At 44.6% G+C, this 72,089-nt stretch overlaps 1 protein-coding gene across 1 annotated transcript in view; it reads left to right on the plus strand.

Moving 5' to 3' along the window:
- The first annotated feature begins 70,023 nt into the window (after nucleotides 1–70,023).
- The window catches only part of LOC137665194 (homeobox protein HMX1-like), a 2,670-nt gene continuing 604 nt past the window's right edge, over nucleotides 70,024–72,089 (plus strand). The window contains exon 1 of the mRNA XM_068404040.1: nucleotides 70,024–70,352. Within this exon, the coding sequence (XP_068260141.1) occupies nucleotides 70,091–70,352 (262 nt within the window). The 5' untranslated portion in view covers nucleotides 70,024–70,090. The remainder of the gene's footprint in view (nucleotides 70,353–72,089) is intronic.

Genomic DNA, 72,089 nt, shown 5'->3' on the forward strand with positions numbered 1-72,089 from the left:
ACTCAGAAGCATGAAAACAGACTCATAAAGGCTGGAGGAGGTGAGGTTAGGTAGCCTGAAGGAAAGAAAGCTGAGAGGAGGACTGAGACACACACATAGTCAAATACAGAAAAGCCTATTCAGGAAAACAAAGGGAATAACCTGTTCGCCATGTCTGTGGCTGACAGGACAAGTAATGGGCTGAAATAACAACAAGAAGTTAGGAGTGATCTCTATTATTTAAGGTGACCTTGTGCAAAGCTGAAGTCATCCTATAACCCCAGATTCTATCTCAATAAATGAGTAGTCATCATCCACAAGTTACTTCAAGTGTAATGTGTTTCACTTTTAATAACAGAGATTGCAGTACCACTCACTGGAGTGCTGACTCCTCTCTAGCCTGCTCTGCAAGACCCCTCTTTAAATGCAGCAATGAGGTACAATCTGTGAAGAAATGGGCTATATTACTTCAAGAAAGATGTTGAGGTGTTGGAGCGAGTCCAGAGGAGGGCAACCAAGCTGGTGAAGGGTCTGGCCTATGAGGAGCGGCTGAGGGAGCTGGGCTTGTTTAGCCTGGAGAAGAGGAGGCTCAGAGGTGACCTTATTGCAGTCTACAACTACCTGAAGGGAGGTTGTAGCACAGTGGGAGTCGGCCTCTTCTCCCAGGCAACTAGCAATAGGACAAGAGGACATAGCCTCAAGCTTCGCCAGGGGAGGTTCAGGTTAGACATTAGGAAGCATTTCTTCTCAGAAAGGGTCATTAGACATTGGAACGGGCTGCCCAGGGAGGTGGTGGAGTCACCATCTCTGGATGTGTTTAAGAAAAGACTGGACATGGCACTTAGTGCCATGAGCTACTTGACATGGTGGTGTCAGGGCAATGGTTGGACTCGATGGTCCCAGGGGTCTCTTCCAACCTGATTGATTCTGTGATTCTGTGAACTCTAATTCAGCTTTTGCCCAGGGCTAATCTTGTCTGATCACTTTTTCCTCCTTTTTTATCTCTACTCTAAAAATAATTCCATTTCTACTCATACACTTGTGGACAAATTAAAAAATACTGTCCTCACACTTTGATTAGAGAACTGGGTGAAGCTGCTGCCAATAAATGCATTTTGAGAGCTGGGAGCAGGGGCAGGAGAAATACAAGGGTATAAATCTGTCCTGGTTTGGCCTAAACCAGGCCGATTTTCCTTTCAGTGATTTTTCCTTTCAGCTAAGTCTCCTCTAAGTAACTGCACTTTCTGAAACTAACTGCATGTTTGCAGACAGTGTCTGCTTCCAGGACTGATAACGCTCGAAGTTTGTAGTTATCGCTGAGGCACCGGTAGGGATGTTGTGCAGTAAGGCTCTTGCTGTACTTAGTCTTAGAGAAACCAAGGTCACTGCTGAATTCCTCACTGCTTACAAGTGAAGAGCCGAAGGGGGGTCGCAGCTGCAGCGGGGAGCAGACAGGGCAGGTGACCCAAAATTGACCAACGAGGGTATTCCATCCCATACACGTCATTCTCGGTATAAAGGGGGGGGATCACGAGGGTCTCGCTCTCTTTCTGCTATGGCCGGTGTCCAAGGAGGACTCCGTCTGTTTTCCTGCTGCCCCCGATCCCGATCCGTGCATCCCTGAATCCAGCTCTCGACCGTCGCTAGGCCCAGCCTGGGCCTTCCCGGAGCCTGCCCTGCAGTGCCGGTGGTGACGTGGCTGACTTCAGGGGAGCTCAATCTTGGTTTTGTATATATATTTGTATATATTTGATTATCTCTATTATTATTATTATACTCTTTTTCATTATTATAGTTTATTAAAACTGTTTTAACTTTCCAACCAGGAAGTCTCTCTCCCTTTTCCCTTTCCCTTTGGGGGGAGGTGGGGGGATAACAGAGGGCATCTGCCACAGGTTTAATAGCTGGCCCAGCTTTAAACCGTGACAAAATCTAATAAGACGTAGCCTTGCAGAAGACCTAGTGCACAACTTGCTCATGGCCAGAGAATCCCAGAGACAGCCCTACTGCTGCACACTTAACTGCTATAGAGATGCTGAAGCTGGTTGTTTGGAAGCAGCAGTACCTTCCAGTCTGAAATTCCCTGTTTGCTCCTTGTCTACGGTCACATAACAAGAGGAACTTGCTCTGAGCATTTAAATCATGCTAGGAAGGCTCAGTGCGATTCCATTTCAGCAGTTTGCAAGTTGTTGTACATTAGCTAATAATGATGGATGAGTTTAATGTTCCACTGTTCTACTTTACAACAATTTATTGGGGGAAGTACATGAACCATTAAAGCTTGAGAATTGTTGTTCTCCTTTAGTCATCAATTAGGCTAGTGATCATTGCTGGACTGGGTACATGAAACGATCCTATTAATCTTTCAGGGTTCAAAATCAAACAGCAATTTTTTAATCTCTTCAAGGAGCTCTCTTAAATCAATATATTAAGATCATGCTTCCTTTTTCTTTCCTGGACATATGTGACTTTTACAAATGCTCTAGAAGAAAATAGTTTTGAATCTCAGCTGGTGTTATAAACTTGCTCTTAAGGAATACATTCTGCCTATCCAGTTGGAGCTGCTACCCATAAAAACATAACAAAACAACCCAAAATAGCTGTTGTGCTCACTATTAGTTTCAGTGGAGTCCAGCTGAAACTAAGGTTTCCTATTTCATGAAGAAATATGATGTTTTGAAATGCTTCTTTCATCCCAACTGAAAATTTAATGTCAACATTATCTAACAGATGGCACTTCCAGAAAAAAATGGGAACATCATCAGAGTTCTCCCTTTAGTGCTGCAACATTTAGAAATTACATATATAGTATTTCAGATTATTCTGGCATCAAATTTCGATGACAATTATGTAGTCTCAGTCACTAATTTCAGTCAAAGCAATATTTCCAAAGAGAATGTAATCTATCAGAAAACTTTGAGCCAGTATAGTTAGTACCTTGAAAGGACTGACCCATTACTTTGTTTTGCGCCCTCTCATACTTTTATGTCTCTATGACTCTTGTCTTTTGTACTGTGACTGTAGCACGCATAGGGCAAAAGAGATGCTCCTTTGAGGGGGATGCCAAATAAAGGCCATTATGTCCAAGCTCAATACCGTTGATGGATCTTGGATGGCAGTAGATGCTGTGCAATAAGCAAGAGAAGCCCTTGGGAAGATGAGCCCCAGAGACCAGCCTCTCATTTGGACTCTGTGGTGTAGGTCAGCCTTTCATTGCTGGCAGAGTACCTCATGTCCTAGTCTGCAGCTGGACCTCCCAGACACTGCTTCTGTATTAATGGCAAGAATGCCCATAAGGAGGGGTAAATAAATTATTTTCACGGTGTAACTTAGAAAGCAGATAAAAAGATATTCAGATGGAATAGCAAAGATTAATTACATGTGCTCTGCTTCTACCTTTTAGTCACAGTAAAAGAGAAAAGAAGGTCTTTAGTGCAAGCCACTGGACTTGATAGGGTCCCTCTGTCTCTGCTTATCATCACAGCATCACACTTGAGTCACTGCCCAGGATTGTCAGAGGCAGAGGAGATGCTTGGCAATTTCAGTAGGGTAATTCTAAGTGAAGCGGACATCTCCCCTGCGATGAAAGGGTCCATCTCCCCTCACCTTTCTCCTTTTCCTGCCTGCCTCCCCTGGAAACTCTTATAGCTTTTGTAGAAGATTTGGAAAGCTTCTCAGTGAGAAATGTTCAGTTTCAGCTGGGAGCTTGAAGTCCTCAATTCATTCTTCTCTTGTTTTTGTGGGGATCGAGTTACTGTTTAGTAGGACAAATTTTGATCATCATGGGATTGTACCACTTGATCTTGAACGAGGGAACCGCACTGTCTTAAACGTTCTGTGTGTTCATCCATCTTCACAGGTTACAAGTTTCTTTGACATTATCAGCCTAAATATACAGCACAGAGTGTGAAATTTCACATGGTAACTGCAGTTCTCGGAGAGCTGTTGTGATCAGGTCGGGGTGGGAAACTGCTCTGAAAGTTTCTCGTAGTTGGGGAAGGAGTGTCTGCAAATATTTGGTGGAAATAGGTAGGATATCTTTTTTAATTTTTTTTTTTTTTTAATTGTATGGCTTTGTGAAGGCTTTGAATCAGCCACTAGATGTCATTGGTGTTCCAGTGAAGGGGAAGGGCTCAGCGGGGCTGCGGGCATTCCCCGCCTGGGTTGGGTTACCCCATAAATCCCCGAGCTGGTGGAGACCGTCTGAAATCTGGGAATAGAAGCATTTCTGGAATTTGTCAATATCAAGACTTCCATGAGAGATTAGGTGGAAACCACGATGAAGTCGTGAAAGCACGTGAGAGTCCTATAAAAAGTATTTTTAGTATTTTCATAGTTAAATGGCAATTTTTCACTAACAGAAGTGCAAATACAGGAGTGAAAGTAAAGAGCAAGACTTTTTAAAATGGATTTGTTATATCTTCTGCTATTAGCTAATGGTAAGCACATTGAACATTTTCAGATTAATTCCACTGAGGTTTTCATTTATCTGATACACACAAATAAGTAAATAAATAAGCAGCCCATTGTCTGTTAATTCCCAAATCCTTTAAAGTGAGGGCAAATCATCCACTGATGAAAAGGGAGTTTAGATTTCTCCTCTTAGAGTGGTAGCAGTTATTTGGAGTTGCATTGGCAGTGCTTATAGGACAGTGGGAAAATATACATTTTCTTCCCTGTAAGGACTGGATAACCAATGGCCGTTGAGTTTTAGCAAATGTTAACCTCTTTCCAATTTCACCTATATTAAGGCATAGAGTACAATGTGTTTCAGTGCTATTCCACAAGAAATATTGACCCTGGTCCTAGGAGTGCCTCTCTCCTAAGCTTTGCTTGAAATAAGGCTGGTCATCAGCATTGCGCTAAGATTTGGGGATACCTGGTTTTATAAGGAAAATGACATCTTCTAAAGGGTCTTAAATGTTTATAAGTAGAAATCAAGGACATTGAAAGGTCTTCACTTCCTCAGAAACATGCATTGACTGCCCAGGAATACAGTTTCTGCTTCTGGGGAAATAATGCACTTGGATTAGAGCAGCCACGCATAAAGGGACTCCACCGGTTTCCTCCCAAGCTCACAAAGTACATGGATCTGTGTTGTGGTTATGTGCAACTCGCCTACAGAGAAGAACATCTTTGGGTTATGAAAGTATCCCAGCATGCAATTTCTCTCTTCAAATGATTAATTATATGACCATAAATCCATAAGCCCTCTGCAAATTTTATAGAGTTTCACAGTTCATCAAAATTGTACTGTCCTTCTGCTTAGGAGAATGGTGGAAGCAAAGTGGACCAGAATTTATGTTTTAAAACACAAATCAGTTGAAATGAGTTGAAGAAGAAAATCACCATTGCAAAAACTGATAAAAAAAAAAAACACACCATCAAACCAGAGGAAAACAAGCCTGCATTTTTATTGCCTGTAATTTCTGTCAATACAAATTCAGAAACTTTTTTAGGGAAATGGGAAGGTGGTTCACAAAAAAAAAGATCCTCTTTCTTGAGGTATAAGTCAGAAACAAACCTAGTGTGGCAATAAGCATCATGGAGTAAATACGTTACCGGGAGAGATATTTGCACTGGCAAGCACCAATTCACACTAGTCAGGAGACTGCAGACAACTCAGGAGTTCAGCTATAACAGATTGGTCACAGCTAAATATGCCATTAATCCACTGCTAAGAATCCCTGGAATGCAGTAAGGTCAAGATTTAAAAAAAAAAAAAAAAAAAAAAAAAAAAAAAAAGAGGTACCCAAAGTTAAGAGTTTTAGGGCAAGATTTTCAGCGGAACAGACAGGTTGTGTCTTTAGGACCTTAGTACCTTGTACCCTTAACAGTCTTCAGCCTAAATCAATATTTTCTGCCCTAGTCTGAAAAACTGCAGAGCACACAGGGACATCCCTAACTTTAGTGGGTCTTTACCGGTGGCCCACTACTTAAAAATCAGGCTGTTCCGTTAGCAATCTTTATGTTTGGTTATGTCTCCATGTACTTCTGTCTGTCTGTCTTTTTTTTAAAACTTACTTCCCCATTACCTGTGGAGCTGAGTGTGGAGCTGGCTCTACCTTTCTAGAATCACACAGAAAAATATCTTCCACCTTCACCCACAGCACCCAAACTGGCTGGTGCTAACACCAGTGCAAGAGCGTTAGCTTCAGGAGTTTGCACACAGTTAGAAATCAGATTTCCACAGATTACTGTAAAATTTGAGGTGGTGTTTCCACAGTGCATAAGTATTCTACCATGATTTGTATTTTACAGTGTGTCAAATTAAAATCAAGCCATATATGCAAAGCAGAAGTGGCTTTTATGAGTAGCATCTGAGCACTTTTGTTCCCCAGAATATTATTTATGACAAAACATTAGACAAACCGTGCCTATGGTTTAGGACACGAGGTGGACAAATATCTCTCTTTACACCCAGTTTTCTGTGATTTTGTGCTGCATGGAATGAAAGCCCTGCTGGTCTAAGGAGAGCCATCAATACCTTTTTTTCCCAAATATCTACAGGGTTTTCTGCAGAGTTATTTGTCTGCACACATTGGACACCACAGTGGGGAATGCAGCACCAGTCCAGGGAGCTCTGCAGCCTCAGGGGCATTTTCCTTCCTCTCTCCACAGCATGGTGACTCCACACTGCACTTTATTATGCTGCAATCTTAGTCTGAGACCAATCTTTTCAAGCACAATGATATGTATTACTGTATTTTCCTTGGCAAAAATGTCACATTGCCTTTTCCGTTCTTCTCCTCAGCTCTTCAGGCCCTCACTCGCTTTTGCTCTTGCTTTGGATCTATTCTGTTTCTGTACATAATTGATCAATTCAGTGCAAGTTAATTCCACCCAGCATGTGATTCATTCTCTTTAGAAAGGAAGCTGTGAAGTGTTGAGACTTTGAGACTCTCCATGTTTTTTAGCAAGCCTTGAGTTAAGACTTCGCCACATGTGTAAAGTACCAGCTAAGGTTCCCTCCCTTTAGGTTTTGGGATTAAGACGGGACAGAAACATGGACATCTGCAGTTATAGGGTTTGTATTTCCTCTGAGAAGGATTCACTGTGATGACAATAAAAGTCCTGCTACTAGGCATAGAATTTCTCTTCCCTCTATCAGCATCCCCACCTCATCCCCTGATGTCACTTTTCGCTGTGTTAAGTTATAATGCTCTGAAAAAAATGTGCCCATGTGGGTCTATTGTGGACCTTATGAGTTGGATGACATGAAGGCGTTTTCCCCTCATCAGTACTTCATGAGAAAATGTCAGGCTTGGAGGGCAGAGCTAAAAATCTGTAAAGGTTGTTCTGAACAACAGCTTAATTCCTGAGGAAACTGAGGTAGAATTCAGGTGATGGTAAATAATGCTGGCTGCTTTTGAAAACGTTGGTCACAATCTTTTAATATTAATATCCATGGCTGCAAATATGTCCTGTTTCTATATCACAATAGTAAGATAATACTGAGTTATTAGACCATTATGCATGTCATGGTTAGTAAAACTACAAACGAGTAGTAGCAAGAGACCATGAAAGCTGTTGTTACAAGCTGCCTCTTAGATTAAGCTCTTTTAAAACATACATGTAAAGAGACACTCTTACATGTACATTAAGATCAAGAGTGCAATAATACATTTGACAATGTCACCTTCAGTGGTCTGCAATCATTTGCGCACTTGCAAAATGTAGAAGTTGTCCATCTGCGTTGGGCTGACGAAAGTAGAGAGCCAAACGGGAATTGTGCAGCAGGCAGGCGTGTCACTCCATGGGGGTCCCAGCGGGATCCACCGTCTGGATGGTTTGTACACACTGGTCTATAGGGCCCCTTACAAATAAAATTGCAGATGATTTTGTGACTTCTATTTACTTAAACAACTTGTATCCTGAGCAGGGAATTTTCTGGATATAACCTTGAATATTGCTTCTTAAAAAATCAAATGAAGCATTTAGCCAACAAATGAAAAAATAATGGCTTTGCCTACAGTACCTGATTAAACAAAGAGAGGAATTATTACAAAAGTCCATTTAACAACAGATGCATGGGATTTGATTTTGTTATGTATAATGCTGTAGGGTAGACAGTGATACTGCTTTGCAACTTCAGTAATGGGGCGGGGAGGGAAAGGTACCTGTTATATTTCTTCACCTTTTATTGGAAAGCATCTTGGATGTTACTGTTTGTCCAGCCTGCCACTGACTATTTTTTCCCTACATAATCCACGACATCTGCATGCTTCTTCTCTATCACCCAAGGCATTTGAAGGCCAGGACGTTCTACTGCTTTTATTTACATGTGGTAGTGAAACACTGCGAGTCCGAAGGCCAGATTTCAACAGGAATCTGGCACGAACTCTTGTAGAAATGAGTGACTGATATATTTCTTTGTAACACTAAAGTTCCAGGTATGAGATGTATTTGAATAGTGTATTAATGATGAAAACTTAATTACTCCACTTCCATGGGCTTTACCAAAGCACATCCTTACAATAATGATTCTTCTATGAAAAAAAAAGGTCTTTGCATTTAGTAAGTCCACTCCTCTTTGCTGACTGTAGGTGTAGAAATAAAACAGCAGATATGTGGATAACACAAGTAGAACTCAAGGGCACAACTCCTATACAGACATCTCACTTTTAACACCCAGGTCCCTAAACAGCTGAGCTTCTGTATCTGTGCTCAGTCAGACTCATCTCAGCCTTCACAGGACTGGGCCTTTTAGCTTATGCCTAAACTCAGTCAAAACTGTAAATTAGCTGTTCCTCAGTCTATCCACCTCAAAAAGGGTTTGATCTAGTAAGACACTGCCACAGTTTAAAGCTGGGCCAGCTATTAACCAGGTGGCAGATGCTCTCTGTTAACCCTCTCCCCCCCCCCTAAGGCAAAGGGAAAGGGAAAAGGGAGAGAGACTTATGGGTTGGAAAGTTAAAACAGTTTTAATAAACTATAATAATGAAAAAGAGTATAATAACAATAATAATAGAAATAATCAAATATATACAAACATATACAAATATATACAAAGCCAAGACTGAGAGCTTGGAAATCCTCCTCAGGCAGAGTTGCTCCCCCCAGCACGGGCAGAGGAGAAAATGCAGTAGCTCCCCCCAGCACGGGCAGAGGAGAAAATGCAATAGCTCCCCCTGCCATCACACCTGCAGGCTTTTAACTGGAAAATTGGCAAAGCTGGCACCAATCAGTGGGAGACAGGAGGGCCCCTCCCTCCTGGGCCCCACCTCCAGGAGGCAGTGGGTTAGTGATAAATAGGAAAGTGAGAATGACATGTGTGGGATGGAATACCTCGTTGGTCAATCTTGGGTCACCTGCCCTGTCTGCTCCCCCCTGCAGCTGCGACCCCCCCCCCTTCGGCTCTTCACTCGTAAGCAGTGAGGAATTTAGCAGTGACCTTGGTTTCTCTAAGACTAATTGGCCTGGTTTGGGCCAAACCAGAACAGACACACCAGAACACAAAATGTAGCATACACACAGGCAGTTAACAGGGATTAAAGCTCCCACGCTGGAAGAAGGAGATCCACATCACATTCCTTCAACTGCTTGAGGAAATTCAAACCACATTTCTTCCCTTGCATATGGATTCCTAACCACAGTCTGTAGGCTCTTCCCAGCACCAGTGGAAATTACAGAACAGGTCAATACAATAAATGGTGACAAATCTCTAGGACAGCCAGCATTCCCCGAAGAGTCCCAAAGAAATGTAGATTTGAAACTCCTAAATCAGTTATTAAGGGCATCCTCATGACCAGAGTAAGGGAGAGAGGTTCATGTGACACTCAGTTTTTAAAGGATCTGTTGCACTTCTGGAGAACCAGGGATTAGTATGTCTGACTTCTGTCTCAAGCATTGGTAGAAATGGAGTTGAAATGGCTTTCATAGAGAGATGTCTACTAAGTGTAGTAAAGTTCTTCAAAGCAGAAAATATGCCTGTGGATAAAGGTCACATACTTGATGTAATGTTCTTAGATTTCTAAAAAGTTTTTGATGAGGTCAGTTATCAGAACCATTTAAAGTAGATAGGATTTAATGAGATAAGAGGGCAGATCCTCCTGTGGATTAATAACTGCTCAAAAGATTTGTAACAAAAAGTAGTGATAAATGGTAGAAGGTAATTGCTAATGAAGTCCCACAGGCATCCAGATGTTCAACATATTTATGAAAGGTCTGGAAAGAACGTGAATAGTGAGGTAGCAGGTTTTTTTAATGATACAAAATTGTCTGGAGTGGTCAGAATTAAAACCATCTATGAAACATTTCAGAAGTAACTTTTGATCCAAAATGGAGAAAAAATGGCAAATTTGATACTGAAGAATAAAAAGCCATGCACATAGCCAATAATGAAACTCTATGTATGTATATACATACACATAACTAAAGGCATATCTACATGTGTGTGTACACAGTGCTGGACTCTCACCCAGCTATCATCATCTGCAAAGGAACGATGAGTCAGTTGGCAGAAATCTTTGAAAGAATCATTTCAGTGTTCAGCTGTGGTCAAAAAGAAAAAAAAAAAGGTGTTAGGAAACGTTAGGGAAGGAAGAGAGACCAATATACAGAACAATGCCACTTTAATAAACCCATTGTGCCTACACACTTCTTGAACACTTATGCAACTACCTCACCTCAGAAAAGATTTATGAATCAAGATACATGAAAGTTCAAGACAGACCGTTGCATATCCAGAATGACTCCCATATGAGGACAGATTAGAGAACAAGAACTGTTACATTTGAAAAAGAACTAAGCTCCTAGTCCCTGCATTTCACACAGTTGCTGAGCTGTAATACAAGTACATCTCAAAAAGAAGTACTTTGGAAGTATTGGAAGTAGTTTACAAGCAGGAGATTCCAATGTCTGCTTAGAGACACCCTAGAACTGGATGAGATGAGGACATAGCTGAGGATGTTGTATAGGAAGTCAGTCACCCAGCTTACAGCTCTGAATTGCACTTTTAAAATCTGAGACTTTGGTAGCAAGGATGGTACTAAATCAGGAAGAATTAGTTGCAGTCTCAGCTGGAGTTTTCAGAGCTGCAAATTAACAGTGGAAAGGAAAATCTTTAGACATTAAAATAAAGTATGTGTTTAGCAGGAAAGCAGAAGTACCTCTGAAAATATTATGATAGGGAGCCATGTTTCACATACATATTATTTGTTTTAAAACATAGAAGTTTCACCTTATTATGAGACAGACGATACAAAGCATCCCAGTTTGTTTCTGGTATCTAATAATCATCTCATACCAACCTTCTACAAAGAAATATGTTAGGACCTTCATGTAAAAGGGAAGTCAGATTGCTGTAGAGACCCAGGGCAACATAATACAGGCACCTTGCAGATACAGCTGTACCACTGCAGATGATCAGGCTCAAACTGAAGGGCAGCAGCATGTGCATATTTCCTCCCGATCAGGAGACAAGGTAGGAGGTGCGACATGTTCTGACTCATCATTAGATGCTTTTGGTTGTGAGAGGATTAGGGCAGTAGTACCAAAACTCCTAAAAATCTCTCAATGTTATGAAAATTCCTTCTGTCACCTGGATCCAGTTGCTGTCACTACAGGGCAAACTAGCAGATCAAAAAATGAATCTTAACAAATCTGGTGAAAAAAAGAAACTAGTGGCCTTCTGAAAGGATATATACAAAAAAAAGCTAGAAAAGGGGCAAAATAAGTGGATTTATCAGTTATGCCAATCAGTGAGTGCAAATTGCAATTCCAGATTTCAATAACTCTGTATAAATAAATTCCTGTTGAGCAAATGATCTGCAGAGGATAGCTTGTTTCTTCCTACTCACACACACACATGTATATTCAGTATATTTTTCCCTCCACTTGTAAAACTCAGTGAGAGGTAATGAAATTTTCTTTTAAAAGAAGGTTTAAATTCTCCTAGACTTTTTTTAAAAAATGTGTTTGGTTGTATTTTCATAGAAATAGAAGAGTATTCAAAGTACGTAACATTCACTATCAGTGCATTAAATCTACTGCACACTCAGTAACCCATGTGAAACTAAAAATAGAGGCAAGCTGGGAAGGATTAAATCCTGGCTTCATAAATCAAGAGCAAATTGATATAGAACTGAAAATCTCTCCTCAAATTAGGGCCCATTGCTGATTGATGTATTTGGCTGATTGAGGTATTGCTGCAAGTTTTACAGCACGACTTTCAAAGTTATCTAAAGGAGTTAAGACAGCCATTGAATATAAACGGGGTCTAAATCCCATAACTTCCTTTGCCTCTTTACAAAGCTTTGACCTACATTTACATTGTGGTGCAAAAAGAATTATTTTATTCTTCAGGAGAGTTTTCAAGATCTTTTTTTTTTTGCATGTTTTTCTTACCTGTTGAACATTTTTCAGTATGTGATAGCTGCCTCGCTGCTGCCAGCCGAGTGTGAACACAAGGTTCCTAGTAGTGATGGTAGTGATATTTTTTTCCACTGTAAATTATTCTTACAGTTGCAATTACTGTTGTTGTTGTTATTTCTGAAATATTTCTGGGAGATACATCACAACTTCAGGGTCTGCCAGAAGATGTAGTTACTTTCTCACAGCAATCATTTGGTCATTTGCAGTAATCCTCAGTGTTTATAATGATATCCAACACATTCTGTTTACCCTGCCAAAAATATTCCTCTCCCTTTGTGTCAAGTAAAATTCAGGCTGAAGTTCTAAGCATCAGGTCACAGGGTTGTCTAAAAAAGGGAAATGTCAGGCAAACTCTTCATATCCATTCCGCTTGGGGTTTCTTCTTCTTAAAGCATCTGCCCAGCAGCCGAGGTCAGCTTGCCTTTTGCCTCAGCTAGTCCCCCTAACACCTTGTCCTGGCCTAACACGTTTGTGATCCTGGGTAAGGCTGACTTTACCTGTGTACCAAATATCAAAAGCCATGCTTGAAAATTGCCAGCCCAGTTCTGGATTTTTTCCGTACGGTCTGAATAACGAGCCTGTTCATATGCTGGGATTTTCTTCAGACCATCGCGCTGGCACTGATGAAAGGCTTGAAAGGCAAAGGGCAGTGTATGTGAACAAGGATGTCAAAATCCAGATCTCTGTGAATTCCCTAAGCAGAAGAATAGCACAACTCAAAGCAAATTAATGTCACATTTCTTCTCAGCACCGCTCTTTACAATATTTGTGTTTCCAGGTGGAGTTTGGGTTCTGGCACCACGCTCGGCTGGGGTGGCTGAGTGATGCTCGCCGTGGGGAGACCTGCAAAGCGGCTGTTTGCTCAGAGACTCTGAGCTGGAGTCCTCTCCACGGGGGCTCGCCGGCCTCTTGGCTCCTCAGTACCAGGCATACCAGTCAGAAACATGCAGGAGGGCAGGATCAGGCCCTGAGCAGTCTTTTAATCCTATCTTACAGGTCTCAGTGAGGAAAAGCCATATTATCTTGTTGCCTAATACTGTTATTGGGGTACAAGAAATCAGCTTAACCAAAAAATCCTCTGTAGGATAAGTGCAAAATATTCCTTTTGCTTTTAAGTTAAAAAATTATCCACTGGGATGTAGAGGGTAGAAGGAAGAAAGGAATTTCTACCTGAAATCAATACAATTTTATTATATGATGATTTTTTTTAAGTTGGTTAACATACCAGATACTAATCCAGTCATTAAAGAGAACTTCATGTCTGAAATGTGGATGTTTATTTTACTTTTTTTTTTTTTATTTAGAAGGTAAATGCCCATTCTTGTAGGAAAATAATATACTTGGAGCTGTGTTATTTCCTGCTGTTGATTAGTTATGAGTGGCTGGTATATCTTCAGCAGAGAAATCACAGGCAGAGACTTCAGTGAAATCCTGGCCTCACTTCAGTCAGCGGGGGTTTTTACTGCGGCTCTCACCAGCAACACGTTACACAAGTAGTTCTGCTTTTAAACAATCATAATGCTTTGACACTCGTAAGGTGTATTTTTCGCAGTGCAATGTTGTATAGTGGATGTTGGTTTTATGCTTCCCTGGACAGTACGTAAATCTGAGCTAAGACCTTTCCAGCAGCCCTAACACCAGATGCACTTTACTGAAATACAGTCTGTGCAAAACATTGCTTCTCAAAACAAAAGCAAGGGCCTGGGCAGAGCCCTGCAGAGGTGAACGTGAACGGTTACAAACCGACTCTGAACCTGGGCTGGCTTAACACATAAATACAACAGGTTACAGCCTTGGAACCCGCAGGTGTAGGACCACATCAACCTCTAGCTTTGGAGGGTTTTTTTAGTTTTTAGACTGTATGGACACAATAAAAGTTTTTTTTGGAAAAAAAAACCTGAGGATAGGGGAGCAGCTTCAGGGAGACAGAGTCTGGAGGAAATGGCTCTGAATATGGGGACTTGTCTCTTTGCACATCTATTCCAAAGTTTGGGGTGTCCTAAATAAGGTAGAATAAGGTGAGCAACAAAACATAACCCCACAAAGCAAGGTCTGTCTGTGCAAGCATTAGCGAGTGCTTCATTTCTGCCCTGGCTGAGCCTGAGGCAAAAAATTTCTTCCCCATGCTCTAGCAGGGAAGAGGGCTCTTTGCAGACAGAGAAGCCAGACTGGCTTTAGGATGGGAGTTCATTTATGAAATGCGATTTGGGGGAGATGATAGTGCTAAACAGCAGGGGATGGACTTGCTTAAGCCTCCCTGGGCTGGGGGGAAGTATGACTCTGCCACGTGGGGTGGGGGGAACGTCCCAGGCTCTCAGCCTGACCACAGCCCATCACCACATGCTGGCATGAGCGGGGCTGCAGGGTGTCGCTCCCAGGCCTGCTGGATACCATCCCATCGATCTGTGCTTTCCCTTCAGCGCTCCTATTAACGCAGCTGTAATTGCTTTCCTTGAATCGTTGGGAGATGCCCTCAAATCCGAGGCTTAAATGTGCACGTCTCCTTCCCATCCAGGCAGCCTACTGTAAATCCACCTGATTCCACCTGAAAACACACTCCAGGACTTCAGGTCTGCAAGGCAGGATCAGGCCCCGGGCCCTGAGCACCTCCCTGGGCTGAGAGCCTGGTGCAAAGGTCCTGATCCAGTTCCACTGAGGTCGATGGCAAAGCGCCCATCCATCCTGGGGAGAACAAAAGGGTTGGGCTTGGCAAAGCATTTCCGTTAATGTAGGAGACAATTACTGATGCCTCTTTGCAAATTGCTCTTCTTTGACATTTTTATAACTCAATAATTTCCAGTTGTGTTCCCACATTTGCCTCTTTTGTGTATAGTTTTCCTATTTTTGAGTGCATGGTTCACAACATTTAAACAAGCACTAACAACAAATTACCTGCTCAACTGGGTTCTGTGAAAAGGGGCCCTGAAACTTATTTACAAATTGAAAGGACTCGGGCAGGGAGGGAATAGTCACCAGGAGCGAGTTGCGGGTGTACTGCAAATCACGCACGGTTTTTTAGCCATTTGGGGAGAGGTGAGGGCCCGGGAGGAGAATTCTGTGTTTTTCACCCGAGACTTTCTTTCACCGCGAAAAATACACCAGATTTTTTTTTTTTCTGTTGAAAACTCTCTAGAGAAATGATCCATCAGAGAAATAAATCAATATGCGAACAATCCCACAACCGACTAATTTGTTTTCCCGTTTAAAGAATTAAGCCTACTTTGTATTTGCTTGTTTATTTCTATCCTACTGTAATAAAATAAATAATACATATTTACCTCTTAAAAATCCCATTTCGGTTTTAAACACATTCACGACCCGATCCAAATTTCTCAGCCCTCCACAACTCTGTACCAGTGTTTTTTTGACACGGAACTGATCAGTCCAAATGCAATTTCTCCTCTCCTCACTTGAAACACACAGTTGTTAATAGAAGAAGTAACTACGTACTTTGTTTTATTTTGTATTTTTTTAATTCCTCTAAATCTCCGCAGTATTTTATTGCGCGGCTGTTTTGATGTATTTCGACCCGGGCTGATATTAGACCTCTTGCATCCCAGCATCTTTGGCTAGCACTGTTCTCCCGTTTCAGTAGCTTAATTTCGTTACGATTATAAAGAAAACTCACGACGTGTTTTATACATTATTTTAGAGAAATGAACAGAGCACGGATTATTTTTAAAGCTGCCGACCTCTTACGCAGGTGGTTGTGTACCGACCAACTTTAAAATTCGGATGCGCGTCCTTTTAGGTGACTTTTTATCGCCGTGCCAATACCCCGAAAATTATTTATGTGTCGGGTTTGCGGCTGTTCTTGTTAGTCCCGGCATTTTATGTTTTCCTTTGGTTCCCCGAAAGATAAACTGGGACCTACCAAAATTTGCAATCGGATTTGGTTGTCTTCTTCATTTCGAGACATCTTTAACATGGTCCCGAACATCTTTAACATTTAAAAGGTCCTGTTGGACACAAAGTACCGACATTCACTCATTGCTGTGCAAGAAGGAATTTTAAATCGGAATAATCTCTGCTTTCTTTTGTTTGGTTGTGGGGTTTCATTATTATCATCATTATTATCTGCGCTAATATAAATATAAGGTTTAAGTTGTATTTATGCGATGTCTGAATTGCAGGTGGAGGGTAAGGATCGGGGCCGTATTTTCCTTTTTTTTCTCCCCTGTCTGTGCTGCGGGCGGCCGGGGCAGAGCCGCGAGCCGCCCTTCTCTACCCCGGGGCGGAGGACGGCGGCTCCCCGTGTCCGCAGACACCGGCCCCGGCAGCACCGTGGCGGGGCCGGCTTGCCCGGCCGCGGCCAGCCCTCGCCTCGCCCTTCGTGCGGGGCAGACACCCCCTTTACAGGGCTTTGTCCCCCGTGAAGCCCCCGCAAGTCGCGTCCCTCCCGTCCTCGCTGCATCCCATCATCTCTCCACGGTTTCCCCGCTTTGCACCGGTGAGTCGGAGGCGGGCAGTGCCCCGGGCCCGGCAGGGCCGGGCCGGCGCCGGGCCGTTTTCTCCGCACGCCCCGAGGGGCGACAGGTAAAAAGTAGGAAAAAAAAATCCTTTTCGGTGTCGTCGGAAGAAGCAGCTCCGGGAGAGGATGGGGAGAAGGGTCCCGGGGGAGGCTGCGGGGAGCTTGCGTGACCCCGGGGAGGAAGAAGGAGGGCAGCTGTCCTCGGGCACTCGAGTCGAGCAAGGCTCTTTCATCTTTTCTGTCGCTTTGGCTTAATTTAACTCTGCCCTCCAACGCCCTGTGAGTTTAATCACATTGGATCTCCTTCAAGTCAGAGCCAACGACTGGAAAGAACGAAAGAATGAGAGAGAAAGAGGACGAAAGACTGAAAGGGAGAGAGAAAGGAGGGAAGGACAGAAAAAGAAAGGATGGAAGGACAGAGGAAGGAAGGAGGGAAGGACAGAGGAAGGAAGGAAGGAAGGAAGGAAGGAAAAGAAAAAGACAGGAAGAAGGAAATAAAATAAAGAAAGGGAGGGAGCGGGGAGAGAGAGAAATAATATAAATACAAATATAACATTTAAAAATTCCTTTTTCTTAAGGAAGAGGAATAAGCAGTTCAAACTGTTTCTGGTGACACATGAACCACCAGCAGAGATGCTGTTCCCGTTTCCCAGGCGCAGCCGTGGCCGCACAAGCGCGACCCGCGGGACGGGCGCGGCCCCGCGGACGGTGGTTGAAGCTCCTCCGTGGGTCCGAGTGGGACTTCGCCGCTTCTTCTCACATCTGTGTGTGTGTGAAACCATTTGTAGAATTGACATGCCACAAACGTGCCTTTGTGAGAGCCCGCTCGTCCCTGGGCACCTTTGAAATCTAGGACTGATTGGAGTTTTATTTTCTTTTGATTTGTTTTTTTTTTGTTGGTGGGGTGTGGGGTTTTTTTTTCGGGAAGGGGAGCAGCATTGCAGTTCTGGGCATTCTCCCTTGAAACGAACAGGGAAAAGGTTTGATTTGCTGGTTTTGTAGGAATACCGTCATGCTGTCTTGCAATCTTTTTACTTGTGCTTGCTCTGCTGTTTGGTTGCAAGAGGAGAAACCGGAGGGTTCACACCATTTCCTGGAAGCCTTGGTTAATGGGCGCTTATTGATTAGTTGTCAGGCAGGCCCGTGCCTATGTCTGTGCCGGGGAAGCGCCGGCGGGTTGCGCGGCCGCTCCCGCAGCCATCGCTCCCCGCACGCATTTCCAGCGCTGCGGGGCCAGAGGAGAAGCCGCTGCCTCGGCGGCCGCGGCAGCCTGCGGCGAGCTGGGTGCGAGTCATCAATTCCACCCAAGTGTCTTTTTGTTCGTTTGTTTATTTGTTTGTTTGTTGCTCTGTCTCTGTCCCTCAGCCCTCTCCCCACCGCACCGTGCAAGTGCCGCAGAGCCCTGCAGCGCCCTGCGCTCCCCGCCACCGCACAGTGCAACGGGGAGGGAAAGGCCAACAGAGCAGGAGCCTTGTGCCGGCGGGCAGCAGCCGGGGGCCGGGGAGCTTCTCCCAGAAGCGCCCGGGCTGCCCTTACCCGGAGCTGGCCCTGCAGCCCCGCCGGGGCCACCCCCGCCCCAAGCCGGGCCACCTGCGGGGATCCCTGGATGAACCCGGGGGTGGGGGAGACCACCCCCCCCAGCGGAACAGGGGGCTCGGATCAGCCGGTTGACAGACTTGTATCACCTTTGAAGCCTTTTTAATGAGCAAATTTGCTCCCTTCCAACCCCCCTTTCTGCCCCATCTACTCTGTTCATCCTCAAGCGTGTCGTCTCGCGGGGAGGGATGGGGCAAAGGGGCGGTTTCTGTCGCAGGCTGCGGGGGAAGGTGAGCTGCTGCTCAGCCCTGCTCCTTGCAGGACCCCGGCGCACAGCAATGCTCCCCCTTTGCATATCTGGCAAACCCAGCGTCCCCGGCTATTTTCCAGGGATAAACCTGTCGTCCCACTCCTCTCGGTCACCGAAAAGCGGCCAGCCCTCGGTCAGTGCCGTGCGTGCTCACCGGGAGCAGCTGGGGAAGAGACTAGCAGAGCTTCAGGCCGACCTGTGTCCCCCCCCTCCCAGGGGACAGGACGAAGGGACACCCGCTGACAGCCACGGTCAGTGACAGCCCGGACAGTCCCAGGGATGGACCAGGGCCGCCCCTAGGAAGCCCTAAGCCTCCTGGGGGACAGCAGGAAGAGCACCAGTGGCTGCAGCTTGTATGTGGGTAAAATGGGAAACTTTTAGGGCCGCCCCGGCCCCAGCCGTGCTCTAAGATATACCCACCCGGGAGGGGCAGCCCGGCCCCAGCCGGTGGTGACAGGCTCCCCAAAGCACCTGAGGAAACGCTGCTCGGATCTTCAAAGAGGGTGAAATAGAAAACCAAGCAAACAACCACTCCCCGTCCCAGTGAAGGCGGTGGGTAAGAGCTAAACGAAAAGAGGGACCCAGCTCGGATGGACAATTGTCGCTTTTGTTTGCCTTGGCTATCAGTTCATTTTCCAAACTAAATTCAGGTCGACAGCGGTGATAAGTCCTACTTCATAACCTTCCTGAAATTTTCCTACTGGTCGGTACAATTCAGGCACTCATTTTACTTAAAAGAAAAAAAAAAAATCCCAAAATGTGCGGAATTAAGGCTCTACCAGGATTTATGCTTTCGTATCAGCATCAAGCAGCATCCCCACATCGAGCAGACCTGCAGCAGTGAGTGCTAGCAGTTACTTTTCCTAGGGGCACCTTTCCCCTTTTGGGATAAGCAGGCTAGTAATTTAAAAGTTTGTGAAGCCACATGTAGTTTTAAATAGGCATCGCCGTTAACAAGAACAAACCCCGTGCTAATAGCCCTTAAATACCGCGCTAATAGCCCCCATGTGGAAAGAAATCCCCAAGTGTTACAAATTCAGTTTAACGATCAGAAAGCCGCCTGGGCAGCGGCGAAATACGAAAACTCCCTTCTCCGAGTTTCCTGCCTTTGATTTATTTTTAACTGCGAGCTCACGGGAACGCAGCGCCGGAAAATCACGACCAGATGTACCTAAAGAGGGTCTTTCTTTGCTAAAATGCCATCTTTTAAAGTAAAAGGGAAAAAAAAAAATCTCTGAAACAGTTTGACTTTTGTTTTTAGCCTGGATGTAATTGCAAAAAAAGACGGGGGCAACGCACCGCTGTGCTCCGTGCAGAAGCGCGCAGCTGGGAGGGAGCATCTCGGAAAATAGAGCGCAAAGGAGCTGCGCTGGTCCAGGGCAGAGCCGTGCCCGGTGGGGAGGCAGCCCGGGGGCCCAGGGCCGTTGCTCTCCATTTTATCCCGCGGGAAGATGTCCGGGTTTAGCCCGGAGTCGGGCGGACAGTGGCTGCTGGCAGGAGGCGTTCGCTCTGTGCCGGGGGTGCCGGGGTCCCTGCGCCCCAGCTCGCTGCTCTCTCAGGAAAGTATCAAAGATCTGGCTGTAAGAGTGGGTTTGCAGAAGGAGGGAAGAGACCAGCCCTGGGAAATGAAGGGGCTTTTTCCAGGTAAGAAATCCTTTGCCTAACCCTAAGTAGGGACGTTTTATTGCCTTGAAATTTTTGGACGAAAAACATCTATTTCATATATGTTTCATAAACTTTATTAGTATTTTTTTTTCCTTGAGAACTACATCTGGAATGGAATCGAGAAAGGGAAACAAACATGGTTGCGCTTGCTGCTTGTTCTCATTTGTGCCTTTATTCCTCAGTTCTATCTAATATTCCATGCAATAACAGCAAATAATGATGGGCCCCTTCATCTCCTTGTCATTCTACAACGCTGGATTCTCCTGGTACAGTAATTTGGGCCTGGATGTACCTGGATAGATTTATTTTTAAATTTCCTTTTTTTTCCTGATAAGAGATTGACAAATTGCCTGAGCAGTCGCCTGTAAGGAGAGTACAAAGCTGTCTGTCCGCGCCTTAGTATCGGATATTATCATTCAAATACAACCCTTTTTACCTTGTATTATTGGAAAAGGTTATTGGGAGCTGCCTTTTGTTGCAGGAAATCCCATTTAAAAATTGCTTTATAGGCCATTTGCTGCAATCCTCGACACTGATCTCATTACAGCTCCCTCTCACTGCTGTTTATAAATCCTGGTATTTACCAGGCCTTGGCGGTGATGCCTGGTGGCATAGCTTGCTGGAGGCTGTCGTTGGGAGGCTACAAAATGGAGGTTAGGTGTCAGTTTCTGGGTAGTTTTGTCTGGAGAAAGCATTATTATTTATCAAAACAGCCGGTCAGAAGTAAATCTTGTGTAATGACTCATCCAGTATAATCTCTTAAACCTCGGGGCTGTCTGTTTTGCAGAGGATGCCGGTTTCTGTGCTGGAACATTCTCGTGCAATGGCCTAATTCAGCCAGGCAGGGAGAAGCACCCCTCTAAGTGATGGGTTAATTGTCAGATTGAATAGTCTGAAGAAATATGAAAAGGTAAATTAACAGAATTAATCTTCATTTTAAACTGGCCATTAAAAAAAATCTGAAGAGATACTCTTCTGGAATATATCTCTGGGCAGGACTGCATGCTTGCAACTGCAGTTATCTAGCTGATAAGTTAGAGCATCTTTTGGGTGTTAGCAACTGTACCGATAAAGGGAAGAGTTAGACCTTAAAGCTCAACTTTGTCTTGGAATACGAAGCTGCAAAACACATGTTGGGCAGAGATGGAACAAAGTGCAGCGATGAGTGCACTTTTGACTGCTGTACTACCAGGTAAAACCACAAATCAAAACCAGGCTGAACAGTCCTCTAAAAATCTTATATTATTTTAGTGGCAGCTGGGTCTAGAACCAGGGAAATATGTGGCTACACTTTCACTTCTGAAATCGATGGTACTATGAAGATTTTAAGCCCATTTCTGAATAATAATGGGATGATCCTGATGCCTATGTTTAAAAGGTTTCTGTTAAATCCGTGTAAGGCCAGAGCTGGCAAGAAGAATGACGTCTTTTGTCTCCTTGGAGTATCTGTCCCTGATGCCTGAGTCCTCAGTGGGATTTGTCTGTGGCAGTGCTGCCAGGTTGGTTTGGGGTCAGGTATCTTCAGAGGAATTGGAGAGTCTCAAGGTCACCAGCCAGCACCCAGAAAAAAAAATGGACTTTCAGGAAGAGCAACAAACTGAGCAGGGAGATGCTTCCATCCAGAGTGTGTTTATATATAGTTAAATGGATTTTTCTGTATTTCAGTTTGTGCCCATTGCCTTCTGCCTTTTCACTGAACACCACTAAGTGCAGCTCCATCTTTCCTCACAGAAACATCACTTACATATATTGATAAGATTCCCCTGAGTCTTCTCCATGTTTAACAGTCCCAACTCTCTCAGCCTCTTCTCACATGACAGATGCTTCATTCCCCTAATCGTCTTTGTGGCCCTTCACAAAGCTTATGCCAGTAAGACCATGTCTCTTGTCTTAGGGAACCCTGAACTGGACCCAACACTTCAGATGTGTCGTGCCATTGCTAAGCAGAGGGGGAGGATCATCTCCCTTGGCCTGCTGGCAAATTCAGCTTCAGCTGGAAGTTGGTCCCATTCCTGCACTCTCAGACCATACCTCTATATTCCTCCTGGGTCATCTGCCCTTGCTTCTTTTCTGTGTTTTAATTTCTTTGGAGTTTCTTGTTCATCAGTGCAGGCCTCCTATAGCTTTTGCTTGAAACCCTGCATATTGGGATGCTCTGTTCCTGAGCTTGGAGGAGGTTGAAAATCAGCCAGCTTTCCTGGGCCATATCCCACGGGATTCTTCCAAGAATTTGCCCTGAACGGGCCAAAGTCTGCTGGGTTGTCATCCTGCCATTCACTCTTCTCCTTCCTCTCAGGATCCTCAACTTCACAATTTCATAGTCACTGCAGCTAAGGCTGCCTCCAACCCTCTCATCCCTGAACAGTCCTTCCTCATTTGCAAGGATGAGATCCAGAAGGGTGTCTCCTCCCATCAGCTCCTTCACCAAGAAGGTGCCAGGGAGTTATCATTAATGCACCTTAGAAACAGCCAGGATTCCTTGTACCCTGTTGTGTTGCCCTTCCGGCAGGTATTGCAGTAGTTGAAACCCACCATGAGCACTTTATAAGAAAAAAATATTATATAAAACTATTATAAGAATAAATAATTAAATAAAACCATAAGCAAAAACATGATCCCTATTCAAATGGACATTTTAAGTTTCAGCTATTTAAGTATCTAATGAACTACCAGATGGGAATTACTGTGTTTTTCTTGGTGAAAAAAAGACCCAGTTCAAAAGAAAGCTGTACCTCCTATAAAACACTGTGTCCTAGAACTGTGGGGCATGCCAGAGAGCTGTCATATTACAGAAGGTGTTCCAGTTAGGGACCTAAGTTGGGATGCCTGGACTAAGACTGGATCCATTTGGAGAATCAGGGTCTGCGGTGGATTGACCCTCGCTGGCAGGTGAGTCCCAACCCAGCTTCTTGCTCACTCCCCCTCAGCATGATTGGGGAGAGAATTGGAAAGGCAAAAAAATGAGAAAAGTTATGGGTTGAGATAAAGGCAGTTTAATAAGTGAAGGAAAATCAAACAAAAAGCCCAAGTGACACAAATGTAGTCCCTCACTATCAGCAGACCGATGCGCAGCCAGTCCTCAAGCAACAGCTTCTTTGGAAACACTACCCCCCAGTTCTATTGCTGAGCTTGATGTTATATAGCATGGACTATCTCTTTGGTCAATATGGGGCAGCTGTTCACCTGTGTCCTCTCCTAACCCCTTGCTCACCTCCTGCCTGCTTCTTGGCGGGGCAGAGTGATAAGCAGAGGAGACCTTGACACTGTGTGAGCACTTTTCAGCAATAGCTAAAACATTGATGTGTTATCGACGCTGTTTTGGTCACAAATACAAAACACAGCACCATACAGGCTTCTGTGAAGAAAATTAACTCCACCTCAGCCAGACCCAGTGCAAGGCCTGACATTGTTTTTTGGGGAAAAAAATCGAAAATCTGCCTGAACGGCACAGATGTTGTTATTTTTTATTTTGTAAGGAAGAAATTATGGTGACCTTTTTGAATGTTTTCCACATGGAAAATTAGATGGCGGGTGAGAGTAATGATACCTGACAGAAAGAAAATTATGGCTTGACTTCAGTAGCACCTTCTAGCTGATCAGGAACCTGGGAAATAGGGCTCAAGGTGAGGAGGAGAAGAAATCATGCTGCTTCTGGCACAGGATCCCTCCAGGTGCATTTGGCTGGTCTGAGATGTCAGTGATAGGATTCATATGGGGGTCCAAGGCAGGGCAGTTTGGTAAGACCTGACCTACTCATTTAAGCACATTTTTTTCTAGACATAGTAAGTCAGAGATGCGGGTAAGAGTGGGTTCTGATAGAAGTATAACGCCTAGAAATCTTTTTCTAGTCTGCCCTCTGTGTATTCATGGGCAGCTAATGCTTTTGTTCCTGTACTTAAAGAATTTCTTTGGCCTAAGTACTTGTCTCCAATACTTAATGCCTTGCTGTGTTTATAGAGAGCATCCCTCTCTCTCTGAGCTGCTGATTTTCTAGGCTTTCCATTCCCTGGTAAACTTAGGACAAATCCTCAGCTTCATACAATCACATATCACGGTATCTTTATGCATGTGAAGAGTCCCACTGGAATCATGCACAAAATATTTTACGAAGAGGCTGGCTGTGAATTCATAGCCGGCAGGTAAATGGTCTCCGTGCCACTTTAAAATGGCATTTAATAAGTCTGGGAATTATTTTGTTTTCTTTTGTCCTGTTAGTGTTGGTTTACATTATCTATTATCTTAGTTTACCTTTCACCATTCAGAAACAGAATCTTGTTCAATTTCTGAGTCTCAGCCTCAGTGGCATTACCAGTGCTTCCTCGTAGTATTGAAATGACAGCAGAAGAGATCTGATAAATTTGTGTTTAAATTGCATGGAAAATTACTCAGGTTTTCATTTTGAGACATTTTACATGAGTATGAAATTTTAGTAGGAATTATTTTTATCTGAAAGTAGAAAACTGTGGCATTATAAGAGTTAAAATGGAGCTCGGATGGAAAGCACCGAGGAGCTGATTGCCCAGGTGGGAGGACGACCTTGGGAGCAATAGATAAAGAGAAGCTGAGTTAGGGTTTGTGCCGAAGTCTGCAGGGAGCTTGGCTGAAAGGGTCCAGCTGGTTTTGATGGCCTGTTTGCACATGTGGGATGGGACGGCCTGATTGGCTGGGAAGGTACTGAAGGAGTGTATGAAAGGTGGGTGCGCCACAGAATAAACGTCTCTGCTTGCTGACATGATTCAGAGTCCGTGCTGTTAGTTGCCGCAAAAAATGTTCTCGGACTGTAGCTTAAATGATAATCATTAAAAGGTGAGGTTTTTTTCCTTTGAAATTCAGCTCTTGTTTGGATATTTACACACTGATTTGGGGAATATTCTGGGATTGTTTTCCATGAAGGGAGAAAATGCCCATTGATGTGTTATTTTGGAAAGCTGTGTTGCAAATGGCTTTTCCTTTTAATGGGGATACTTCATACATTCCTAGTTAACAGTCTTGTTTAGTGGGATGAAGCAAACAGAGCTAGTGCAATAGATTTCACTGAAAGATACTCTGATCTTTTTTAATTCACTATTTTTAAAAGACATTAACATCTACCCAAACACAGAATAAAAAGACAGTTTATTCCTCCAACAATTTACAATGTAAATAATTCCAGAGTTCTCAGCAGAATCTGAAATCTCTGTAGCCCTTCGATTCACCATCTGGGTGGTTGATATTTCAGCAGTAAAGTAGCACTCCTCCCAGCACATGATGCAATGGGAACCACTTCAGCTTATCAATAAGGTCATTAAAGTAAAGCTGTAATGCTGTTTTTAGAAGCAATTTTACAGAAACTCCACAGAAGTCCACAATCCATAGCACCACAGCCCAGCTGTCTGCAGTGGCCACTGGGTCTCACCTGAACCTTTGCCTCAAGTGTGTCCATCACTTGAAGACTCTGAGTTGCCTAATGGCTGACCTGGTTGCTCTGTGGTTTGCAGAGAGTGGTCTGAAGGTTTTCCTTGGTATGTTCACATAAATACTTTATAGGTGGTGTGAACAGACCTCTGGAAGAGGGAACACTGAATAATTCTTACACCAAAGTAAAAATCAGGGTTTGTGGCTTCTGGAGGGTATCTGCCACTCCTGGGCTCAGGTCTGGCTTACAGGAGTAAGGGGCTCTTATGTCCCAGGCTGGCACCCAAGCACACATGTGACTGTACCTCCAAGAAGGTGATTGCTTCAGGAGCAGGTACAGTGCGTGCCTGCAGCTGCTCACCGCCTGGGAAAAGCCCACATACATGAGCAATGTCATGGGTGAGATAAGTATGGTGATGGTTGGGGCTCTTCTATCTTTGCTGAGGGATGCTGCCTGGCATCATATGAGGGCTGGCCAGACCTACCCTGTGCGTGGTAAGAGCAGCATAAGGCATTTCCCAAAGGCCGTGAGCTGTTAGTGACCTGAATGCAAGAGGGTCTTGGTCAGCTCAGCAAGATTCACACCTTTGGCTTGATTTATCTTGAGCCTCTTCCAGATACTGAAAAGACATACCATGAGGGTGGGGTTTCTTCATCACTGCATGCAACAGGCTGCCCGCTCCCCTCGTGGGGCAGCCACCTCCACAGGCACCCAGCAAAGCCCAGTTCACCCCACAGCTGCTGGTCCCATGGGCAGGCACGACTCTACCAGCGGGTGAGCAGCTCAGTGCAGCAAGACAGAAACACCATGTGCTTTTTGTCTACCCACCTTACTGATTAAAAAACAGGAAGATTCTGATTTCTTGTGGTATACATACAACTAGTTCTAGTCCATTACTGACCACACACCCAGCACAGTAGGGCTTTATTTGCGAGTATGAAGCATTGGCATTGGTGCATCTGTCCTGGACCAACTCAGTGTTTCTCAGCAATTTAGGTAAAGCTGAGGATAATCTCACCTATTTTATACTGACGTTCCCCCAGGCACCATCTAGCAATGACTCTGTCTTCTTTCCCACTGGCTGCTGGCACTGTTGTCCTCATGGGGCTGAGGGTTAGTGTTTGGGGTTGGTGTTACTGGCCCATCAGCCTGCCCACAGCAACTGCAAGCTCTGCCTAGGCCGAAAGGCAATGTTATTTGAGGAGATGCCATGACCCAGCCAGGATAAGAAACCATCAATTTCAGGAAGCAACCAACCTTTAAAGTGCTGCATACTTATATGTGCAATAAACATGTGCATGAATCATCTACAGAAAAGAATACTGGTTTGGTAAGATTGTATCCTGCATAATTAGGAACAACAATACAGCATTAGCAACAACAGATCAATAGCTAGTGCAGGGTAAATGGTAAGAAAATGTCTATTCTAATACATGATTTACCAAGAATCTTACAGTCAGCATTATTTCTTACGTTCATCAGCAATACAGATTAATATATTTTAAAAAGTCACTGACCTGATAGTACTTGTAAGAAAAAAATGGGCAGGATTTTTTAATGAGAATGTACGAGAGAAAGAAAAATACTTACTTTGGTGACCTCATCTGTGGGCAATCCCTTTCTTGGTAGCTGAGCACTCAGCGTGTTTCTTCCTCCGCTTCACCATATGTAGCAAAGCAGTGCTCCGTCTGTTGGAGGGTCGCTACTGTACAAGGATTCAAACTTAATAAATTGTGGGGGAATTTTTTGCAGACATTTGTAATTTCAAATCATTGAGCTCATGGCCTTTGAATCATTGCGTCACTTCATGATCAGCAGGCTTGTAAGAGGAACCTTGAGATAACATTTATATCTTCTCTTGTGGAAAGCCATTGGCACTGGGGCTTGGTAAACAAGAAACCAGGCCAGATTTAGAGAGGATTGATGTGCCCAAAGGGATCAGAGCGGTGCAGGGAGATATTTTATTCTACTGGGTTGTGGAGGGGACTCTCTGGAGAATGAACCACTGCAGAAGTCTATGAGAAGCAACCTTTAGTGACTGGGAGAGGGTTAGGCAAGGCAAAGGGTGAAGAAATGCCACTATTCCTCCTCATGCCTGGATGTCTGTGGGTATTTAACAGATAGATAGTTTGTTCTCTACTAGCAGCCTTTCTGCTGATGAGACACACCAGGCCAGGAAGGAAAAACCAGCACTGGATTCTGGGATCCTTTCCAGTCACACTGGATACTGTTGTCGGCACTCTCAGTTTGATCTCCAGTCCATCAAACTCTGCTGCTTTTCATAGGAGATTTCAGCCTCTGTTCAGGTACAGTATTAAGAAAGTCTCAACTAATACTTCTTAGATTTCTCTACATAATATTATACTTCAGTGAAAATCAAGTGATTGACAAAAAGAGAATTATAAAAGCAAAAGTTGTTGGGTTTTTTTTCCAAAGCCTTGCCTCACTTCCACTGACAAAAATGCGTAAGAATACTCAAGGGCCAGATTTGTCTCCACAGCTCTCCCAGGCAGGCTGACCTCTGTGCTCTACATTGGGGAGAGCTGGGGCTTGATCAGGGACACCAGTGCAGCCAATTGCCCTGAAAGAAAACCTTCCTATTTTTCAACTGATTCATGTGAAGGAAGTGCTAAAAGAAATTTTCCAGCTGTTGCTCCCAAACGCCAAAACTTACTGAGCTAAATTTATTCATCTACCTTACTGTATCTGAGAGCAAAACTGATCTGTCATGTCTGATCTTGCCTTTGCATATGATCAGCACATTAGGGCCATGGGTCAGGAAAGAAAAACCAAATGAGCAGCGTTTTTCAAAACCAGTTTCCCTGCCAAGAGAGTTGTTCAAGAATGATGCCTTAGGCTGGCTACTTACTCCTCTGGATGAGCAGCTGAAAATTGCATTTGAGGTCTCTCACCTTTGTCATGTGGTGTCTGTATTTGTTCATTCACTGCTTCATGCTGGACAGGAGACCCAGAGGCTGGTTCCTCTTTTAAACACTGCTGATGTCTGATATGTCCGTAATGGAGCTGTCAGCTTCCTCCTGTGCCCAAACCAAGAGGTTTCCCATCAGAGAAGGTTATATACTGCTTTGGTCTTTAGCTCACCACGAATCACTGATAGTTAGGTGTTTGGAAATGTGTTTAGGAAGAATTTAAAAGAAATTAAAAGCAGGCTTCAGTACTGACATAAAGTTCAAATTGGGTCTTCTTAAATCAAGCATCAAGAAGAAAAACTTGAAGAGCGTTTACAAAGAAAGCACGAGGTGTTGCTAAGATCAGTAGCAATATCTCTGACTATATTTTTATCCAGCAAGGTGTTCTTCCTGCATAAAAGCATTGGAAGGCAATGCAATACTTACCCCTAGTCAAGTGTCCAGCATCCAAAGGCGAAATTCTCTCCTCTAGTGGTGGTAACATTAAAGCCAAAACTCTTTGGCTTTAATGGGAGCAGGTGAGGTCTGCTGTGTTTCCTTTTTAAAGAGCCCCAAATGGTACAACGGTTACTTTATGGCAACAGCAAAATGGGTCCCTTGTCTCAGTCTATCAATCAGGTTCCTAATGGACACGTGTCCACATATAAAAAAAATCCCAATTAGCATTAATTGGCATCCTTGTCCACAATTTCTGTGGAGAATTCTGTAATGGGCATGGGAGCAGAAGTCCCTCCATTTCATGCCAAGAAAGGTCCATTCCGAACAGATCGAAAGGCTGGTGGTGTTGGCACCAGGAAGCTTCGTTACCATTACAGTGGCAGTGTACAGGACCTTGGCTTTTAGGGCTGGCACTGGGGTCCCATGGAGAATGAAACAAACCCCCTTGTGCTGTTGGCTGTTTGCAGGATGGTGTTTCCAGTTGACCCTGGAGAGTGAAGGATGTTTCCGGACAGTGCTGGAGGCAGCCGCGTGAGCACAGCGTGCTGCCCTTAGACAACCTATGGCAGGAGAAAAGTGTTTCCTCCCCGAAAGAGGAAGCAGAACAAGAAGCAGATGGTCTGTAGACCTTCCCTGCCTGCCGAGACTTCACCAGGTATTGGCTCACAGGAATCAAAGAGACTGTATCGCTAGTAATCACACTGTGTTTATTTAGCCATGTTTGGTTGGCTGTTTGCTTCCTTTAAAAGGTTATTGTCCCCTTGACAGCTACGAGCTTAATTTAAGACCGTGGTTTGAAAACCATGCAGTGTTACAGACACAGACTTAGCAGGAGAAGAGCAGAAGAGTGAGCTTAACATGTCTTTCTCTGGAAAAAAGACTAGGGCAACAAAGAGCCCGTGTCAACTGCTGAAAAGCTATTTTCATGGTTGTCATGGGGACAGGCTTTACATTTCCAAAAGCTTTATAAAGAAGTAGAGCAGAGAAAACTGCATTAATAATTTTCCATAGAGCCGAATGCCATTTTCTTCCGGACACAACTGTGGGCCTGATTCACTTTGTCACTTAAATTTAAGCATACGATCAAGTGAAAAGAGGGTGGAGGACTAGAAGCAGACCCTCATATCATGCCTACTGCTACCCCTCTGCTTTCTGGCTGCCAGATGACTCTGATCTCCCCCCAACGCTGAAGGCAGCAATGCCAGAGAGAGGGAGTGTGAAAGAAAAGGCGTCCCTTCCTCCTTGTCTTTGGCTGCATCCTGACAACAGCCATGGTCTTTGCTTTTCTCCTATCTTTCTTTTTTAACTCACCGGTGTTATATGGGGTTTTTTTGTTTGTTTTTTTACCTTTCAATTTGCTTGTTCAGTCACCTGTCACTGGTTTGTGTCCACCAGTGGCACTGCTAGTGCACAGCAGCCACACGAGCTAAAACTAGCACGCGTGTGGCAGGTTTGGAGTGATGGGTCAGACTCATTTCTCCAGCAATGGCTCATGAGTGAAAGACACAATGAGAGGCAGAACTGACATTTTATTCCCCTCCCTCCATCTTTGTGTTTGCATTTACTTGTCTCATAAGAAACAGAAATCTGGTTTCAGTAGCAACACAAGGTCTCAGACAGAGTTTTCTTCCTCCTGCCCATAAATGAGAGTTAACACTGATTTAATAGGACAACAGCAGTCTGTCAAACCAGACCAAAGAGAAAAAGATTAACATAAATGTCACTTAAACTTTAAGTGATTTATTGTGGTTTCTTTTGATTTGTACTTCCTGAAAAATCCTCATCTCACACCGCCTTATTTAATGTGTTAAACTTTGTCACAGTGAAATTTATATAGTTTTCTTTCCTCTTGCTCCAAGAAAATGATAGCTTGGAAGTGCCAGTTAAATACAGTTGTAACACGTTTGTAAATACGTTGTTGTACATTGATATAATTTATAGTTATACCATAACTTCTGCGCAGATATACAAATGAACACATATAAAGCAACGCAGGTCAAAGACATTTATAATTAATTCAGTAAAAGGGAAAATAGAGTTAATTTCCCCTCATGTAGTCTGCCTGGTAATTTACATCAGTGATTACAAGAATAAATTACTATATTAAAATAATTTAGAATTAACCATAATTCACGTTAAGTTTCTGAACTTCTGTGACTGTGAGTCAAAGTAGGAATTCAACCAGGCTTGCAGCTTTCCTCTCTTCTGCTTTGCAGCTGGGATATGTGGAGTTCCTGACAGTTTTTTCCAAATCCATGGTTGGTAACAGCATCACGACGTACAGACAGTCTCTGCTGATTTGCTTCTTGTTTTCAGGAAGCCTCCGCTCCGCAGCTCTACAAAAGAAGCAGTAAAATCCATTTGGTCCTTGGGACCACTGTTTCACATCGCCAGACTGAACTTTCAGCGGGGCATTCATCTAGCTGCGGAATATGACCTTCGTAACAAAACACACATTAATTTTTTTTGTTTGAAGCCAAAAAGAGTGTCTCATCATCAGTGTTGTCTATGAGCATACTGATTCATTAATTCTTATCTCTTGTCAATGTACTTACAGTAGTAGAGTAAGATTAAATTTGGGCTTAGAAAAATATTCCACTAATTCATCTGCAATCAATGTTATAGCAATGGTGATAATAAGAAACATACAAACCACCTGGTGCTTTTATACTATAAATACTGCAGAAATGCTTATTTAAAAGAGAATTTCAGAAGCAGAAATATGAATTTAAAAGCACAAATCTCTTCTAACGAGCTAGTTCAAAAATGTTTGGTAGGATTCATTCTCATGAGGATTTTAAGGGATCTGAAAAACTGTTTTGACCTAAATCAGAATATATAATTATTTTTTTAAACAGAAATCTTCCCAGAACATCCTCAGTTGAACAAAACATCTCGTTTCAGTAATTGAGTAATACCCTTATTTACTTTTACTATTTAAAAATTAAAAACTATTATTAACTGAAATATGAAAATAAAAATTCTATCACATGAAAAATATAAACTTTTTCTATTTTATGTATAGGAACACTGGAAATTCTCCTGAAAAAAAAAACCTGATTTTGTTAAACTCATGTTTTTGACTGATTAAATATTTAATTGAGTAACTTGGTCATCCTTCAACTGGGCAATAATCAAATTTAGACGTGTTAAAATTTAGGGTTCTTGATTTTTGGGACAGAAGACTCTTACTAAAATGTATTTAGATATACTTAATTTCTGAATTACTGGATGAATTCTTCGGGTCTGTGCTCTGCAGTAGATATGATTACAATAACGGCCCTTCCAGCTTCAAAATTGATTGACCGCATAACTTCATATAAAATCATTTGGTACTTTTTATACTGAATTGCAAAAGACAGAAGACTCCAGCTTCAAATCAAATACTTGAATAAATACCTGAAAGTGCTCAGAAGGTTTTTATTTATTCTCAGTGGAAGCACTGGGCAATCAGGATTTCTAAGAAACTTCAGGATGTTGATGAAAGCAGTTAAGTGCATTTGAAAAAATCGGGTACTGCAGATTATCAATGGTTTATCCGTAAGGATAATACACCCAAGGGTAACTTGGCTGCCGGGCACATGTTTGGTGCACTGATGCGTCGAGCTTATACACACTGAAGTCACCGCATCTCAAACTTCCTGGGTGAATTTTCATCATAATCCTGCAGAGTCACTTTGTTGGTTTTCCCTGGACATGGGCTTTCTCTCTGTTACCCTTCCCCAAAGCTTCTGATTTTTTGAGTACTTCAAGGCTGCTGTTCTTCTCTTTAGTGTGCTAGTTGAGACAGACACACCTGGGTTTACAGAGCTTTTAGATATTGCAGTCTGTGAATCTGGTCAGTAGAGAGAACGAGTACATAGTCTTCAGCAACAAAAGAGGAAAGAGCATTTCTCTTTCTCAGTTTTCCCACCATCTGTAGTTTTTTCAAGGTTAAGTCAGTTTTTTGGAGGTTGCAGCATTGCCTTCCTGAATATTTTTTTTCCAAATCTTGGAGTTTCAAAGGACCTAAGTGATTTTTCACTCACCTTGGCTGGTTCAATAGTCACAAATAGTCTCTTCCACGAAAGTAGATCCTCTTTTTTCATTTTCTTGCCTGAAATTTTCTTTTCCTGTGTGTCCTTCCTCTTGTCATTTAAGATTTTTTTCTCTTGGTGTTGCTGTATAGGGATCTCTAACCTTGAAATCCCAATCCCTCCTGACAAACGTGCCTTTTGCTAATGAGGAACACCACAGTCCCTACATGCTCCTCTCTGTGTGATTGTATCAAGGTTTAACAATCTTCTGCTGTTCCTGGTCAGGGACTTATATGGCATAGGTCTTCCATCACATGCTGGACCTCAGTTACACAGAAATGCTATGAATACTCATAATAAAGCAAATTCAGAAATTCACTGATTCAGAGTTCACAAATCAAACATAGACTTCCTAAATTGCCTTATAGAGCAGTAGACAGGAGTATTTGTCTTGGATCCTATCATTGAGAAACCTGAGGGAAAAAAAATAAAGGAATTTACCAGAAAAAAAGTATCAAAGTTCTTTATGGAAATGTTTTTTTTTTCTGTAAAGAATTCTCATTGTATCAGAATCCCTGAAAGCAAATTCTTCCCTTTGTCCTTCCTGAAGCATCAGAAACACTGAGGAAGTCTTCTCCGGGATTTGTAATATCCAAAGTGAGACATGAATCAGTACCACGGTGATAGGGGAAGGTACGTTTAATATTCCTTCCCGAGATAACTTCCCCTTGTAGTCCTAACAAAGCAGGGTAGAAGCCCAGTCACACTCACTCCAGTGTGCCTTTTGTGGTTTTTCTTCCATTTACAGTCTAAGATCCCTAAAACTGGAAATCGGGAAAAAGGAGTGGGACATACTATAAGGAAATTCTGCTAGTAAGGTGCTGTAGAAGTGCAAAGTATCCCCAACCCCACACAGTGACAATACTAGAAATAAAATTTTCACCCACTTCCTCTGCTGTTCACTAGACCAAACTTTCACCAGTGGAAACATGCACATAATTCATGCAAATATTATTTGTCTTCACTTGGTTTTTATAGCCACGCTCACGCTCTTTTCTTTTTCAGGAACAGCCATATATCAGAGCTGACAGAGGCAAAACAAACTGACAGCCACTCTGTGCTGCTTTCACAGGCTCAAATTCAGGCAAGTTCAGTCCAGACGTAGAGGTAACAAACACATGGACAACCACTGTAAGGGTCACATTGCAGTAAAAAATGTAAAGCAGCCTATTCTGTTGCTGTCATTTCAGCCTGAGAGATGAACTAGAGGCTGGTAGCAAACCATAGTCAGATTTTCTAAAGAGCATATGTGGTGATACTCTAATATAAGTCCTACTCAAATGCATGAAATATACATATTCTCCCTTCTGACCAAGGAGCAGTGAATAAAAATATAGGAGTGTGATTTGTATCTGTACATAGGGTGCTGAAATCAATACAAAAATCCTGTGTCCATAGTTGGTTGTCACAGTTGAAAGATTTCTGAAAAGTAGGAGGCGGTAGAAAACAGAGGAAGGGAAAAAGAGCATGAAAAGAATAACAAACAAAAAAATGTCTGGCAACTGAAAACAAAGCCAGACAAACTCAAATTGCAAAGAAAACAGGTTTTAACCATCATGGTGATTCAGCAGGGTAATGTCCTACCAAAGGCAGCCATGTGAGGTCCATCTTTTATGTCCTTGATTGAAGACAGCCTGCCTTTCTACAAGAGGCACGTCTGCCCCATAGAAACTGTGCCTCAGCCAAGCATGAGCTAATCAGTTGAGCAGGACAGAAAGCAAACGAGTGAAGTTTGCAGAGATAAGATAGACTGATCAGAGTCCCTGACCTGAACCTCCTTGTACTTCTGCATTTAAAAGCTAATAGAGACCATCACCTCCAACTGGAAAAAAACTAAAATCACAGTTGTCCTTGGCTGTCAGTTACTGTTGACAGAGGGTAGATTTCCCTGAACAGAAATTCCAGTCCCTACTGGTTTCATCCAAGAGTTTTCCTGCTCTGGCAGAATAACATCTATCTTTCTTTGAATTTGTTTTTGCCACTTAGACCAATATGTGTTGGTTAAGATAGGTAGAGAATAGTCTTTGGATCTTAAGGCAGAAAAAAACAAACCAAAGAAAAAGAAACAGTTATTTTGATTCATGGGAACCAAGGAGGAAAGTTGTTCTTGTAAAATTGAGGACCAGAGACTGCAGTAACTATGTATTTTTCAAGAGCATTTGGCAGGTTAGCTGGTGCTGAATAGTGATGACAAAATGTTCAACAAGCCAAAAATATTCCATCTGTTCACTAAAAAATGGGTTTCTGTGAAGCAAGACAAATAACAGGAAATACAGAATTCTTCCCCTCCTCGAGACATTTCGACACTAGCATCTCAATCCACCCACTTAACTAGTATTAAAAACCATTAAACCCGGTCTTTGAAGCCAATTACATCTAGCTCAAGCCTCAGCAGAGCGGAGGTGAGCGGGGAGGGCAGGACATTGGAAGGGCTGTTCCCAGGAGACATGGCTAAAAGCATGGCTGACTCTTCTCCTCTGTGAGCCCTGCATCCCCAAGGGGATTTCAGCAAGCAATGCTGCTGCAGGGCATCTTCAGTCTCTGGAGGTGAGAGGAGTTTTACTTGTGAAGAAACTCAAGCTGTTTGGGGAGGACTGACTGGCTGCGTGGGCTCTGCTGGGCTTTTCCTTCCGCCACTCCTCTCCTCACCTCCCCGTGCTTGCTCGGATGGGAGGCTCTGCAGAGGGATGGTGTACAACAGGAGAGAAAATAGGCTGTTTATTCAACAATACCACTTTCAAGGCTGTTTTTTGACAGCAACAGTTGCAAAGGCTGTGAAAAATTGCCTCCGGTGAATTAATCTGGGACTTTCTTGAAGAAAAGAAACAGACCTTTTTGAGATGCCTGTCACTTCTAGACCTGTGAGCTCCTGACATGTCAGAGCTGGGGACGAGCACTAGCTGTCTTTGGGCAGATTATGCAGAAATGCTTAGCCTTTGAGCTGTTTGTGCTGCTGGATTATTTTACCAGGAAAATGTTTCACAACCTGGTTTCAGTAAAATCAGTAATTTTCTTTGGAGTACCTTGTCTTTGGAGCACATTGTGTATCCCCGAGGAGAAGGGCAGAGGACTGCAGTCCCTGTTTCTGTGATGCTTCTGTGTCTTTTTTTTTTTTTTTCCAGGTAGACATTACCCCTCTTGTTTTCTCATCTTTCAAGCCCTTCAGCTGCTCCCAGGGCAGACACACAAACATCTTTCAGCTTTATCCTTACTCTGCCTCTCCCTGTATGTGTATTTGGGCAACTGTTTAGGCTATTTCAAAGTAAGGCTGATGAGGATTATCTTCACTGAGCAATGCAGGAGAGCACTGCTTTGTATCATCTCATTTGCGTAACTCATTATAAATATATATAAATTTTGCATTGTCTGATTATTATTACTGTAAATCTAATTAAAAAATTATTTTATAGAAACAGAACAAAGGAACCCATCTTCCCTGGTTTCATTTCACATCTCTGTGGCTCTGCTTTACTGGTAGTAGTTTTAAGCACATGCACGCAAGCGCACAGCCCGTGTGCTACATATTGCGATGCCCTTCTAAAGCCTTCCTTGCCGCTAGCCTTGATCCCATCTCATACTACTTCTCAGCAAAGACAGTTCCAATTTATACCTGTTTCCAACCATTTCAAACTGACATTTTTAATTCATCTCACTGTGGTTACCAAGGGCTTAGCAGACAGATAAAGAAAAAAGGAAGAAAAAGAACAGATACTGCAGTCTCCAAAATGCCAGGCTCCTGTGGTCACTTGGAGCTGTCATTAATACCCCAACAGGTATTAGTGGCGTTTCTTGTATTTACAGGTAAATTGATTTCCTTTCTCCCAGGAAAGGAAAGAAAATGTAAGACTGAAGATTCATCTTCTGCAGTATTTGAGAATACATTTGATTGCATTAACCAGGTTCCAAACCATTTACAGTGACAGCAGAGGGGACTGACCCAAGGAAGGCAGTCACAGTGACTTCTGGTGTCCGAGTTTGATGATGATGAGGATTGGCTCCTGACACAAAGTGCTAAATGGCTGCAAGTAGCTACAGCAAACTTGGTAGCTCACTTAAAAAGCCAGATTCAGACACCAAGGCTTTGGAAGATGTATGAAAACGTTAAAATCAAGTGACTTTAAGGTAATGATTTTGGGGATAAAATTGTAACTGGCCCAAACAGTTGACCCCATCCTTCTGGCAGATGTTGTTTTTCCTCAGGGAGGGACACCAACCCTCTCCTGAGTCATTTCCACCCAGCTTTGGGCCCACGGACCTCGTGCCCAGGTAGGACATCACTCTTCCCACACTCAGCAGAGTGTGATGTTGTCAGCTCTTATGTCACATCAGCCAGAGCTCTGCAGGTCGCAGGAGCTGGTTCTAAATCACTACAGGGTTGCTTTTTTCTTTTTTTTCATTTTGGACTCAGAAAGGAGTGTCAAAAAAGGAAACTGTGAGTGAAAACTCCTCAGCCCTTCTCTGAACTGAAATTAAAGGGAGGTTTCACAAATGACAAGTCACTGGAACATAATTCTGTGATGTTGCCAATTATTTGTTCGCATTGTGAACCACTCAGAAAAATACCCTGAGGTGTTACATGAGGACAAATCCAGAACTTTAGCTAGTACAAATGCATTACTCTCAATGCAACTATGCTACTTTTTTCCTTACCAAACATAATATATTTTTAAGGCAAGAATATAATTTAAGCAGGGTATTTTTCCCTAACATCTGTGTAGAAGTGTCTCTTTTGGGATAAGATCTTGTTTATAAATGGGGCAGGCATTCTTAGCAGGCAGGAACAAAGAAAAGCGTTTTTATTAGCAGCAGGAACCACATGAACAGCTTTGACCTCAATTTAGGATTTAGCTTATCATTTCACACAGAGGCTTGCATCAAGAATTTGACACTGGTGCCCTTTTCTAATTTGTAAAGCAAACTAAAAGGGAAATAATGGAGTACGGATAAGTGCTGTTCATGAACCACTGAGCAGGCTCTATTCCGTTCTGCCCAAATTACTCCACAATCAGTCAGAAATCTCACGACAGACTAGGTTGTCTTTTTGTTGGTTTTATTCCTCTAGGAAAAAAAAAAAAAAGGCAAATTAAACTGCCAGGCCTGTCTGTCCCTATCCTGCTGGCGATCAGGAGTATTGTGGAATCGGCATTCCTCGCGCTCATCGCTGCACCCGTGGAGGGAATATTCGCCTGTGAACGTTAGAGCCGCGGTCGTGTGATCGCAGAGCAACCTAAGGTTAGGTCTTAAGCTTGGTAAAGCCCTGGCAGCTTTGCTCCAATTGGCTCCATGACATTCCCTGCTCAGCCGTGATCCTAATGGCTTGGGACTGGCTGAATTCTTCCAACCCCAGCAATTAGTCCTTTCATTTTCTAGATCTCCGCTCACTTGAAGTGTTATTTTTTGCACATGGAAGACACGTTGGAGCTGGGGCTTAACCAACCCGAATGCGCTCGCTATGTGAATCGGCTTTCAGGCAAAGCCACAACGCCCTACACCCTCCATGCTGACTCAGTTGGATTTTTGCCCCTGACAGCAACAAAAAAAAGATTCACAAATTTCATTAGATTTTCCTGAACAAAAGACCAAGAGCTGTGTAAGAGTAAAACCGTACAAATGATCTTACCAGATATGTGGTATCGACACCTCAGCGAGGGAGAATTTTAGTCTTTCTCTTCTCTAGCCGAAGGATGGCACGAGGCAAGCCCAAACTGCATTATTCGTGTTCCCCCCCAGCGATCACACCACCCGTTTACACACCAATATCCCATTCCTGTGTGCCAGAGCAGTCTCGCAAGTTAAACCCCCTTTCTAGCTACATTTACATGGGCAGCCCCTTCCCCAGTCCTGTCCTCTCCTGGCAGCGACTGCTGAAATAAGGATGATTTTTCTAAACAAATACATGCATCTACATTGCTCACAGTAATATCTATATTATATGGGAACTGCCGAGTGGCTTTCCCTCTCTTTACTGAAAAGCACATATTTCCTCCATACATTTCATTATGCCAGGTGTATGGCCCCAATCCTTTGAGTTATGGAAGAGTTTGTTATGTGTGATTTTATAGAGCACAGCAGGACTAAGGGCTACCCAGGAGCTCTGCTTTCAGCCTGTGTTACCCTGGTAGGAGGGAAGGTAAAGGGTGTGCAATATGTCTCTTTGAATCAGTCTGTGGATATAAGGAAAACACATGCAAACACAAAAACTGCCATCTGTTTACATGGTTTTGTACCATCTGTGGGAAGAGGAAGTGCAAGGAGAGATGTTTAGGCTCTGGCTGTCGTTGGGGAAAGATGGATATAGGACAGGAGGAGAAAGTGTAGAGAAAAGAAAAACCCCAAACCAGGGAAGGGCACAGGCCTAGAGAGGAGAAGAATATGTATATAAATGAGGGAAATGAGAAAATACATGCTATCGCTGTCTCCTGGCCATGTCTGCCTCTCAGTCTGGTGTCCAGCTCCACCAGTCTACTTGGTGCTCAAAACCCTTGCGAGTCCCAGGCTTCCCCATCACACACTGCCTTGGCATGACATGTCTGGAAAAGTGTGTGCGTGCAACACGCCATTCACGCTCTGAACGTGCCAGCCTCCTGCCACCAAGTGTTGGGGTGTGCCTCCAGCTTCACCTGTGAAGCTCAGCACTGTCTGAGCTCAAGCACAATTTGACTGCTGATTTTTCGAGAGAGTTACCTTCTCTTTGATCTTCTTATGATATGTAACATTCTGGAAGTGATGCTGTCTGTGGCAACTCATCATAAAGACTACTTCTGAAGGGTACTTTGGAGCACTGGGACAACACAGCTGTACTGCCCACAGACCTGACCGAACTGAGATGGCATCACTGGCAACTTGAGCAACAGCTTAAAGTACCTTTGGAAGCCAAAGCAGTGCACTTCAAATTAAATAACGTGTGGTTAAATCTAGCCATTGCCCTCAACTCAACATCAGTATTAGGCAGGTTTGCTCTGGAAACTCCTCTCAAGCAATAGGTCAGTGTGATGGGAGGATGGGGAATCCTTTGTGGGGAATCCTTAACTTGCAGACATCAACCAGGTGTTCAGAAACAGTGAAGGCAAGATTGGAGGGTGCCTGAAACTAGTGGAGTTCAAAAAGCTTTCTTGCTAATTTAGTACACAAACAGCACACAGGTGAAGGCATAAAATCAATGTGGTTTTCCCAATGACAGCGTGCCAGATCCATGCCCTGAGCATGGCCGAGGAAGCCTGTGCAACATGAATCAGGGATGGTGGGGAAAGGCTGAGTCCTTCGCCAGCTGGGCAGGTCTCATGATGACTAGTACGTACACTGTGTGGGGCTGTGGGGCTGTGACAAGAGGCTGTGGCTGAAGTGATGTTTTACCCATATGTCTCCCATCCCCGGCAGTAGCTGCAATACCATTTGCATTTCCAGGCTCTTTCACAGCCCTTCTCCAAGGTTAGTTTAAACACACTCAGCAAAGGTATCTCATTCTGGAGCTGGAAGAAGGAAAGGATCAGAAAATGCTCCCAGCTGTTATGGCGTGTCTGTGAAATGACTCTCTTGATCTGATTCTTCTTGACTCATTGCTTTCCTGCTATCCTTTCTGCTGACAAGCTCTGGTAGACAGGACCGAGTCTCACTGCAGAAAAAAAGAATAAAAATCATGGCTCAGCAAGTTTGGCCTGAAATGGTAAAATCAAGTGATAAATTAATTTGTTGCAAGCAATGCAAGACTATGCTCAACAAATTGCCCTTTGCTGCAGTCAGAAGGACTACCTGTGCCTCTGCTTTCACCTCTGCCTGCCAACACGGCTGAACGAAGAGGTGATATTCCTGTTGCAGTAGCTCTTTCCCATGGTTGACTCTGTGGACTTAATCCTCATTATGCAGCAGGTAGGAGTTAATTTTACAATTGGGCAAGACAGTGTAAACAACAGAGATGAGTTTCTAGCATCTGAGGTGGGAAAGGAGGAGCAGGGAGTGGGATGTGTCTTAGCACCATGTCTGCAGCCCATGGCCAGGATTGGGAAATTCGGAGAGGAGAAAGCCATATGTTCACAGCCCACCTGGCAGAATCGGGCACCTCTAGAGGCTGACTTGAAGCCCCTGCACTGAACTGCTTCCTGAAGAGTCTCAAATCTCTTCATTGTTTACCTGTGAGACTCACTTCTAACTAAGGTACCTAAATTTAAAGCTTAGACTTAGCACGAATATCCCTCCTGGTCACTGTTGGATTTTGTCAAAAACAAAGCATAAAAAAATAATTTTTAATAAGAAAATTAAAAAAAACACACTTTGAAAACAAAATATACAGCTCTGGAATGACATTGTGAAGTGAAAGAAAAGCTGCTATTTCTAGACAAAATGTCTCTTTTTAATTTTTTTAGGGGGTGGAAATGCACAGTGTTTTGACTTGCCTTATACTGAGGTGACAATAGATACCCAAATTTCCCAAGAGAAAGTCTGTTGGAAAAAAACACAGCAACATGCTAGCAGATGGAGGATTTCTAGCCAATTATCTGTGTTAAATAGGTTAAATACCTCCCTCACTTTTTCCTGTGCAATCCCATTATAGGATTTCTGGTGCAAACAGTTGCAAACAGTTATTCTTTAATTCTTTGTGCCTGTTATAAGAAAAAAAACGCTAAGAAAACGTTGAGGCAGTTCAGGACCATGTGAGACTAGGAGTGATTCTTCCTAGAGGGCACTTCTCGTTCCAGTTTGACCTTGATAGGCTACAGAAATACCTGAGTAGTATCTTTTCTGGCTCAGCACATTTTTAAAAAAAACCCTTAGTTGTGCTTTCTTTCAAAAATCTGCATTAGCTATAAAAACCTTATTGGATGGCCTAGTTTCCTGTGGAATTATAAAAAAAACAAAATGTGCCTTGGGCGGAATGACCTTATTCGTTGCATTCTTATTCCCTGCAGCTCTTCCTCGTGCTTTTTACTGCTGTGATGTGTTGGATCGTGTTTTGCATCAGTCAGTGGATAAAGTAAGGAACTGGATGTCGAAGCAGGAGCCATGTGGGAGACAAGACATTTCCAAGACATAAGCTCCCATCAGTGGGCACATGGTCTTTCCTACCCATCCAACTTCATCTGTTCGACTTTCTCGCCAACTTGAGCAGAAGCAGCAGTGTGTGCCCTGGCAGCTGCGGTGTCCTGGGAGATGCAGCTTCTGCCTGGGTCTTCTCCTTCCTAGATGACTATTTCTAATCATTAGGCAAATATATGAAGGGTGGACATCAAATCATCAGCTGTAAAAGAAAATGTGTAGATGACTACCCATTAGAGATGGGAAAGGTGAGAAGACAGGAGCTTCCCCCCTTGATCTCAGGACTCCACTGAAGAGGAGCATCCAGCCAACACAACCCCCTCTCTCACATGCCAAGGGCTTTTGTCCATAGGGACTCAAATGCTGGTGGAAAAATAGATGGACCATTGAGCTACAGAGTATTTGCAAGGTGCCTGGCTTTCACTCCCTCCCGTTGGAGCTGCTTCGCTTTGTATAGGTGATTAAATATTCATCGGCCCAGAGAGAGAAAAGCAAGAGATTGAGTCTATTGCCCAGTTGTTCGGATGCTCACCTGGGATGCGAGAGATGCAAGGTCAAGTCCTTGCCCCAAAGATGGTTTAATTATTTATACAAAGTGGAAGAGCTCCAGCAAGAAGGATGTATGTGCTGACAAGCCTGACGGCCGTCTCCTGAACTACACAAAACCTCTTCCCTTTCAACCAGGGGGGTGATTTGATGCAGGTTCTCTCCTTGCCAAGTAAATGTTTCCCATTTGCATCATGATTTATTAACTTCTCATTCTTGCTACCTGAGCTGGGGCTAGTCTGGGCACCGTGCTCCCCGGCAGGATTCACAGCCGAGGCTCCTCACTGAAGGAGGCACAGCCCCTTGCCCACCAGAGACTCATTTCTTGCGAGGGTCAAGGATTAGTTTTTTACTAAGCCATGTACCCACGTCGTTTCCTGGCATCTCGTCTCTCTTTGCCATTTACGCAGCAGAGGAAGCCCCAGCAGTCGCAGCGAGGGCCAGGCTCTGAGAGGCAGCAGGGAACCTGAATTTCCCTGGGAATTTCCAGGGCTGGCAGGGGCTGCAGTGAACAGAGGGGCAGTGGAAGTAAGGAACTTCACCCATAATAAGGAAACCTGTAAAACTCTCTCATGCTGTTGGTTTCTCCCTAAATGTTTGTATGTGGATTATTTGTTTTACTAGCCTAAGGTCAGTGTTGCTCCTGTTATTTTTTATGCCAGCTGACACCATTATCTAAAATTAATTGAGATGAGGAACTAACGTTTTCCCTTGCAAGGACTGGTGGGAATGGCCTGTGCCGTGTTATCCTCAACACATGAACGATCTTAATTTCAGGAACCTCCCACAAAGTTTAAAAGTGTCTGGATTAAAATAGTGATTAAATAACTCAGCCCGCTTTACAGAAAGGGTATATAAGCACCTGGCGACTAACACAACCGGTTTTCCACAGGGCTTTTAAATTGACTGTACCACCTCCAGCTCACCAGGTGAAGGTAGCATTAGGTAGCACAACATGAAAAAAACAAAGATATCAGTAGGGTGTTTAAATTTACACACTTAGTTGTAACGGCGATGTGAGCTCATCCGTTTCCTCATTTTACACAGAGTTCGTTCTGCTGCTGTTGATTTTTTCAGTGTTCACAAACAAAGGAAAAGTTCATCATAAGGACAATCACTGAGCACAATAAAATACAGTAGAAATACAACTATTCTTTACAAGATTTTTTTTAAAACACAGCCAAACAAAACAAGATCAAAAAAATAGCTATTATAAAAGAAAATATGTAGTGCTTATACTTGCTATCAAAATCTGTTTCTGTTGATTTTGACTAATGGCTTATGCACTCAACAGAGATGGCATTGTTTACTTTCTTACCCAAGTTTACATTTATTATTACTGCTAAGTTTTGTGTTAGCACACGCTGTTTTAAATTAAATGAATATCCAAATACTGGTTTGAAGTTGCTAATGGCACCATGTGTACTGCATTAGCTTGCATACTATTTAAAGAAAAATTCTTAATTGTACTACCATCGCCCGAGGATATTTTTGTGGTAAGCAATTAAGATTCATTTTCCTGTTCATGTAGAAAATCACTTCATAAAAACACTGGAATGTAATAACTTTTGTCCAATTCTTTACACATTTTTGCTTTGATCGTTTGGGTTAAGCGAAAAGAGGACAATCATTTACAATCTGAGTACCTCGATAAGCATTTAATGGTTACTTTTAACTGAATAGTTCCTTCCCTATCCACAAAATAAAGAATGTGACAAGATTTAAACAACGTAGTACCATTTACTTCTGAACTTCACTAGTTAGTCTATTTGTCCTCTGGTTTCACTGCTAAGCAGTCCACAAGAGGTTTAAAATAGGCAATAGAAACCCAAAAGCTGGCCGAAGGACTTAGCATCAGGGAAAAAGATGAACAACCTCGTAAGTACATCTAATATTTGGGAAATCCTGGAGGCGAGAGCTCTCGCTTTTAGCAGGGAGGTGAATCACGGGCTGCCAGGGCAATGTGTCACATCTGTGCCACCAGCAGGGCAACCCACACCTGGTCCTCCTTTTGTGGGGGTCAAAACCCACAGCTGCTGCACGAAGCTGTGGACCGGCGGGATGCAGAAAAGGGTCCTTGTTCCTCGCCAGGGCTAGACCCATCCCTGGGCGTGCAACGGCAGAGGAGGAGGAGGCTGGGAACCTCTCTGCCAGTCTCACACTTCGACATTGTTTTGGAGTGATTTGTTCTTCATGACAGGGTCAAGCTGCTGTGAAAAGGTTAAACAAACGGACTTTGTAAGCTCCTTTTAGGGGAAAGCTGGTCAGAAGGCCCCTTTAATCACCAATCCCCTTTAGCCCTGGGAAAAGGCATCGTCCAGACTCACTTGTGCGGCTGCGGGGAGCCGGGGTGAGGGTGGGGTGGAGGCTCCCTGCCCTCCTGCAGCCGCCCTCGGCTGGGAAAAAAGAAATCCTGCAAGGGAAGGTGTTTGGCTGGAAGTGCTGAAGTGCCTCCCCCTGTGCCGAGGTGCCGCCACAGAGGAGGAGGAGCAGGACATTCCTCTGGGGCCAGTGTGTAGCCCAGCGTCCCTAATGCTGTCTGCACCTATCCTGTCAGGAGGGTAATGAGGGGAAAGTTCCCAGACAAAAATGAAAAGCACCTCGATCTCCAGCGGGGGCTCAGAGGACGTTTGTTGTAGCAGCCTCCACCTTCCCTCTGCCATGACTGCAGGTCTGGGCGTTCTGCTGGGAGAGGAACCTCGTGGGTTAATCCCCGCAGACAGGCGGCTTTTGGTTCAGCTTCTCCTGCCCCATTTTGAGGTGAAACCATCCATACTGGATACCCAGTGCATTACGCACCTGAACTGCACCTTCTTGGAGATGCCCTAGGGCAGGGATGGTTCCTCCCGCTGCATTACTCACAGGGAAGCTTAATAAACAGCACTGGCTCTGCTCCCCTCCCAGTGAGAGTGGCAGCAGCTGAGGGTGGCATTGTTCCTCTTGCCATGGGTGAAGGTGGCAGGAGATGACAGTGAGGCACCTTGGCCCAACATGGTGTACAGAAAGGGTGAGAGGACGCATGGTGAGAGACGAGCTGGGCAATGAGGGTCCCAGGCACTGCTCTCCCTATCCTCAGAGCTCCCTTGCCCTTCGCAGCTGAGTAATTTGTTAACTTGGGCCCTCATCTCCTTCCTGCTCATCCCCATTAAGCATCCTCCTTCCCTACCCTCCACCCCCCAAGACTTAGCTGTGAATTGCCCAACACCCACATGCAGACATGGGCTTTCATTCCAGGAGCAACATTTGCAGGAAAGCTCAGGCGTTGTTATAAGCAAACCTTGCCATCTCTCTGTGCCAATTCCAGCCATGCTAGGACCATGTCTTCCTGGTTACTCCCTCAGATCCTACATCCCTCACCTTATTCTCCTCAACTGCTTTCTTCTCACCACAAGCTACTTTGATTTTCCACAGTGACCCCAAACCTGTTTTGTTCCCGCTCTCCAATTGGCCACTGTTTCATCCTCCTGTCCGTACTGCATCCACCTTCCTAATTTCCTTTTCCTCTCTTCACCTCGCTGTCCACCCGTTCCACCACCTTCTACTCCATGTACGCACTCCCTCTTAACTTTGCAGACAACTATGAAATAAAAAAGTTCCCATCTCCCTCCTGTTTATTACCACGGCACATCAGAGATGCCATAATTTCTTGTATGAGCACTCCTCATCTATTCCAGTGCAAAATAAAACAAATAAATTCAGCCAAACAATAAAGCTGATTTTCCCCAGTTGCCATGAAAGGGACTGGCAGTTACAGAGTCCCAGCAACAGGACCAGCCGAGGACCATCACTTCTCAGTTGTTCCATCTGGATCCTGAAGTTCGTGAGTGGGTAAGAAAGACGGGTGTCAGTGAGAGTTCCCTGACCGTGCTGCTAAGAAGCAGGGGCTTTTATTTTCCCTCTGAATCAGCGTTTTCTAGACTTCCTATTTTTCTGAAAATCACCAGGAATCAGTGGGTAGGTTGATAACTGGAGAACAGCTTCAGGGGATTTGTTCATGAGGAACTTCGTTAACTCCATTCAACCTTTGCCTAAAACATCTTTTGCCTGTATGTTATTCATCACATTATTCTCATTTATATGTGCAATAAGTGTTCTCCCTGACCAAAATTTAGAAAGACAGTACAGTGCTTCCTACTTTGAGTTCTTCTCCAAATAATGTTCTTGATGATTGAAATGAAAATGCAGGTCTTCTTCCTATAAGTAGATCAATTTTGTACCCTTCCTGCACTACTGAGGCCATTTCTCAGGCAATAAATTCAGTATCCAAAATCTAGATTAAGATTAATAAAATTATTAAGATTATTGTGCCGGGTCCTACACTTTGGCCATAACAACCCCATACAGCACTACAGGCTGTGGGAAGAGTGGTTGGAAAGCTGCCCAGTGGAAAAGGACCTGGGGGTATTGGTGGACAGCTGGCTGAACATGAGCCAGCAGTGTGCCCAGGTGGCCAAGAAGGCCCATGGCATCCTGGCTTATATCAGGAAGAGTGTGGCCAGCAGGACTAGGGAAGGAATTGTCCCCCTGTACTCAGCACTGGTGAGGCCACACCTCGAGTACTGTGTCTAGTTCTGGGCCCCTCACTTCAAGAAAGACATTGAGGTGCTGGAGTGAGTCCAGAGGAGGGCAACAAAGCTGGTGAAGGGTCTAGAGGGTATGTCCTGTGAGGAGCTGCTGAAGGAACTGGGGTTGTTTAGCCTGGAGAAAGGAGGCTGAGGGGAGACCTTATCGCTCTCTACAACTACCTGAAAGGAGGTTGTAGCAGGGTGGGGATCGGTCTCTTCTCCCAGGCAACTAGCAACAGGACTAGAGGACATAGCCTCAAGCTGCACCAGGGGAGGTTCAGGTTAGACATTAGGAAAAATTTCTTCACAGAAAGGGTTATTAGGCATTGGAATGGGCTACCCAGGGAGGTGGTGGAGTCACCATCCCTGGAGGTGTTTAAGAAAAGACTGGATGGGGCACTTAGTGCCATGGTCTAGTAGACACAGTGGTGTTAAGTCAAAGGTTGGACTCGATGATCCCAGAGGTCTCTTCCAACCTAGTTGATTCTGTGATTATTCAAATAAAACAATGAAGGAGAGAATGAAAGGGTTAATACTTCCATTTGGTAACACAGACATGAACTTGACAGCCTCCCCACTTTCCTGCACCCCTCTGATCTCTGACTATCACACAGCTCATGCTGAAATAGCCATCATATTTCACAAAGCTGGAATGGATTCAGTAAGAGGCCAATCTTGCAACACTTCTTCAAAACATAACAAAATGGACACGGTAGCAACTGACAGCTAAGGACCTGGTACCGAGCTACTGAAGTCAGCAGCATCTCTGCCAGAGATTTGGGTGCGAATTAAGAGCCTGAATTCCAGATGAATCAACATATTTCTACCACCATAATCAGTCTTCAGCTGAATTTAATGTCCACCCTGCATCAGCTGTCAGCCAGCTGAGTAGTTGCCTTGCCTGCAGGGATGATAGCTTTGTGGCAACCAAGCACTGAAAGAGAATTCAAGAAATCATCCAGGCCACTCTCCCACCATCCCACCCCCTGTGTGGAAGTTAAGTAAATCACTTTAGGTAGTGACTTATGGATATTTCCTCTAACCTGCATTTCTGTAGCACAAGTCCTGGTATTTCTATCAAACCCTTTTCTTGGACAGCACCTTAAGAGACAGACTGTGTTTCTAATATTTATCCTGGTTTTCTTTGCTGCATATTTAAGTGATTTCTCATTCTTCTTCAGTTGGTGATCACAAGTGATCACCAGAAACTTTGTAGCAACATTTTACATATCGAAAACTGTTGTCCCCCTACTTTTCTTTTTTTTTTTTCCAGTTTAAACAAAGCCACATCCTTCACCCCTCATGTTTTCCAGATTTCCTTTATCCTATATGCTCTTTCCTGTTGATCAGTATGAGGGCAGCCAAGCTTCCCAACTCTGCAAGCAGCATGCCAAAATGCCATTACGCTGGGAGCTGCAAGGCACGTACCTTGGAAAGATGAGCAGGGAGGGAACCAGTGCTCTGGAAATGAGTTGCAGTGCACAAGAATGTGGTTCCCATGAAAAGCTGTTCCTATGAAAATCTGGAATTCCTGCAAAAATCTGAAAATCTGGGGCAGCTACTCCCCAGAGTGACTCAGTGAGTCCCAATACAGGGAAAACAAGGTGTCACACCACAGCTCAAGATACCTTGTTTTCTCTGTATTTGGAATTTGGATTATTCAGTAGCCCCCAGACAAGTAAAGACTGATGTGGTATGGCCCAGGTAGGAGAGATGCACTTGGACTGTGCAAGAGCAAGAGTGTGGCCATCACTGCCTAAAGCATATCAATTCTCTTTAAGAGAAAAGTCTCTTAAAAGAAAGAGAAATTATTTCTTGGCCAGAAAGAATGTTCCCACACACATCATATACACATTTTCATCCAGATGAGTGATACAAATGTTTTTGCATTAAGCTTAATTTTCTCTTCCTCATCAAAAAGACGCAGATACCGCAAACATGCAGTTCTACTAGTGGGGCACAGAATAGGTCCTGTATGTAATCCATAATTACATAAATGATCAGATCTGAATTAACTCAGCTTGATGTTCAAATCTAGACCCTGAAAACATGTGGTTTGTATTTTGTAGTACTGAAGTCTGGGCAATGAGTTCAGTCTTCTCTGATTTTTTCATGTGTTCTTAACACTAATTGCTTGTAGGTCTGACTTTCCAAAAACATGATCATAAAGAGCAAATTTGCAAAGTTAATTCCAGCATTTCCTCACTCTGATGAACTTTGTAGGTAAGATTGCACGCTGATATTAATGAGTTCCCAAGCAACTAAAATTAATTTCAGAAAGTAATAAAATTGGGGCTTAAATATCTTACAGAACTGGAAAACCTCCAAAATGCAAAGCCTCAGAGATGTTCAGAGTATGTCTGTTCAGAGACAGATTCGCGTCTCCCTAGTACCAAAGTCCATTAACAACATACCACATTGCCAGGAGAGAGCCAGATGTTACAGCCTACACGAGAAGCAATCTTTGGTTTGCATCTCACAAAGTTGTGCTAGCACAGACAACGTTAATCTTTGGCAACAGTGATTGTTCTAGATTCGGCACAGTAGAGTCAGGTTAGCATCTCTGTTGCTACAGAAGTTATAATTAGGTGCTTATTTTATATGGGGCAGGAAATTCTGTTGGTAATATACTGATAGGACTTCTGAGACCCCTGATAATAACTTAAACACCAACTCAGAATAACATCTTACAGGCTCCAGAAGGCTCTCCAAAAAGGGCTAAGACAGAGCTCACGTTCAAGAATGGAAGGATCTGGTATGTATTGTATTCTGGTTATCTTTTATACATTTTATTTAAATCTGCCTTTTAAAAAATATTGTCAATGTGACAATATTATGGGACAGAACAAAGTTCAGAAACAGCTGTCAGCATATTCTGGGTAAGAAGAAAACAAAAACCCAAAGGAGTGATGTGAAAGGCAGTGAGAGCAGGATAAATCTGTGTAAAAACAAAACATGAGGTAGTAACAAACAGGTTTAGTTGGAGAAGGGCTCTGCAGAGCCCCGGTGGTGAGGAAAAGAGGATGAAGGTGTAGGTGCAGAAGTGAGAGGAGAAAACCTGCTGCAAACTGTGTGTGCAGGAAGTCAGCTGTCATCGGTGTTTCATGAGGAGTTCTGTGTCCATGCTCAGGTGCTGTTATCACGGCTCACAGGGAGCAGGGCATATCTCTGTGGGATTTTTCCCAGAGAAAAATACTTGTTCAGCTATTGATTTTCACCAAAAAAGAAAAAAAATAAGGTAGAAGTTTCCTGTGTGATCGATCTGAGCAAGGCTCCAGAGCAAGGAAATGACTGAGGATGAGCACACTAGAGAAATATCAGAGCTTACGTTAAAAGATCTTTGCCTCCCTAAAGTCAAACCTGGAAAAGATTAGGGAATACCAGAACTCGCAGGCTTCCTACATGACACCCGTGTAGCTGGGTGTGTACCTTTCATCTTGGACAGTCACCTATTTTTTGTGTATTAATGTAAGACCAGATCCTGTTTGGTCCAGTCACAGGGAGTACTAGCCAAAAAAAATAGTATAAGATTTTTATTTCAACGAAACCAAATACTCTGGAAATGTTCCCTTTTTCTTTTTCCATTTTCCAAACAGACAGTAAAGACAGCAACACCTCTAAAAATAAATTAAAAAAAAAAAAAAACGCGAACAAAAAGACCAAAAATTCTCCCTGCTTTGGGATAAAGCCAAAGGAGGGAAGAGGCAGATTCCTGAAGTAAAATTACTTGGAAGATCCTCCTTCGGGAGGGCTCTGTGGGGATCCCCTCGCCCTGTATCTTGCTCTGAGTTCGCCTTCAAAATTCACGGGATTATCATCATTTTATTCGAGGACGAGACGAAGCGATCGAATCAACAACCCCTGGCTGGTCGGAACTCGATTATTCTTCACCCAGAAGCCGCAGCTCGGGTACCGCACCCCGGCTGGGACGAGGGGCCCCGGGGCGAGAGTGCCGCGGAGGGGCGGCCGGGGCGCTGGACACTGAATGAATTCACCTCCCGGCTGGGCAGAGAAGCTGAGTTTTGCGGGGAAAAAATTCCTCCCCTCTCTCCCAGCCCTCCCTACCTCTCCGCTGACGACCCTCGCTGCGCAGGGCTGCGCTGGTCCCGCTTTGCCAACGGGACTGCCCAGTCGCTACTTGCCCCGGCTCCGCGCTGGAAGAGTGGTGGGGAGCCCGAAGGCGTCGGGAGGGGTGCAATCGCCTCATGACTTCTTCCTAGGGGAGGCCGTCAAACCCGGGGCTCCAGGGCCGAGAGGGTCTGACGAAACGAAATGAACTTGAAAAATGGGTTTCCCTCAAAAAATAAAATAAAAAATAAAATAAAATAAAATAAAATATAAAATAAGATAAAATAAAATCCTTTGCCCCTGATTATTCTCAGGACTGGAAACGGGCGCTGGGCGCAGCACCCCGGGTCCCTGTTGCCGCTGGAGGGGCGAGGGGGAGCTGCAGGCTTCGGGGCCGGTTATGGGTCTGGACTTTCAGACAGGGTTTGGGGATCGCTCCTGCCTCCCCACCTCGACGGCAGCTCCGCTCGGGGGAGGGGAAGGACAGGACCCCTGGAGACGCAGCCGTGGGGACCCCCCTGCTTTCATCGCGGGCTGGCCCCGGGCCTGGAGACTGTATTGCAGGAGCCGCGAGACCTGCGGCTCCCGTGCGAGCCGGGCCTGATCGACGGGGTGGACACAGACACGGGTGACATTCCCCTTCCCCAGAAGCGGCCGGGGGGGGTTTGGGGCTGCGCTAAGCATCAGCCTGCAGGCGGGGTGGAGTGGCGAGGGGCTCTGCGCTGCCCCTCTCCCCCCGGCCAGCCCCTGCTACGTGCCTCGGTGCTTTCCCACCCTTCCTCTCCCCTCCCGGCCGGTACCGCAGCCTCTTCCGTCTCCTTAAATTAACCCACAAAGGCGATCTCTCGCCCAGAAGTAGGGCACAGGAAAGTTTGGAGCGGGAGAGCCGGAAGATTTTTGTCGTTGACTGGAAGACATCCAAAAGCCCCTTCAATATGAACAGCTCAGTTCCTATCCGGGACGGGGGACAGCCTTGCTGCCCCGCTTTGACGCCAGGATTCACCCTGCGCTCACCCCTTTCCCCGCAGCCTCGCACCCCGGGGCCAAGGGCCGAGACACGGCGGTGCCGCCCCGCCCGGCTCCTCGCCACCTCCTCGGGAGCGGCTCGCCCGGCCTCGGCCCTCCCCACGGCACGGGGCTCCCCGGCGCCCAGAAGCTTCCCCATCTCACCCCCTGGCCCCCGGGGACAAGCAGCACCCCTCACCCGGTCCCTGTGAGCCCCGTCCCGACTCGCGTCCCCCGGGGGCGGCTCTGCGGGCCGGAGGAGGCAAAGCAGGGGTGAGGAACAACCCCTTTTCCTCGGGAGAAATGCAATGTCTGAAGAGCTATATGCCTGGATTCCACACACCCCCCTCCCGGCTAACACGACCTGGGGGGCCCGGTCCGGGACCTCCCGTCCCCCTCGGACACCGGGACTCCGTGACAGGCCAGTCCTGATAGCATTGCTCTCTCTTTCATCTGGTGATTGTTTCACTCCGTGGCTGTGTCCAACATATCATATGCATACGTTCAAATGCACGGTGAAACCTGTAACGTGTTGCCTCCTGAAATATTACCTACGGGCGCCGTGCAAGGGTTAACCATAATTTTGATGAGAACTCTTCGATGAAATTATCTTCTTGCTGTAAAACTGTATGCACTGAAAATTGGCAAATCTGGCAGGTTTAGAACTGAAGAATTTTTCTTTCCCAAATAAAGACTAACGAAAACCTGAAGTATCACTACCTTGTTGGTCTATCTAATGATGCAAAGGCAGGAGAACGTGTGCTTTCCTATCAGTGCTGCAAGATACAGACCCCGCGGTTGAAGGGATCCCGTGGATTCGGGGGAAACTTGGTGGAGGAGGCAACGCTGGATGTGGACACCCTCCCTAAAGTTAAGCATCATCCTTCTCTTTGCAACGGGAGGGCAGGAAAGAGGAACGGCATCTTTTTTTTTTCATTTATTACCCGGCAAACAAAGGGTAGAAACAGTTATTGTGTTTCTTAGAGGCTAAACATCCCCCTAAAGAACTTAAAGTCACTTTACAACCTGCCTTACACAAATATGATGGATGGGCAATATAAGGGACGGGACTCTGCCTGCCTCCACCTCCCAATAGCTCTAGAAAACTGCATAATAACTGAACACAGATCTGCTGTGCGTGCGGATCTTTGCTCTTGATTCGTCTATAGTCTATAAAAAAATATTTGGGGAATAAATAAACAATCCAATGACATTTCGTTAGGGGGAATAACAGCAGGTGGTTACGAAGACATTATAAAGTGTGCTAAGTATTTCTCGTTGCATTTTCTTGTGACTAGCGCTCATCAAGCCCAGATTTGTATCTGGTTTACATGTGAAACAAACACAACTGCTAGAGCCTATTAAGTCATGTATTTCTTTTGTCTTCACTAGATTTTGCTCATGTTAAAAACATGTATTCAAGTCAAGTAGATGATGAAATATAATTGATCTAGAAATCTCTTTGTGCCTCTCAAGGTTAAAAATCAGACTTGAAATGCACTAGTTGAACCTAGTAATGAAGATAAACTAGATCTTTCTGTGGAGGAGATTTTAAAAAAAACACAAGAAATATTTGAAACAAACAGTATGAACCAGGTATAATGAACCAGGTATAACTGAGAAACAGTTTAAGGAAAAATTAAGAGTTCATTTGAGGAAAGATTTGATCATATACAAACTCAGAGGGTGCAACTGGAGGAAGCTGGTTTTCGCATTTTAAGTTAATAGCCTAATTTTGACAAGTGTCAAGACTTAAAGACAGTGCCCGGGGAAAAAAAAAAAAAAAAAACCACAGGAGGAGAAGAACTGCCATTTCATCAGGAGAAAAAGAGCATTCCCAACGTGAGGGACGGCGAGGTCCCCGCCAGGTAATTGGTAGGATTTCTACTGTGCCTGAAGATGGTGCTGTTCGGATGGCAGAGGGAAGGTCTCGGGCAGCTGCAGTAAAATGCTGTATTATCAAAACCAATTCGCTCACCCAAAGTTGCGTAACAGCAGATTGCTCCAGCTCCAATTCCAGAATCTAAACGGTGGAGATGCACTGAGAAAGGGCTTAACAAGCAACTTAATTTTAGAATAATTTCACTGTGATAAAACAATTTCTGGTAAGACGAATTTTCAGTCCCGACACCTATCAGCAGTTCTCACTCTCCCACTTCAGCCTGGCTGCTGTCCTTCTTCTCGGCCTCCTGACACCCCACCCTGAGTACAGCCCTCATAAACTTGTGTCTGTGCATGGAGCACCCTAAGGAAAAGAGAATTCGAAGGGAAATACTCACGGCTGATTTTTTATTCAACAGATGGTGAAGGAATTTAAAGTGGAATTTCCCACTACATACAAGCTTTAATGTTACTAAGCTTGATTTTAATGTGAATGCAAAGTGATCTGCTATAGTTTATGACAGCCAATTCTACTCTTCTTGGCCAGACTGGGAACCAGATTTTCTTCTGATGGTTTTAATAAGGTAATTTTTAAAAGAGCACCAGGAACTGGACTAGTAGATTCAAAAAGAAATATGCTGGCGTGTGTAAGACACTTCCCTGTAATTAGCAATAAATAATCTGAGGGGAAAGCTAGCTTTCTGGCAAAATACTGTTCTTGCAGAATTTATGTTTTCCCCTAAATTGCACAACGCTTTTTAACACCATATGCCAATCTGGGAATCTCAAGCGTAGTAATTAGCTTTGAGTTTCTGGAACACTTCATAAGGCCTGGATTAATCCCAACTGTATTATCTGGTGTCAGTTACTGTAAGTTGGAGATGCAGCACACCGAGTTACCAGCCAGTGAATTGTGCAATAATGACCATATGCCCTATGCTATTTTGTGTCTTTCCTGTATATTTTATCTACCTATAACTCATGCTAGATCCAGTTAAGGGGAAAGCCATCTTTGCTCCTGATACAAGGCAAAGCATGCCGCATTTTGCATGAAGCAAATGTCTCCCAAATGGCAGGCTTTAAGTCAACCCCCTGCTGAGCCATTGTACTAAAATACCTGTTGCTTTTTGGAACTTTGAATTTACTTCCTCACAAGAAAAATGTTATCCCAGCGATATCTAATGACCAGCCATAGGACCTTAACAGCTTCTAGGGTCACAGTGTTGAATGTGCATGGGTTAAGGCACAGGAAGCCTTTTCCACAGCCTGTTGCCATCTCCTGTCCTCCCTCAATGTACCAGCTTTGGTTTTGCCTCTCCCATCAAAGTCCCTGGTCTGTGCTGCCCAGTGTGGAGAAGAGCTGAGTCAGCAATCTACATCAGTTTTGCAGTGAAGTCTCCACTTCAGGGGAGTCAAGAGCACCTGAGAGGCTTGCATAGGATCCTGCCTGCGCAGCACATTGTCTTCCGGTAATTTCATTGTCTTTCTTCCTTTTGCCCCAGAACCATTTCAAGGTGGCTTTCAAAGTGTCACTAGAGGGACTGCAAATAAACAGCTAATATAACTGAATTGCTCTATGATGGTTGTTTGCTTTCTTGATCCATAGTGGGAGCATGTAGCCCTCACCCCAGAGGGCTTCTGGTCACAGGGCTTACATCCAACAGGCAGCATCAAATCCAGAGTGAATAGTTGCCTATGATTTGATGAATCACTTTGCTTTTTAGTGTGTCCTCTGAAAAAAAATACAGACATTAGTGATGGCATTTGTCTCATTGTCTTTGCAGATGGGAATCAGTTGCCAAAGCAATGAGTCTAGTGTTGTTTGAGCCATGTAGGTAGCATTAAAAGGTCCTGCTCTGGCACCACATGAGTCTCCCAGAGGTCCTGTGTCATACTTGAAGTCCTACGCAAATATGTTGGATGTCTTTGGGAATATCAAAGGGCCCTAAGTAGCCACATTTAAGCAACCTAACTGTGTTCTGGACATGTGTACCTCAGCCAGTAACCATGGGTTCTTCTCACAGTTGGTGGAGGCTATTAAGGCACAGTGCATCTGATAAACGTGTCCTGTGGATGAGATAGACTGTGTGCTAGGTTCACATATTTCTGTGCAGTTTAGGGTATCTAGGCTAGCTGTAAATGGTTAAATTATAGATTATTTCCACTCTAAATAACTCAGGTTCTGTTTTTCTGCTTTGTGTAGTAATAAAAATGTAAGTGATGCTGGTGAACCCAAAACATGTGTGTTTCTCATTCTCCAAAGGCCTTACAGATTCTGGTTGGAAGGGAGAAAATAACTTTTCCAAAGAAGTCATGAGAATGCTTCTCAAGAATGTGATGATATTTCCAAGGCATTAAAATGGGAATAAAAAGAAAAACCTAAGGAGGAACACAAACTCATTCTTTCAAAAGAAGAACCTCACCAGGGTTGTCCATATAGAGCAGCTTGTTCTGGGTTGTGACGAGGTTTCTATTTTAGACCCAAGGCTAAGCACCCAATAAGACCAAGTCCCATATCAGAAAGATGGTGACCTAGATTAAGACAACAGTAGAAGAAGCAAACATGTGAGGCTCAGTTTTCAGGCAGTGGTGGAGCAAGGCAGGCTAAATATTTATCGGTCCAAGGTCAGAGGTTGTCTCAGGTAGGGTCAGAACTTGAACACAGGGTTCCTCTGTGCTGGTCCCATTTCCCCAGCCAAATGACTTGTCTTCATCTTTGTAGGGACACATGGGTTTGGCAATGTACTGTGTAGGATTTTTTCAGCTAGATGTGAAATTTGAGACAGACTATATAGAAAATTCTGTAGGTTTCTTTTTTTTTAACTTCTTGTCTTTTTTCTTTTTTTCTTTTTCTTTTTTAATAGACAGAAAGACTGCATGGCTCATGAAAATATCAACACTTGGAAACACTGCTCTTTGAGTTCAGTTATTAACTGCTAAATCATTTTTAAACCAGGTCTGCTTCCTATTTTTTTCCATTTCCAAATATAAAATATGTCACTGTTTTGTCTTGTGTATTAAGATGTTAGATCAATATCTGAATAATTAAATGCAGCAGGACAATGAACAGTTTAATTAGCCTTGAGGTTTTGAGAGTATTAGCTATTAAAACTAAATAGGAAAATTGGCTTGCTCTGAACCCTTTTATTTATAAATTGCAACTTGGCAAAAGTACAGATCTAAGTTTATTATGCATTTGGATTGTGCAACACAGAACTGCCAGGAAAAATTCTTAATCCATCTAGACCACAGCAATCATTTTTGTTAGAGATAGGTTACATGCTCTCGCGACATCTGTGAACCTCCCGGTGGGTTCTGAAGCACCAGGACTGTTTGGGAGCCGTTTAACACCACGGACCTCACCCGGGTTTCACTTTGACTAAACTTTTAGTACGGGAAAGGAGAAAAACATAACCCTGGGTCTGGGTTGAAAGCACTTTGCAGAGGGGCTTGGCTTCAAAGTGGCACGGTGATGAGGCCAGTTTGCTCCTCATTTTCTGCCCTGGTATTTAAGTAATTAAAATACATCTACATATCACATCTATGGGCTTGGGTTAACAAAGATGTTCTTCTTTGTCAACTTATTTTCACTTATGTTTCGCTTACATTAATATTTGTATTTTCTTCTGCGCAAGTAAGTACAAGCACACATTTTGAAAGCTAATTAAAACACCCCATAGAGCAATCCAGTACAAGAAGAGGAAACTAAAGGGGGAAAAAAGAAAGAGAAGGATTTTAATCCTTTTCAAAATAAGTGCAGAGTCATGAGACACTTTTTTGTTTACTTTATTTATACAAGGAAAATATGCAAAATGCTCATTCCAGATAGGAAAAATGTTTTCCCATGTATTGCTTCACAGGTTTCATACCAAGCAAGTCTGGCTAAATGTGCACCTGAGAGAAACATCACATAAGACTGCAGAATAGAAATAAGTCAAGTGCAGAACAAATATCATGTGGCCTATGGTCAAGGATCACTGTCTTAAAATAGGTCGGATCCACACTCTTATTCAGAAAATTCCCAACTCAGGGAAAGGAACAGATTTTGGATTACTTTCCTCAGATCTCATCCAGATCCAAACTACTCTTGCTAAATGGGAGCCATATAAATGCACATACCAGCTAATAATTTCCCCCGATTCAGACTCTGTGAAAGACAACCTTAAGATTTTTATACTTCTTTTCTTAAACATTATGATTATGATATAATTTTAAATAGTTGGTGTCTACATATCCTGCTTAATTTCAGATTATCTACAGTAATACCTTCAGGGTTTATTAGTGCTTGCAAAATTGGTAGTAGTAATCTAATCTGGAATACTAATCTGAATTTAAATTGAATCTGAAGTATCTATTGGTCCTCATTAGGTATCAAAAAGGCTCCCAAAGCTCTCTAAGTAACACCGAGGGTTAGTTAGGATCAGCAATATGCAAGTACTGCTTCAATCCCCATTAATCCTTCCCATGCCTCATACAAGATATATATTTGGTCCTTATGGAAAGAAGAAGTTTGTATTCCCCAGCCTCAGGTTTTTCAAGGATAATCCACACTTAAATGTGTACCTCATAAGGCTAAGGTAGCTATTTTTGAGCCAAATCTCCGTGGACTTCAAATTTTTTTGAACTGGCCTTAGTAGCTACATCAAAATGGCAAACCTGTATGTGGGAATATCAGCACAGGACAGAAATCAACAACCCAACACCAGACAAAATGATATGTGCTGTTTCTGACTCAGAATCAAAGTCTCTTCTTAATCCACTGTTGATCCCAGAGGTGTCTACAAGGCTTCACTGACCATTACAAAGTCCAAGGAAACATTTACTTGTCCCTTTATTTTTTTTTTCTGAATTGAACATGAGGTTAAGATACACATAAACAAACATAGTTAATTCAGAATAATATAATTATTCTGCTTAATAAAACAATTAAAATTATGCTGGGAATGAAGAGTTCCAGATGAATCAATTGTTTTTTACCCCTGTGGACTAAAATAACAACAAATCTATCTAACACTGTGTTTTTTATCCTCAGCTGAACTTGACTTCAACTTCACTGTACCATGTAATTATTTGGTCACAATCACACAAAACCTGCCATTTTATGTAAGGGAATGGCTGCCATGCATCTTTGTATGGCATAGTTTTGAGGCTGTGTGCATACATTTTTTAAGGATAAGCAAAAGACAGAGTGATGAGTCAGGTCCTTAGTCTGCTTCTGCTGTTCTTCACACTAAAAGGCACACATGGAAGAAGGGGAAAGGATTATTCCAGCTAGACAAGGTACAAGCAGCCAGAAAACAAAGAAATAAAGGTAAGCTTCATTTCAACTAGTGCCAACCAACTAGAAGTTAGGTGTTTGGTTTGATGTCATTGTCATCTTCATTGTCACTGTCACCTTTGATGGCACTTGCAGTAAAGTTCATCCCTGCCAAGTAGGGGTGCATGGAGAGGGCAGATGGATTGCCCTCTGCAGGTGCCCCTCCTGCCCCTCCGCACAGAAAAAGCCAAGATAAATGTATCAGACCAGACACCTGACTTCTGGCTGGCTCCTGTCCCAAGTGGGGATCATGGCACACTGAGAACATGTGCTTGCTGCTGTGGACAGCCACCTTGTTGAATGTGCATGTCCTCCATCCTGGTTGAACCCCATGGAGACCTGGCAGTGTTTGGGCCTTTGGTCTGACAACCAAAAAGTACCAATAAGATCTCTCTCAGTCTGAATATCCTGACTGTCAAACGTTCAGGAGACTCGCGAAAGCAAAGGTTATGCTCAGTGTCTTAGAGAGCAATTGCAAGCAGATGCTAGACGTGTTTCTCTCTTGCTAAATGTAAGAGGACAGCTTCTTAGGCTTGACCAAACCTGGACGACCTGTCGGGGCTGCCGAGGGGATTGAAACCGCCTCACCCTAAGCAAGGAGCAAGGTAGGGTCAGGCGAGATCCGCAAAAGGTGAAGACAGAGCACATAATGTTTCAGCAGCTCCGAGATATATGACAGAGTGTGTTACCTGCTGACAGCTCCGGAGCGGAGCAGAGGGTTACAAAAAGACCCCAAGCTCCTGCTGCAGAGGGGTGCCAAAAGCCCGGAATGCTGGCATGGTTCCAGCTACTTCCCCTCCGTTGTTTTCCCTGATGACCTGTGCAGGCAGTGAGACGGTAGATGCGAATGAGGGAAAGCCGCCTTAGCTCATCTGGTTTACCCTCATGACAAGGTAGACATATTCCCTCCATTTTCTACATGGCGACAGTCAGCTCTGTGAGGAAACACCATTTCAGGTCACCTGGAATAATCTTCTGAAACGTTCCTCTCATGCAGCTCAACAACACAGTTGGTGTGAAGTCAGTATTTGCAAAAAAGTGGCTCTGGGATAAACGGGATGTAAGTGTCAACCCCCCAACCCCAACTCGCCCCCAAATGTTGCTCTCCTTTACTGCACAGCAGCCCTGTTCAAGCACAAGGCTTGTTTGCTTATTTATTAAGTACATATGTTTTATGGAGTCTATGATATGCAGAAAACATTCCAGCTTTTGGACCCAAGGGCAAAATCTTCCTTTCCAATCTGCATAGCCAATCTTTATGCTGGTATTTTGCTCTTCCTAAGGGATTTCCGTGCAGTGAGGGAAAGAGAAATATCAGAACTCGAATCCACTAGGTGAATCTGAAAGGAAAAGCCTGCTTTGTTGTCATCCTTATTGCCTCCCTCAGCAAAAGGAGAAATGCAAAAAGTAAAATGCAATAGAAAAGAAGATGGCCAATATTGCTAATATTTAATAAACTGACTGTTTTGGATGAAACTTGGTGGCTTTTTGCAACAAGATGTCAGTTCCATCAGCGTTAGTAGGACTTCATAGCTCAACAAAAGAATGGAGATACTTGTCTCACACTCAAGTTACATGTTTTCTGTGAGAAAGAACAACATTTTGGAAAAGGCTTCCTCTCCAATCTCTAGATGTGTGTGATCTTGGATCACCCCTCTAGTTTCTCTTCCTTTATTTTTTTTTACCAAGTGTAGTCATTTCCAATAAGGTTCATGAAGGGTTTCTGCTTTTGAAGGTCCCAAATGGCTTAAATCACTCCTAGCATAAATGCACTCTCTATTGTGGAAACTGAAACCTGCCACACCATAAGGTGATCTGTATATTAGAACCAGATATCCCTTCACATCTGCATTTCCAAGCAGCAATGTGGTATGTTTTGAGTTAGCCTACTTTTAGAGAATGGCTCATCAGATAGAGCTATAGCTATAAATACTGCTGAAGGGCTGGTGTTTGCCAGGCTCTTGCAAGGATGCTGGCTGGGGAGAGGAGGACACGTGGGCAAGAGGTGCTCTCCTTTGCAAAACACATATCACCTACCCAAACTACCATTAACTGCACACCATGATGACAGGGCACCTTTTTTCCTGCTATCAGAGGAAACCGCCGTCGCTTGCCAGATGAATGACAGTGTTTTGAATGCTTCAGGATGGCCTGAAGCTGGTCCCATCCTTTAGTCCTCAGAGCAAGTGGCATGACACTGCTTAGGTCCACAGACTACGTGCTCTTGCACTCCAAAACAGGGTGGTCTGATACCTACCAGGAGCAGTTCATAGACTTTATTATCCTATAAATGCCCTGACATGGTCTGGAAGAGGACTGATAAACCAAAATCTGCCCAGGAGTAAGATTACAGTGAGGACTATGGACAGGCATTTGCCTCAGCCTGTGCCATGATCCTTTTTAGCTTGCCCATACACACTCAGCCAAGAAGGCCAAGTCATATGAAGTGTTTGAGCATGACAAGGGAAGACCAAGTCATCTGTGACTCAGAGTGGAGAGGCCACACCATTACAGTGTGCCCACTAAAGAGAGCAGTCCCATCTCCCAGTGAGTGCCTCCCCCTTACAAAATGCAGTTAACCGCATGTTCTCTGCAGGTCTGCCCCTCACCCATCTGCACCATAGTATGTATTGTCATGAAATGGCAAGAAAGTCTCCTTGAGACCAGACAGTTGTGGTTCGTCTATTTTTAGTGATTCATCTGTTTTTATATGACAATGACAGTTACTCCCTGAATGCATGGGAAGTATTGGCTAGATATGCTTTGTCTTTAAGAGAAGCGTAGGATGAAAAGGTTAGACATAAGTGTCTCCACTTGGTTTGATTAATCCCCCCAAGAAGATGTGGGAGGAGAATTTTGCATGAGAGAAGAAGATAAAAGGGACATGGATACCTCTTCCTAATTAGTCAGTAGGACATATCCCTGTGATGCACAGCAAAGGTGCATCTTCAGCTCTCCTTGCCTGTGTCTCTAGTATTCTCTCCACTTAAATCAAGACTTTAGCTTCCTCTGGGTAAGACACAGATTTATAAAGTGTGGTATGGAAATTTTCCTGCAGCAAGTCCACTTATCGCTCCAATTTCAGATAATGGAAGTGTAGATTTTATTATTCATAGCCAGAGGCCTGTGTAAATTTCTGGGTTGACTTCTCACGTCCTCTCAAGGGCAGAATATGGGTCGTGGTGTTCAGGTTTCATGAGGAATTACTGTGGGAACTGGCTCGCACCATCCTAACACAACTCGAGGAGTTTGTGAATTCAGAGGGGAATCTTATGAGAAGGAGCTGATATGGCTGGGTTTCCTGCTGAGCCCCACTGAGATCTCGGGGAAGATAGCACGTCTGTGCTGCTTGCCGAGAGAAAGCAAACAGAGCTCTACCACTGAGTTCACTCAGTGTTTGACCCAGCCTTCCTACCGCTGCAGGGTTTTCTAGGACTAATCAGACTTGATAACAAAATAATTCAGAACAAGAAAGTGAATGCATTTGGGGTTTCCATGGATTTACATTAGTATCTGAGTTCATTATAATATTATTTTTGACTAGGTCCAGTCCTTTCTAAAGGCATTTCAACACTACTTTCATGCTATGTGAAAATGTAATTTTTGTGTACCATAATAAACATATTTGTATGTATGTAACTGTATATATCTCCAGATATGTATCTCCACATATGCCAAAGCATTGCAAAACCATTTATAATACATTACAGAACCATTTGAACATTACTTTCATCCCCAGATTTTAATGATTCACATAAACTCTAACTACTCATTGATTTCTGTAAAGATTATTTCTGAACTGACTCAAAAATTCATGGGTTTACTTTTGTATATATATCATTGGTGACAGAGGCTTTTTTTTGGGAAAATCTATATGACTCACTCAAATACGATTTGCAAAATTCTAATTTTCACATGACAATGTGAAATAGTTTCCTTGATCTAATGGCAGTTTTAAAACGTAATACATTGTCCACTTTTATGATAAACGAATTACACGTCAGTGGAAAGGAGATGCTTTCTGTTGTCTATCTATGCAGAGCTCACTTAGTTCTTACTAATATAACTCACAAATATAGTTTATTTTTTTATATAATAAAGCTCCATGTAATTTTCACAAGTTTTCTTAAACCTTTGCCTTAGAATACACACAGTTTGATTAATTTTATTATCAAAGTGCAAAAGCTAGTATAATTTTTACCCCAATGTTAACATTATCTGGGGGCTAACTTTGATCTATGCATCGATTTTCCTTTTACACAACTGTAAAAATACAAAGGATGTTTTGTAGTCTAAGTTCTTAATACTTTCTTTGATTGAATTTGGCTCTGTCCTGGAATTAATCTAAAACTCCTGAGTCAATCCAATTTAAGAAGGTATGAATTTTGACTCAGTTCACTAAGCTCTGACTGTTTTTGAAGTTTGACCTAAGAATCCAACGTATCAACACATGGGGAAGTTCATTACGGTCCTTGACAGTGGTGTAATGCTCCACTAAAATCATTCAAGACTGGATGAGGGAAGGAGAACAGCATTTTAATGAAATTTTACTTCAGAATCCTCAACTTCAAACTCTGGCAGAAAATCTTGATATTCAAATTGTAGGTACATACAAACCAGAGATAAAGACTACCTTGTTAATTTAAAAAGTTTTATTTTTATATCTTGCATAACACAAAAATAAAATATTAAATGTTTTTTCAAAATTTAAACAGTTCTGTTCTGTCATGTCAGTGAAATATTTTTTTTCCCTAAATCTTTTTTTTTAGGCAAAATCAAGAGTTGTGTGCAGTGTTTCATTTCAGGAGACGTTCGTTTTCTGAGGGAAAATAATTCCAAAAGTCTTATGGATAATAGGTTAATGTTCAATAGCTCTGAAAAGTAACTTTTTTTTACTGTGTCTGTATTTTCCAACTTGATTGTTAACAGAACAAAATATCCATGGTTGGGTCTGGTAAGGATCTCTTTCCATAATGCTCTTTTGTCTGTATAACAATAATAAAAGCTTTATTGGCACCTGTTTCACATGACCTCCATAATTCTCCTGTGGCTGACCCTAACCAGTACCAATAAAACCATGCATTCTCTCACTGTATGTACAAAAAAAAAAAAAAAAAAAAAAAAAGTCATGTTAAAATTGTGTAAGGAAATCGATGCCAAAGACCTTTCTGATAAAGTTATTTTAAAACAGGACTGTGTTATATTTGTTAGCTCATTTCAGTAGGGACTGCCTTTTTTTTAAAGATATCACATAATTTGCTGATGATCCATTTTCTCCCTCTCTCCTCATCTCCAGTCAGACAATTAATAAATATTTCTTAAAGGGGCCTGGAATTTTAACTCATGGGAATAGATATTCCCCTAAATCATTCTCAAAGTGTTTTCTTCGTTGATACGTTCATGTACCCAAGGATATTCCCTAGTTTGATAATTTACCATGGGTTAAAATACCCCTCACTTAACAAGGAAATAGCACGTTAAGTGATGCGATTCATGCTCCCAATTGTATGACATCTATAAAGAGCAATAAATAGGCATCACGGACAGCCAGAACATGCTACGTGCTGGAAGTTTCTATCCAAAGCACTTAGTGACTATCTGTAAATAAGGAATACATTAATGGGAATCAGCATGGGCTGTGCAGCGTCCTTGAAAGGGGAAAAGTTCTCTGCCGGTATCACTGATGGTGAAGAATTCAGTTGGGTTGGGTTTATAGAGACAATTTACTGTAAAAAAAACCCCTCCAAACCATAATTATCAGTTTCTCTGTTTCCTTATCTTCGGGGACCCCTTAAAATTTAGTGCAAATTCAGAACGGAATTCCACAAAGTGTCGCTGCGCTTAAGTGCTGTTTAACTCACATTTGAAGGGTTTTAGGGTTTTCTACCTGCAGGATAAAAGGGGTTCCCACTGCCTTTTTGTCTTTTGCGGGTTCCCTGCTTGAAAGGCCACCCAAAATGGGGTATCCCCGTGAGATGCGCACAGGACCCTCACCCAGGGAGGGGGGGGTCTGGCCGAGACACCCCTTTGAAACGCCCCCTCCTCTTGTCCCAGCAAGGCCCAGCGGGACGTGACCCTCCTCCCCCGGGTCCTACTCCGCATCCGCGACTTTTTGAGGGCGGCGGAGCCGGAGCAGAGACCTAGCGAACTCAGTTCAGGGACAGGAGGTGCCCTGACGGGGGAGGTTTGGGCGGCTCCTCCGGGAGCTGAGCGGACCCCTTTCCCCCAGTAGTCCCTAGACGGAGAAGGAAGATGAAGATGTTACAAGGAGGTTTAGAGGCGGTGCAACCATCTTCTCGTTGATCTTTTATTTGATGTTTTTTTTAAGTAGGTGTCCAAACCATCCCTCCACCGCCTCTGCTCCTCCAACGGAGCGTTGGACAGGAAAACGCTGCTTTTGCATCGTTGTATCTGCTTTTGCGTTTTGGTGGCTCCCGACACTTAACTGAAGATGCGAATACGGCCTTTGCTTGTTTTATTTTTATAGCTAAACCGAGTCTGGCTGAAAAACTATTTGTGTTTATAAGTATTTACATACATAGATATATATCTCAGTGCATCAACCAGAGACAGATGTTGGCCAAGAATTTCCTTACCCTCAGCGCTGCCGTCTGATCTGCTAGGAGGGTGACAGGAACTGAGCGATCTGTTCAGCATGGAGAAGGGAGAGATGATTCCCCTTCCCAGGAAGCCATCCCTGCCCGTAGCGCTGGGGGTTAAACGCCTTCTGCAAAGACCCGGGCTCCAAACCTCAAAAGCAGAGAGAAGCAGAGGTTAGGGAGCGAGAGCTAAAGCCTGTCTTTCATTTCATTTCTATTTTACGACACATCGAGGCAGTGCTGGTGCGGGGAGAGCAAGGGGAGACATCAAACACCAGCGGGGTAATTGCATTCACATTGCGGGCAGGCCCACTCCGGTTCGTGCGGAAGGCGTCAGGCCAGCGGTGGGAGCGGCCGGTCCAGCATCACCGTGTCTCGCTGGAAGCATTTGTCACACTCACACATTTTCGGCCCCCAAAGTAGCCATTCGTCTGCTGATTCCCTCCGGAGCCCGGCCCCAAATCCCCTCTCCTCCCTGTCCCCTGCGTGGCAGCCGGCCGTGCTTTGTACCCACGTCGAGCAAACCCTGCTCCGGAGCCGTCGGAGATGGTATCGGGGAGGGATATCCCACGGGCATCCCATACCAGTGACCGGCACGTACTGGGAGCCAGCGCTGCTCAGCAGAAGAGCTGCTCACAGGCCACAGCCCTCCCGGACCTGCCGTGGCTCTGAAGGTCTCCAAAGCCTGGGAAAAAAACTGTACCTGGGAGAGAAACAGAGCCAGAGATGGAAAAAATAAGGGGCCCTCCGACTGTACTCTAACTATGTTCTCAAAGCCACCGAAAACACGGGACAATGCCTTCCGACCAGCCGAAGGCAGGCAGGAGCGTCGTGCCCGGGGAAAGCCTCTGCACTCAACTGCCTGAAAAAAAATAAAGGTTTGCCGTGCCGCAGAGAAATGGCTGTGGGAGAGAAGGCGGTGAGGGAAGGAGAGGTCCTGCCTGGCCACGACCACCCTGAGCCCCGCCGGAGACGGCCCGGGAGCCGCACCGGCACGGCCCTTGCCCGGCGGGCAGGTTAGCCTGGGGAGATGGCCATGCCCTCGGCATAAGGGGACCCCCCCCGGCCCGCGTTAGCCCCGGGCAAGTGACACCGAAAGGAGTTAGGGCAAGGGCCCAAGATGTCTTTATGACATTAAATTACGACAATACCGTCACCGATTGCTTTTTCTGCTCCCTGCACGGAGCCCTGCTGGGTGGCTGCAGGGAGACGACCAGTAAACACGCACCCTTTTCCTCCTCATCATCATCATAACAAGCACAAAGAGTATTAAGCACAAAGCGTTAGCAGTCATGTCACTATAGCAATGTAAAAGGCGCGTAAACATAACCACAAGCTTAAAAAAATACCCCATACACACGGACATGTACATACAAGTATTGTGCTTGCAGGTATAGAATTGTACTCATCCTGATTTTGTTTCAGGAATATGTCTCAGTATATACGACTTTTCACACAGTTCAGCGTTATTGCGTACCAAACAGTTATATGTTGTGTTAAAGAAATACTGAAGAAAAAAAAGCAAGGGAAATTTACTCTTATTGATTTTATTGTACTATTTCTAAGTGGAAAGCAAATAATATTACATAAGTTGCATGACCACACTGTAGGAAGCCTTCATAAAACATGGGTATGGGATACATGCACATCGTTTGCACACTGTATATGAGATGTATAGCAGTAACCAGGGTCCATATTTTTCTCTTTATTCCGGAAAGCACACGTAAATTTTCTGAGTCTGCCAGTCAAACAGAGCTGACAGCTTATGGATGCTTAAAACATATTCAGTCAAACTCGTATTTCCTATCCAGCAACACGCACAAAGATGCGCAGAGCATAAAAGCAGTGTTCGTTATCATCACTCCTGCGCAACAAGTGTCGAATGTCTTTTCGCCCGATTTACAATTCACCAGACCGCTCTCGGTCTCTGCCCAGGTAGGACAGAAAGCCGAACGTGTCCCTGTGTATTCCTGCTTGCGCCGAGCTCTGGAAGTTTGCATTTTTTTCTGGAGTCTTTGGAAGTGAAATTATTCTTTTTTTTTTTTTTCCTTTTCTAAATAGGCCATGACATCAAAGATCCCCACCGCCTCCCCGGGAAAGGGAGCGGGACCGCTCCGTGCCGGGGAGGCCGGCCCCGCACCCGGCTGCGCCCCGGCCCCGCCGGACAATCCCGCCGGGCAGCAACCGGTGCCCGCGCTGAAAAGCAGGAGGGGAGGCGGGGCTTGGGGAAGGAGTGCGTGTCCACAAGTACCGTAAAGAGGGACAAGTAGGAATATCCCGACAAAGGAGGCAGGGCAGAGCAGGAGGAGAGAGCTGGCCTGCAGGAGAACACGCAAGGGCATCTGTGTACTCACCCAAACCTCCGCGGGTCTCCGGCGTGCGCTCTGGATCGACTCCTCTCTGCAAACCTGTCCCGCCTGGTCCCAAGGCAAAAGGCATAGGATAACTCTCCTGCCCCGGCGCCCTGCAGCGAGGGGGAGTTTTGTGGGGTTGCTGGGGGTCCCTGTCCCGAGGCAGGAGGATCCAGAAGGCTCGGGAAAAGGGGGCAGGTGGAGGGTGTCTTTACAGCTTTCCATGAACTGTAGTTACAATAGGAATAATAATAAAAGAGTCGGGCTGCGGAGCGGTAACGCCAGGAGCCACGGGCTGGGTGCTGGAGCGGGCAGAGCATCGCCGCTGCGCCCCGGCCCGGGGCGGCGGGAGACGGGGCGTCGTGGGCAGCCCCGTCTTCCACGAGCGGGGGCTGGTTTTCTTTCTAAATAAATTATACAGACTTAACATGCGTATATATAAAAATATGCATATATATATATGCTTATATATACATATATAAAGTAAAATGTTAAATGTCACCAACCCGGCCTCAGGAGACCCCGCAGGCGAGGGTCCTCTGCTTTCCCGTGCCGGGCACCCTCCCCACCATCGGCGGGAAAGCCCGCGGCCGCGGACACTGACTGCTCACGGGGGTCGACGTCCCTCCGCCGCCCCCCTCCGGTTGAAGTGCCCCAACCCGGGGGCTGCGGGCGGGGGGCAACCTCACCTCTCCGCCGGCAGCCCGCGGGGCCGGCTCTCCGGGCAGCGGAGGGCGCATCTCCTTCGTCCATCGCTGCCGCTGCAGACATGAAAGCGCTCGCGGGGGGGGGGGGATGGGAGGGAGGTTGATTATTATTAATAATATTAATATAACTGCGATGTCTGCGGCGCGGATTGGCTGCCTGGGCTGCCCGCTGAGCCCGCTGCAGCCAATGGGAGGGCCGGGATGTGAGCAGCCATGCCCCCACCTCGGCTGCCGTCCGTGTGTCGGGGCCGGCACCGCCGCTCCCCCCGCGCCGGGATTTGCTCCCTAATTGACCTAAATAAGGAGCTCGTGAGTGGCAGCCCTGCGGCGGCGCACGCACACGCACTCCGCACTGCACGCACACGCACACCCCCCCCCACACACACGCGCGTAGACACACACGCACACACGCCCGGGCACCGGCAGCGCCCGGCTCCGCCGCGCTCCGCGCCCTGCGCTTCCCCTGCGGAAATCCCATTTGCCGCGGCGCTCCTCCAATCGCAGGATTCCCCCGCTCGTGTCCAGCGTTTAACTCGCATGACATTTTTATTTCGTTATTATCGTTTTCGCGTAGAATCTGGCGCCTCCGATGGGTTGTCGGGCTGCTTTTTTTTTTTTTCCCTTCCCCGTTCCCTTCCCCTCCTCCCCCTCCCCCCTCCCCTCCTAGCTTTCAGGAAATGATGGCAAACCGCGATCTGAAATGATTACTCCGGAAAAAAACCCTTTTATACCAGGAGAGCATCCACGGGGCTAGGCAGAGGTAGGCGGCGGCCGCGGGGCAGCGGGGACCCGAGGAACCAGCCGCCGGCGGAGCCGGGATCCCCCCTCCCGCAGCTCTCTCCGACGATGCCGGACGAAGCCACGGAAAACACCGGCTCTACCTCCGCCCGCGTCTCGTCCTTCTTCATCGAGGACCTGCTGGGCACCGAGGGCACGGCGGCCGGCGGGGCGCGGCGGGCGGCGGCGGGCGGCGGCGGCCGCGGGGGTCCGCGCTGCGGGCCGCGCTCCCCGCTGCGCCTCGGCGCCCCGGGCTGCCCCCTGCGAGACGCCGCCGTCGGCTGGTACCGCCGAGCGCACGCCGCTTTCCTGGGCTGCGCCAGCCCCGACAGTAAGTCGCCTTTCCCTACCCTTAGTCGCCGGGCCCAACTGGGGCTGGGGCTGGGGGGGGATGTCTCCTCTCCCCCCCGGGTGGGGGGATCCGGTCCCGCCGCGGCCCCCGGGGGCAGGCGCGGAGGGGGATGCGCGGGGTGCCCCCGCAGCCCTCGCCCTGCCTTCCCTTTTTCGGCCGCCCAGGGCAAATCTCCGGAAATGCTCACGGTGTGTCAGGCACCTGGAGCCTCCGCCCCGCCGCCCAAAATGTAAACACGGGTTGTTTGCTTGCTCGGGCATTTTTTTCTTTCCCGTTTTTCCCTCCTATCCCCTTTTCTTTCCTCTGTATTTTTAAAAGGAAGGTCTGCCTTTTTATGACGCCCCAGCAAGCAGGAAAGCTGGGAGCACCGTCCCTGGCAGCGCAGCGGAGAGTTTGGAAAGGCGGGAGAGCGGCTGGGCTGGGGCCCCTGCGCCCCGGCCGCCCCTTCCCGCAGCGCCGGCCCCGCTGCCCTCCTCCCGCAGCGCGGCAGGGGCAGGCAGCGGCCTGCCAGAGCGGGCATCCCGCTGGAAGGGGAGCTGGAGGAAAAGCCTGGGTTCAGGGGCAGAAATTAACATCTGAAAAAGTTTATGGGCCGCTATCAGTGGTTATTTTTATCCTGACAGAAAAAACATTGTCCCTCCGCGCGACTCTTTGATTCTATACGAGCCTATAAAGTTCTCACGATTGCTCAATAAGGAAGAGAGGCGTGATTTGTAATCGAAAGAGTTTATTTTTTACGGTGATGGGTTTATTAATATTTTTAATTTTTCTCAAAAGTACAACTAGAAACAGAAAACGACTCCCAAAACAATTGCTTCTTTTCTTTCCTTTTTTTTTTTTCTCTGTTCTATAAAGAGTAGGAAATATTTTTTCCCCCTTTAAAATTGCAAACGGAAAGCACAAGGTTGGACACTCAATGGAGACATGCTGAGGGGCAATGTCGCGAAATTAGAGTAGCTGACCTGGTCCATTTGGTTTATCAAATTCAGAATAACCTGAAGTGAAAATATTTCCTTCTTACTTCCCTTTATATACACATATGCACTACCATACTTACCACTCCTACACACACCAATATGCTTACATATGTGAGTGTATACAGTATACTTACATGTGTGAGTATATATGTGTACGTATGTGTGTAAATATATTTGTATATGCATATGTGTATAAATGTATATGTCTGTGTATAAATAAGAGTACACATGTATTCATATGTGTACTTCCATACATGAAAAAGTGTATGGATTTCTATGCATATATACGCATGTGTATACATACCCATGCATACTTGTATGTGTACTAAACACAAATCTAGAAGTATGTGTATGTTATATACATATATATGTGTGAGTTTAGGTAGACTTAGATGTGTATACACACATAAACATGTATGAGTGTGTACATAGATGAGTATATATATATACATACGTGAAGTATAATTTGTGAGCTTATATATAAGTATGCTTGCGCGTGTGTATATATATATACCCACTAAGATTTGGGAGTTTATCACGAGAGACAGCGCAGCAGTAGGAGCCCTGGTCCGGGCTCCTCGCCCCTCGGGCGGCCCCGCTCCCTGGCCTTGCTCTCCCCGCAGCCGCCTTCTTCCCTCGCCCGCTGAGCGGGCCGAGGGGCAGGCGCTCCCTCCGGGTCAGCGGGAGGCCGGGCGATGCCCCTCTGACCCCTCCGGCTCCCCGGAGCGGCCGCCCCACT

This window comes from Nyctibius grandis, chromosome 6 (genome assembly GCF_013368605.1).
Source record: "Nyctibius grandis isolate bNycGra1 chromosome 6, bNycGra1.pri, whole genome shotgun sequence".
Taxonomy (NCBI): Eukaryota; Metazoa; Chordata; class Aves; order Nyctibiiformes; family Nyctibiidae; genus Nyctibius; species Nyctibius grandis.